Source organism: Coptis chinensis, chromosome 6 (genome assembly GCF_015680905.1).
Source record: "Coptis chinensis isolate HL-2020 chromosome 6, ASM1568090v1, whole genome shotgun sequence".
Lineage (NCBI taxonomy): Eukaryota > Viridiplantae > Streptophyta > Magnoliopsida > Ranunculales > Ranunculaceae > Coptis > Coptis chinensis.
Genome location: NC_141461.1, coordinates 75,249,042 through 75,321,130, shown reverse-complemented (window position 1 = coordinate 75,321,130; position 72,089 = coordinate 75,249,042). Strand labels below are relative to the sequence as shown.

The window sequence follows — 72,089 nt, the reverse complement described above, 5'->3', positions numbered from 1 at the left end:
ATGTTATGCGGTACGTTTGGAGAAATTATGATATTATGTGGTATGTGGAAATTGTTGTTATGATAAATGATATCATATGTTAGGATATCTATTAAATGCAATATCTTTGAGAAATTTATATAAACGCTCCATTATTATATATGTGAGATGCTACGATGAGGTAGTATAGTATTTGTAGATATTTTCCCACTGGATTGTGGCTTAGTGCAATAATATATTGGCACGTGAAAGAATGAAAGTTGTTATGAGAGGTATTGAGATAAATCCAAATATATTGTGGTTTAGTGCAATAATGTATTTGACATGCACGTGATATCGTGAAATGATTATGAGATATAAATGTGTGACACTTGAATAAATTACTTAACGAAAATCCTATAACCTAGCTACCACAACTCATGTGATTTGACCCTTGTGATGGGCGTATGTGATATGATTGGCCCTTCGGGCGTTTTAGTGAATCTGAATGGCCCTTCTGACGTAGCCGAATAGTGGCTTGATTATTCCGTTCGCAACATTAGAATGAGACGCGTGATATTTTATGCTGAATAGTGGCTATACTCACATAATGGCTTTCATGTGAGGGTTACCTGGTATGCGATATCCCGCTTAGGGTAGCTACACACGGAGTGGTTCATTATGTGAGGGGAGGCATGTGGATATACATGTTCAGTGTTGGGAAGCGATTGTGGTAGCTAGGGAAACTAGGTAAGACATAGAGACAACGTGATTCTAGAGACACTTGAAGAAACTTTAAATAATATTGTGATGACATAACAAAGTGTACGTTAAAGCTCTAATAAATGATTTATCGTAATTTAGGTTGCATTCACAATGGTTTTGCAGAAGGGTGGGTTGAATTGATTATTTATGCAGGTGTGACCCACTCTGTGATTTGGCTTATACCAGTGTAAGTATAGAGTAAGTTTTAGTTTGGTTATGCTATTATTAGATACAATTGAATTAGTAAAGTTTGAAGTTAAGGTGCCTCATTGGAGGAACTACCTGCCTTAATTATGATATTTAAGAATGTTGGATTATTCATTGGAAGTTAAGGCGCCTCGGTGGAGGAACTAACTGCCTTATGGATTGTGTATATATATGTATAAGTATATGTTGTATTCTAGGGCTACTCACACCAACATTGTTTATAATGCTAACCCGATTTGCATGTTTGCTTATCGGGTATGTTCATTAAATGAACATAGTTGATAAGTCTTGACAGGATTAGTGTTGAAGAAGGTTGTTTGCTGCTTGTGGTTTGCGTTAGCGTCGCATTCAGGATATGTTTTGTTTTTCCTTAAGGTGTAATAGATTTTAGTTGAGAAAATGTTGTTTTGTATTTTTCAGTTGTAATTATAATTAAAGAGTTGTTGAAATGAGATTTGTAAGTTAATCAAATTCGTTAATTTTTGAAATGAAGAAGACTGTTGTTTATTTAATTTATTTTTATTAGTTTCAAATTATTAGAATTATTAAATAGATGATGGGTTTTTTAGAAGTGGAGAGTGCATCACACCTCGAAAATCGAAGAGTCGGGAACAAATATTGTTTTTCCGATTTTGTCGAAATTTGGGGTGTGACATAGGCATATTTACTATTTATTGGAAAGTCACCAACAACCTAAGGACGCGTTACTTCCAAAGGACGCATGCATCACTTCAAACAATCTACTTATTTTGTGAAAGGTTATTATTTTGTACACATTACTTCAAAAAATTCAGTTATTTTGCAAATGGGATAAAGAAGAAGAAAGAAGAAACAAAAAGAAATTAGAGCAAAGTAAGAGTCATTTCGTCAAACACATACAATTCATAAAGGGATAAAAATAGAATAACATAATACAAGCCATGAATATGAAACAGATGAACAATCTCCCTCATGAATCAAATCGGACTCCCTCCAGAACTGTTCTCTGAATCTAACCAAACAGATTGGATGACTTCCAACTTACGCTTCTTGAGCTCACATCTTTTCACTTTCTTCCGCAACGACACAATTTTCTTCTTCAATTTTCTATCCCTCATTTTCATCATAATATCACTATCAGTAATAAAATTATACATCTTCCCAAAGAGAATATCAACCTCCTTCATTGCTGACAGATTCACTTCCTTCTTTATCTTATTGATCGTAGTTAGTATGTCTTCGAGTAAATTCACCAACCCAATTGGGGAACGAGACGACACTGACGAAGTTGACATCGAGAAAGAGAACAATTATAGTTAAGAATATGGGTATTGGGGAAGTAGGGCACTAACCATATCTTATAAGAAAGCCATTTCACAAGGCTATCTTAGGCCGTCCAACCTCAGGATCTTAATCTCAACCATTATTCAAGTAATAGAGCAATAGCCATTAAAACCTTCTTGAGACTACAATCAATTAAAAGACTCTCTCTGGGAAGGTTTCTAAATGATGGTAATCCTATACCCAACTGAACCCAACAATTATGTATGGGATTATTGCCTTATTTATGGTCTGCTTATTTATTCTATATGGAAAGTTAGAATGCAAAAGTTAGATTCTAGAAAATGGCAATAGTACTATCGAAATTGTTCATCAACACTATATAAGCGTTCAAGACACATTATAAGCTGCTCAAGGCACTATATATGCAGGAATTCTCTTAACGTTTAGAATGATCCATTTATGGATATGTTATATAGTGGCTTGACTTAGCTTACATAGTGTCTTGAATAGCCTATTTAGTGTCATGTCCACGACCATGTTAATAAGCGTTAATGAACATAGTTCAAGGCACTATATAAGTTGTTCAAGACAGTAAATAAGCTATTCAAGACTACATGTCCGTTAACGGATAATCCGTTTAAGAGAAGGCCTGATATATATGATGTCCATTTGCGTTATAAGCTGCGCAAACATGTCCGTTTAATACATAAATCAGTTCTAGCAAGAACAAGTTAGTGTAACCATTTACGGCCCCGAACCATTTACAAGTAGCAAAATCCAACTCTTGCAACTACCAAAATAAATGCTGACCCAAATAAATAAGAGATAAAAAGGGGGCACCCGTTATTCCCACAAATTCCATCTGTTACTTGCGCGAAATTCACATAAAAAATTGCGATAAATGATACTTTGAATTCAAGATCATCATTTATAGTAAGAAGACGATAATTTCTCCATTTTAGTCACCTCATTTACAATTTCAATAAGAAATGTCTCAACAATACTAACCACACAACAATTGAGCAAATGCACAACTTAGAATCATTAAAATTGCAATAGTATCACCCAAATCGTCTGCCAAGTTATTTTTTGCATGCACCTAATATAGGATACTCAGAAGAGCATTTAATATTGTCAATAGCTTATATAGTTATACACCTTATATAGTATCTTCAAGAGAAACTATAAACATATGAAGCAACATTAGATAATTGCAAAATTAAAGATAAAGCAGTTGAAACCATAACCGATTACATGTTCAAAAGTACCTACAAAATCCCATTCTTGCAACAACCAAAATATCAATAACAAACAATTAGAATTCTGAAAGGGAAGAAGGGCAAAAAATATCAACTTCTTTATCTTGTGTCCTAAATGGTGACAAAGTCAGAATTGTTACTATCATAGCCTGCGACCTTTGTCAACTGCTTCGGGGTTCGCAGGATGGTGCTCGACCCCCTTGTCATCGACAAAGTTTTTGCATGTACGTCCATTGTGCCCTTCCATGTTGCACAAAGTGCAACATCTTTTACGCTTTAGACCCTTATGCTCTCCTCTTATCTTCATTCTCTTCATAGAAATCCGACCAGGTTTGCGCTTCAAGGGAGGGGGCAGGACGCGCTCTTCCTCCTCATCAACGTCCCACTGCTCCTTACTCGGAATGCCAACTTACACCTCACGATAACACCATTGCCAGTTTGCAGTACTGTAGTACGAATTGACATATGTCATATGACAAGCTTTGGCAGCTCACACTTACGGCTTTGCATGCATGCACACACGGGATTCCTATATGTTGGAAATACCCACACGAGTGGACCCTATTTTCAAGATTGACACGAAATATTCAGCAATGGTCGGTCTTGATTAGATACTCCCCAGTCCCAGCCCTTGAGTGTCTGAATTCCAATGCCTTGGTGATGTTGGCTCACACCAAACCAGTAGCCCTGGGTGTGAACCTCCCACCGCGGGCAGCCCAGTCATCCGCCAATTTTCTGTACTTGAAGTAGTGCGCACTAAGATACTCCCTAATTGCTTCCACTAAACAAACAACTGGAAGGGCTCTGTCATCCTTAATCATGTTGTTCCAGCACTTAACATGGTTAGTGTAGGCAATGCCATATCTCTTTACTATGGAGGCGTGACATGCCCACTTATCCAACGGAATTTCCATAAGCTTATCGTAGACATTTGAGTTCATTTTCTTTATATCTCTCATCATAACACGAAAAAACCACTCTTGAGTTGTCTTAGCTGCTGTCCTAATCTTCCTCATAAGCACAAGTGACGGAGTCAAACCCGACATGTTCTTATAAATGTGGTTCATGCAAAAGACATGTTTCGCCTATGGAAACACCTCAGGGACTTTGACTACTAGATTGGGATGCCGGTCAGATATGATAACTAATAGAGTCTCTTACCAAACCACTTGGTCTCCTAGGCAACGCAAAAACCAATCGTAGTTCTCGTTGTCTTCACCGCTAACTAGACCAAAAGAAACAGGGAAAACATGATTATCACCGTCAACAACAATGGCTGAAATCAGACATCCTCTTGATCTCCCCCTTAAATGTGTGCCATCTATTTCTATGTGTGGCCTACATGTGTGACGGAAGCTCCTCACAGTAATCCCATAGCTCCAGAAGTAACATTTGAAGCAATCTGTGTTTCCCACTCTTTGCAGCTCTATAAAGTTGAAGCGATCAACCTTCCTCAATTCTTTACTGTAGTTGTTGAGTAGTTGATAGGACTGGCCGAAACTACCTTGAATCTGTAGACATTACAATTATAGTTAATACAACTTCTTCCTATGGGAATACAATAACATATCTTAATACAATGTTGAGTTGAATCATAGTCTATTAGGTTTATAAGCTGTACAACTAATATAATGTCTTTCCAAGCTTACATAGTGTCTTGCACAACCTGTATAGTGTCGTGAAAAACTTCATAAGTTGAATTTTTAAGTTGTCTTTCACATCAAATATAGTGTCTACCACAGCTTATATAGCGTCGCTAAGAACTTGTATCATGTCTAGAACATATAACTTTATAAGTTACATATCTAAGCTATCTTTCAATTCTTATATAGTGGCATCCACAACTTATACAGTGTCTTTCAATTCTTACAACATCTTCCTATGAAAATACAATAACATATCTTAATACAGTGTTCAACTGAATCACAGTCTATTAGGTATATTAGGTATACAACGTATATAGTGTTGTTCACAGCGTATACAGTGTCTCGAACAACTTGATCAGTTACATATCTAAGTTGCCTATATGACACTGTATAAGCTGTCCGTTTACCAGAGAGCCTAAAAAGGCATTTCAAATAGGAACATAAGTTGACCCTCTTGTAACGCACGTACCTCTTCGAGAGCTTTTTCCCTTCCCCGCCACGCAATTCTGTAGCTGATATCTACTAAAGTCCACTTTTTAACCATTGCTCTCATGTGCATTGCCTTATATGTTCTATCATTCTACAAAAGGTCTTTACATGACATGGCGACATAACTGCTTGACACCTCATAGTTAAACTCACCAGCCCTTTGGCAACCACATGTGTGAAAGTTATATAAGGTTCTCACACCCCATATATATGAACCTTTCGTGTTGCAGTACACGTGAAACGGGCATGTTGAACTCAAACTATTCATTTCATCCCCTTTACATCCAAATTGCACCCTTTTCCAATCTGTTTTCAATCTTAATAGTTCAAAGTTATGTTTAATTGCAAAAGTCTTCATGTGAAAAATAAACAAACTCCTTCCAGGGAACTCCATACCCACAGTCAGTAAATTTGGATATGGAGCTACCCACTTAGTTGGAGGTGCATCTTCTATGCGACCTTCGTCAACCACAACCTTCTTGTAGCGTTAGGATTTCTCTCTTCTTTCCTTCAAGCGGTCAACTCGTTCACTACTGCACCGATTCTTTTTTGTCAGCTGCACTCCTTCTCCATCACCTATACCCCTTCCAAATGCCGGTAAAACGACTAGTGGTTTGTCAAATATGTCATTATTAGTACCACAACTGATGTTTGGATTGTCGATGCCACCATTGTCTTGCGTACACACACCATTATCCATTAATTGGGGGTGGATATACTCAAAAGGAAGCATTATTAGACCAAATGGGCACACTCCAGGAGCGGTGTGCGGAGTTCTGAGGATGTGCTGGTATAATACTCCACCGTAACGCCTTACACATATCGCCTAACCACCACTGCTTTCTTCCCCCGCCGCAACACCAGCAACACCACTAACCTTTTCTGCATGACCACCACTATTTTCTACCCCTGCCGCGGACACCCCATCAACTCCATTAACTTCTTCAGCATGACAACAACTTTCCACACCATATACGACTCCAGCCATTCTGAAGCATGCAATAACACAAACTGGGCTATCACTGCCACTAAATTCATCTCCATAAACTATACCATCATCTTCAAGCATACAATCACTGTCCATAACATCATCCTTATCTGTATCTTTGCATTCTTAGAGTCCATACCTATAGGACCCAGTGGGTTCATATCTCTATCCATCCTGGACGTACCTGCCACATCCATAGACACATGACCTTCCCCTTCTGAGTCATTGTGTAATTCCAGCGGAGCCCGTTTGCTACCCAACCCAGTTACAATAACTCTGTCTGTTGGTATGTCCGGAATAATAAGCTTCAAAGTTCTTGGAAGTTTCTCAACATTGAACGTGGTTGCCTTCACATTGAGCAGTTCAGATTCGTTGGTTCCAATACAACTACTTTGGACAAGAACCGTTTTTGCCACTCCCGAAATATCCAGACTACCTGCGAACATGACTATCGACTAGTTAATGCACAACAATTTACTCATTGGTATATTGTGTCTCTTGAGGGACATGTCTTATATTATCTTGAGCAGCTTATATATTGGGGCACCTTCCTAAACATACTGCCCTTCACAACTTATATAGTCTCGGCCGTTCAACAATTTAATCAGCGTAACTTAATTAACAAGTTGTTACCTATAAGTCATTCAAGACACTATATAAGCTTCCCACAAACATATCAGGTTCTCTCTTGAGGGACATGTCATATAGTATCTTGAGCAGCTTATATACTGGGGCACCTTCCTAAACATACTGTCCTTCACAGCTTATATAGTCTCCGTCGCTCGACAATTTAATCAGTGTAACTTAATTAACAAGCTGTAACGGGCACTATATAAGCACTTCAAGACACTATATAAGCTTTCCACGAACATGCCAGTTTGAAGATTGATTCTGGTATCCGTGTTGCTGTCGAAAGCTTATATACTACCATGTCTTACATATTGTCTTACATAGTGTCTTTGGAAATTTACATTTTTCTTACATAATTTCTTCGCAAGCTTGTTTAGTATAGTCCTAATGCTCTTTGGAAGTGACATAAAACACTAAAATAGAATATTATAACACAGTTTAAAATTTTATATAGAGTACTACATATTGTCGTGTCGTGTCACGCTTATATATAGTATGCTACAGAGTCTACACTGTTTTGGGCTTTAGCTTACACTATGATGCTTTGGCTTACACAGTGTCATCAAAAGCTTATCTAGTGTTTCCGAACGTAATTATATTTCAAAGTGTCATCAACGACGCACTTACCACCGTATATTCCTTCTGTTTCAGGTCGAACGGATGTTTCACCAACGACTGCTTCAGGCATAGGGAATGTTATGGCAACATATACACAAACATTAAGACGAGAAAGAAGTTAGATTGAAACTTCTAATAAAATAAAAAATTAGTTCCTCTCACTGCTCAGAAGTGAGAACCACCAAAACACACTTACCATCAATTTTTACACTCTCACAGTCAACACCACCTGACTCATCAATAGGCTCATCACTATCATTTAATTCATCATCACTTGATTCATAATCACTTGGATCATCATCCCCGGCCAAAAGACCAATGTCTTCATGCCAACTAGAACTTTCCATAAGTTCATCCCAATTTGTCCCTTCCCAATTCGATCTACTTCGACCCACATCAGTATTCCTCCAATTCACCACTTGCTGAATAAGGGAAGTAAAGTTACCAAGTGTGAGGCTACTTTCTCCTAGGCTTACTGACACATGACATTTCCCTCAAGACTCACTCGGCTATTTTTAGGAGCACATTCGCTACCCAAACCATTTACAACATCTCTATCGGTTGGTATATCAGGAATAATAAGCGCAGAAGCGCTTCAAACTTGATTGGGTCTAGAAAGACAAGATTTCTGGCATTCCCGCACGTGCTGAGAAGACACAACATCTACTCCAGCTGGGAACAACAAAATGCTCTACTTTAGTACCATTTTAGTCACCTCTTTTAACGTAAAACAATGCAGGAGTCCACAATAACACACTTACCTCCACTAGTGCCAAGTACTAGGGATGCTTCAACAAACTAATTTTGAAGCGTCTTGCCTACAACAATGCTAACTGCAGAAGAATTTAGTCAATTGCACAAGTCATTTTGATATACATGTCAATATTATACAATAACACATCCTCCAAGTGATTTCGTAAATCCAATAAATGGTAAGCGACACCTTAGATAGTGTCCTCTTATTTACCTCTCATTCTATAACACCCCGTGTTTTATTTCTTTGTTTTCCTAATAATAATAATGATAAAGATAATAATGAAAATAGATAACAGATAAAACAGATATAGGATATCCAGCAGTTTCGGACGGATAAAAGCCCGTAGATAAATGGATAAGTGTTGTCCTTGTTTTTCGGGGAGTTTTCTCACGTAGAGTTTTTGGGGAAAAACACAGCGAGGGTTTTAAAAAAAAATGGGAGTTTGACTGAAGGAAGAAAAGGAAGGTTTTTCCTGGTAGCTGGTGGATAATCGGAGCGCGCTAAAGGTGAGTAGCTATTTTGCTATATCACCGGATTTATAGTTTACGATATGCGTCGTATATATCTTGTCTAATGTTTTATCTTGCTCATTGTCTTGTTTTTATTCTCGTCGCCGTCGCCGAAGTTGTTAAAACTCTAGAAACTTCGATTTGATATAGAACTGTCAAATCAGATATCTTGTGATCTTTGTCTTGTTGAACTATCCCAAGCTCGGAGGCCGTTAATGGCGGCGTGAGTTAACGAGGCGCCCTAACGCGCCAGATTTTTTTAAATACGTATTTTTCTATTTAATTAATTAATTTAATTATTTATTTTAAAAATTCGTCGGATTGGACTCGGGATACGTGGGCTTGGTTTTGGGCCCGAGTCGGTGTTGGGCTTGGGTTTCGGACCCAAGTATATAAACACATTGTTCTAGAGAATAGGGTTTTGAAGATAATAAAATATAAAAAATGGAGGCAGAGAAAGAAGCTGGTTTGCTGGAGAGGTGGAGCACGACGATTCGGGCTAGGAAAATTCGTCGAGCTGTTAGTTAAGGTGAGTAGCTATTTTTGCTATTTCACAGAATTATAGTTTTCCGTGTACCGGCGTATACTGTTATAAAGTTTCTGCTCATATTTTCGGTTCATTATTTGGTTATTAGCTTTCGTCCTGTTTTGAAACTCCTACTTGTTCGCTCTTGTTGAGGCGATATTTTGTCCCGCTCATCTTGTTGAAAATTGGTTAAATCGTATTTTGAAACTCTGTTGGGAGCTTGGGATAATCGTTAATGGCGGCCTTAAGAAAAAAATCAACAGTAAAAGTTAGGTGAACGGTGGTTGTTGTTTTTTTGTGTTGATTGAAGTTTGGGTAGTAAAGGGGTTGAGGCGTGGGTATGAGGTTTGTCGAATGGGTCTTTGGGAAGCTCGGTGGAAGCTCTTAAGACTTGTTAATGGCGTTCACGCCATTCCGCGGATAATGGAACTTGGGGTTGCGCGTTTTAAAAATCGTTTGAACTGTTTTGTTTGGATTTGATGTTTGTTTGATGTTGGAATGTGGATGGGGGCGGTTGAAAAGTTGGGGAAGCCATTAATGGCGGTCCGAGATTGTAGATCCAGTTGGGGAAGTGAGTGATGTGAGTAAATCGAAGTTTTGGTTTTATGAAAGTGCTTTGGTTTTTCATAAGGAGTCGAACCGACTTGATGGAGAGGTGAGATGGTGGCGGCGTGTGAGCTGGCTTTGGTGGTGGAGGAGGAAGAAGATGACACTGTTCATCTTAGTTGGGCCTTTGTTGGGCCTTTGTTAGTTTATATTGTTTTGGGCGGTTTAGATTGTTTTGTTTGGGCCCGGATTCTATTTTAAATTGTGGGCGAACCCATTTGTATTTTTGGATCAGTTTAATTAAGTTTAGTTTGGGCCCAGTTTAAGTTAAGTTTTGGGACAGTTTTCTTTGTTTGTTTTCGGGCCGAACTCAGTTGTGTTTTAGGCCCGTTTCTAATATTGCTTGGGGCAGTCCATAGGACTTAAAATGGATCTATTTGGGTCTTCCAACTTTTAGACTTTCGGGTTCTAAGTTTTGGGCTTGGCCAGTTGGGTCCGAACCATTACCTTAGTCATGAGCCCTTGAGCCATGCACATTGACCTTAGCTATGAACCATGGCTATGACCCTGAACCTGTTGAACTTGGAAACGACAGTTTGACTTTGACCAGGGTTGACTGTTGACTAGGGTTGACTTTGACCAGTTGACCCAATTTGACCTTTTAACTCGGATTATGATTTGGGTTATTCGGATAGGTCTAGGGCTATTAGCATGCTTGGCTTTAGGCTAAGACCTTTCTATATATACGTGTGTACGTGTATTAACTGCTATGTGATTGTGCAGTATTTTATGATATACAGCGTTATGACACTTAGACATCAATCTAATTAATAACGCGTAAACCAAAAATACATGAATCAAGATACTACTTCGTTCTCGGAAATAATACATGCAATCAAGTTCAATAATGCGTAAACAAAATTACCCCCTCTTTTAGAACTCTCCACGCCTAAAATTTCATAATTGAGTTTTATGACTGTTGATGTCATATGTTAGGTGGGCATTTATTGAATGTGTCATAAATGGCCTGTTAGCGTTATATAGGGGTATTCATTGAATGTGCCATGAATGACCAGGGTATTCATTGAATGTGCCATGAATGACCAGATTGTTTGGACTACCCTAGAGAGGAACTAAGGTATTCGCCTTGCGGGTTAGTTGTATTCCTTGAGTGTACAGGAATGTAAGGTTGGGTATTCCTTGAATGTGGCGGGAATGACCTAAGGTACATAGGTTGTGAAATATGTGTATAAGAAAAGTAATTGATTAATTAATAAGATAAATTAATTTGATTGTGCGAGTGTGCTTGGGTTTACTTTTGAATACCTATAGGAGATCGACAAATGTTAGAAGTTCTAACTTTCTTTTGCAGGAGGGTAGGACTTAATAACATTTTGTGCAGGGACGCGGTCCTACCCTTATACAGCAGTGGATATCGGTAAGTTTTAATTAAATGATTTAGTTATTAAAATGAGTGATTTGAATGAGTGAAAATAAATGAAAGTCTTGCTTGGGAAGAAGCTATGCGGTTGAAATAATGAGAACTACTGCCTTCCAAGCTGTGAATGCTTAAGTTATGGGAAAAATATAAAGTGATTGTTTGGAAAATTAAAGTATGATAATGTTTATATGTGGTTAGTCTACTCATACCAGCAAATTCCATTTCTTTGACCCCATGTTTGCTTTGTTTTGCAGCGTGGGTGTGTTCTTGGGAACATAGGTGGAAGGCGTGGTGGAACCATGGCGTGTGATTTGGATTCTCGCCTGGAGCAGTCTGGGAGTTTAGTTTATTAGGTATGATCTTTGGAATGATGTAATAACGTAGGTTACATTTTTATATGACATGAGAATACGATGTTGGAAATTTTTATTCTTAAAGTTTGTTTATGTTTGTATTGGGATGGAAGAAAGTTCTGAATAAAGTGATAGTTGAGGAATTTGGAGATTTTTGTTGTTAAGTTGATCCTGTTGTGATGTGGGTTTTAGGTTTTGACATGTGTTGTATCACCCCGTCATAGCCTGGGTTTTTAGACAATTGAACATAATGATGTTTGAGATATTTATATTTCAAATATTCATTATTTTTAATTGTTTAGAAAATCGGGCTGTGACACATTCAGTCACAATAATTTAGAAAACCATAATAACACACTTACCACCATAAGTGTTAGGTACACGAGATGCTTCGAAAAATGGAGTTTCAAGTGTCTCACCTCTTACAATGCTAATTGCACAAGAATTTAGTCAATTGTACAGGAACGTTTAATAAACATGTCAGTATTTTACCATCGCAACCGACAAACCACAGACACATTGTTTTTGAAAGACCTTATATAGTGATTCCGTAAATCAAATATACTGTCTGCGAATTCTTAGATAGTTTCCTCGATCTTCTTACCCGCCCTATAGTTATGATAATTTAGAAAACCACAATAACACACTTACCTCCATAAGTGTCAGGTACACGGGATGCTTCCAAAAACTGAGTTTCAAGCGTCTCACCTCCAACAATGCTAATTGCACAAGAATTTAGTCAATTGCATAGGTCTGTTTACTAAACATGTTAGTATTTTACCATCGCAACCGACAAACCACAGAAACATTGTTTTTGAAAGACCTTTTATAGTGATTCCGTAAATCAAATATACTGTCTGCGAATTCTTAGATAGTTTTCTCGATCTTCTTTTCCCGTCCTACAGTTACAATAATTTAGAAATCCACAATAACACACTTAACCTCCATAAGTGTCAGGTACACGGGATGCTTCCAAAAACTGAGTTTCAAGCGTCTGACTTCCAACAATGCTAACTGCACAAAAATTTAGTCAATTGCACAGGTCCGTTTTAGCGAACATGGTAAGGTACTATAACATCTACACAAACTTTTCGTCAACCATAAGTTAGATTCCAAAACACCCATATATGTTACTTAAAACTTACTCATACTGCCAGTAACAACCAAAAGACTTACCATCAACTTCTTTGGTAACAGGCAATTGGAATGATTCAGCATAATCGTTGTTCGCAACTTCAGATCGTCCAAGCCAATATGTACAAACATATATGTTTTCAAGTACTACTTTGTTAGGAAATTAAAAACAATATATCATGAGGCTTTCTCTAAAACAGACTGGTCGTTATAGACATGTTATACAGTGTCGTTAGAACCTTATATACTGTCGTGAACAACTTATATAGAGTTATATATAAGCTACCCACGAACAAGTTAATAAGCGTAAATTCAAAAGTTGTTTACGACACTTAATAAGCTCTTAAAGACACTATATTAGCTTTCCTACTAACTTGTCCGTTGAAGAGAAAGCATGACTATTTAACAGTTAATAGTTGACGGACGTATATATGTCTTGTTTTACTTGCTTTCAAACTAAAGTTCAGCACTTACTAACACCTCCAACTAACCCAGTATCGGGCATAACAGATGGTTTGCCAAATTCGGTTTCATGCAATTGAGATGGTTCATAAATATCTGCAAAATGATTTGGTCAATCGACATATTAGTTTTGAGTTAATCCATTCAATAATGAACAATGAGGATCTCAAACATACCTTCTCTTATCATATTCTCATAAATAGGTGATGAGCATGAATGTGGGACATCCTCCTCCATCATATCTTCGTTCTCTTGTCTGAATATCAACAAAGTACCTTCTCCAACAGTTTTTCTCCCGTGCACATCCATCATCTCGATGAAATCATTCTCATCTTCAATTGTGCAAGCCTATACGGAAAGTAGGTTGCTAAATCAAAGAGGTTTGATCTTCGTTACTTGTTCCAGAAAAACTATGAACTCTCCAAAACATGACTTCATACTGCAAGACCTAAGCTTCGTTGATCCACCTACGTATGCCACAACTCCACTATCAAGAGTTCTAACACTACCCCCAAACTTACAAATGAAATGGCCTTTCTCATCTGGCCTGTTATTGCCAATAAACATGATTATCTTATTCTCTACTTCATCAAATACTAACACTTCCATTCAAAAAATTCTCTATAAAACTTTGAAAAAAATATACTTGTAATGAAAGTTCTTAGAAGGACTAGTTTCGATCTACTAAAAAGGCCTTTATGATAAAATTGTCTACAACCCTAGACAAAAAGTTGAACCAATTACTTTTTTTATCCTGTGTTTTACTGTTCGAAAATAGTATTAAAGTTTGCAACTTTACTAGTTAAGACAATCATAAATAGATGTGTTTTTTGACAAATGCATTTACTGAACTGAGACATCAAAGTTACAGAACATAGAACACAAACAATAATGGTTTTTATAGACCTTTTTTACAATACAAATGCATTTCGTACATTTACTCAACAGAGACATCAATGAAGCTTATTAATGATTACTCCCCACACACAAAACACAAGAACGCAAATTAAATACATACCTTCCATTTCTATTCTTTAAATTTCTTTGTCAATAATAATTGACGCATTCATCACTCCAAAACAAAAACAATCTAAAAAACATCATTTGTAGCTTTAAGGATTTTGGAAGAGGTAGGAAGAGAATATGAGTTATTTGTTTGGCAGGTTGTGCGAACCAACAAAACAGGGTATGAAATTTGTCTGACGAGTGTCTTCTGTTCCGTCTATTCTATGCATAAAATGCATGGAAGGTGAGGTTTTTAGGGGTACCGATATTTTAGAGTTAATAAGATCAAGGACTAGATGGACATTTTACACTGGAAGCTAGAAAATGGCAAAGTGGGCTATAAATTTGGGTCCGAAAATCGAAATGACGTCCTGAACTTGTATAAAACATTAGAGATCCGATTCTGAACCAATTTAGGAATCGGGGTCCGATTTGGTAAGTTGGCCAAAGAAGAATTTCTCCCTTAGGAAGTCTCCACAGTTAAACTATTAATGTAGATGCATCCGTTCAATTGGAGACTTTGAGCTAGGTTAACAAATTGGAGACTTTGGGCATAATTTTTCGGTTTTTCCAACCCGTGGACTGTAAAGAAAGAGTTTTGGACAGACCAAACCCGAAACATTTGTTCCAATTAAAACTTCTCCATCTCATTGTCTCACTAGTTTATACGTGAATACATAAAAGTTTTAAATTAGTGTTTATATACGAACATGGTCTTTGTGACGAGGCTATCCAGTGTTTAGAAAACCGGATTGGACCGGTGGTTGAACTAGGGTCCGACTGGAATCGGTAAATTTTCGGTTCGGATCAGTTATAACTTGAGTTTTTGGTTGGACCCTCAGTTAAGCTTAAACCATGGTTGAACCAGAGAACCGGTTCAGCTCTAAACCGGATCACCCTTATTATATATTTTTTTTATTTTTTTTTGAAAAATGGTCTTTGTGACAAGGCTATCTAGTGTTTAGAAAACCGAACTGGACCAGTGGTTGAAGCGGGGTCTGTTTTTAGTTGGACCCTCAGTCTAAACTTAAACCATGCCTAAACCGGTTTGGCAAACCGGTTCAGCTCTAAACCGGATCACCCTTATTATATTTTTTTTTTTTTTTTTTTTTTTTGAAAAATGGTCTTTGTGACGAGGCTATCCAGTGTACGTGTAGCACCTAACAAGATAGTCCAAACTCCAAACCAACATGATACTATGTGTTTCTTGTATAAGAAATTCATTTTGATATATAATACCAATTAATATTGAATTAAAACATGTATTTATTCATTTTATTATTGTAATTATTAAAAAAAAATTGCTAAATAAACATCAATCAATCCGACCGAGTCAAACCATGGTTGAACTATTTTAACAAAAAATTGGTTCGATCACCAGTTCGGTTTTCAAAACATTGAGGCTATCACACCATTACAGTGCAATTATTTTGTCATGTATGCCCCATTTCATTTGTGTATATTAGCACAACACATGCTTCTCCAAAAGCATTATTGTAGTTATCTGTCCATTCTGATGAGAAAAAAATAAATGGAAACTCAACTCTCATCAAGTTGTCTCAATTTTTTTTTAAGAAATAGTGAGTGGGAATGAGTGTCATCGGAAACTAAACATATAGTGCTTTAAGGAAATTCATTTTGTTGCAAAGATAATTTTTAAAGTCTATTTCAACATGTATAATATTCGATAGAGGCAGGGGTCCAAAAACTAGTCTGTACTATAATTCTTTTTCACTAAACGTATCCCTTTATTGTCTTGCGAAAAGTAAAAGAAGGTGTCTGTGAATTTTATTTCCTGTGAAGCATTGCAATCCGCTGTTCATTACTACAGGATTGATCCTAATAAGAGTACAAACACTGAAATTATTGCTCATCCTCTATATGTAGTATTCCTAGCTCTGTAATCCCCAGATGTTTCGGTTCTGTAGCACTAGGGCCCAAGATTTATATGATGGGTGGTATGTACAGCGGAGGTGCAGCATCTGCTGATTTTGATGGTTTTAGAGATAGCTTCTCATTTGATACTGCTTCAATTAATAATGATCAAGATTATTTGCTTGAGCATCCCCCTTGGCGTAAAGAGGACACTCAATTGCTTGCCAAGAGGGATAGTCCTAGGCTTATTGCTACACATGGCAAAATCTATGTTTTTGGATGTTTATTTGACCCCAACAACCCTGGGGTGAAGTTTTCGACCCAGTATCAAGCACATGCATCCCTATTGCCGAGCCTCCTTTTGATCCATCTAGTGATTATTTTGAGATTGTGGCAACGGCAATAAGATTTTTTCTTGTGAGGTTAATGCCTTATACTATTTTGTTCTTGTGGACTGAAGTCTCCACAATGTCTTCTCTTCGCTATCCCAAACTTTTGTACAGTAGAGCTGCCATTGTTGATGATATCATGCTTACTTTTTTCAAAGGTGATGTGCTTGCTTATGATTTTGCTACTAAGAACTGGTTCGAAAGACCGGTGGAAGGTCTTAGTATACCACTTGCACACGAGGGGCACATGGTTCACATTGGTAACGGAACTTTGTCGCTTCTCTAGAGCTGGTATGAGGATGACAAGGATTGGCTCATCAACCCAACTTTTCAAGGTAAAAAAGTTTCAATTCGATGTTTGACTTTTCGAGTAAATAGGGTCACAAATGGTGAGAAGGGAAGCTTTTTGGTAGCTAATATTCTAGCTCAATCCGCTTATTGTATTACCAGTGGAGACTTTTTTTGATAATTGTTTTGCTATTTAATTTGTAATAGGTTTGGTTATTTCTTACAAGTTTGATATGCAATTTGAAATTTACTTATTTTTCAAGATAATTGAATTAAGAAAAAGTAGTCATTTATTTATAGTGAAATTGGGTTTTGAATTAGAGATTTTTGTTGGCAATGCTCTCACTGATATGTACTCGAAAATTGGAGATTTGGAGAGTGTGTCACGTGTGCTTGAGACTAACTATGAATGTAGGAATGTGGTGTCTTGTACTTCTTTAATTGATGGATATGTTGAGAATGATCAAATTGATATTTTTGTTGGAGTTATCCCTCACATGAGGAGAAAAGGAGTTCAGCCTGCGTGGAGAAGCTTGAGCGTGCACGCACTCAAATTAGCTTTGCTCAAGGCGCGACCTGCGCTCATGCCTTTGTCGACTTCCAGTGTTTTTAGCGTGCGCACTCGACCTTGGCCTTGCCCAAGGCGCACCAAGTCTAAATTCAGAAGAATTCTATTTTTGTAAAACCGCGAGTTTGCAATAAGGGTTGGGGTTTTTGGTAAAACCTAACACTCAGAAGAGACACAAAAATACACAAGAATACAGAGACAAACCCAATCTTGAAAGCAATCAAGATTGAGAGATAATCTTTATAGAGAGACAACCCTGTAAAGAGAGAGGAGTGATCTAGTAAGGTGAAAGATTGCAAGGAGTGATTGTAATCTTCATTCCCACTTTATAAAAGGACTAGCTCTTGAGAAAGTAGACATCATTAGCCGAACCACGGTATATCTTCGTGTTGTGGTATGCTTTTACTACTTTACATTATTATCTGTTGTTAATAGTTGTTTAGCAAGTTGGGTATGTTAGTTTGGTTGTAGGGAATATTGAGATTGTTGTCTGGAGTTGTTATTGATCCTAATACAAGTTATATGTATAGTGGAGAACGATTGGTATCGTGTTAAACCCCAATAAGTGGTATCAGAGCCTTGGTTAGATTAGCCTAGGGTGTTATCCAAATCTTGGTTGGAAGGTGTTTGATAAAATTCCTGAGAAAAGATTTGAGGTTAAATAACTTGTAGAGATGGACCATTCCATGAACACTCGCATGACGAGTCTAAATAGGAAGAACTACATCATTTGGAAAGCCAAGATGGAAGACTTGCTATACTGTAAGGACTTGGCACAACCCATTGAGAATGGGGGAGTAAAATCGGAAACGGTTGCTTTGGCTGAGTGGAACAAGCTTGACAGAAAAGCAATTAGGTACATTCGACAGTGGACTGACGACACAGTCTTTCATCATGTATCCCAAGAGACGACAATTTTTAGCTTGTGGAAGAAACTCGAAAACCTCTATGAGGAAGTCAGGCGGAAACAAAGTGCTGCTCATTAAGAAACTTGCTAACACGAAGTACTAAGAAGGTTATTCAATGTCTAAACATCTTAATGAAGTACAAAATACCATCAATCAGCTGCATTTGATAAAGATTAATATGGGAGACGAAGTTGAGGCTTTGTTTCTATTAAACTCTCTACCCGAAAATTGGGAGACGTTAGCAGTTTCTCTACACGGATCAGCCACGGATGGAATTATCTCCATGGAGATGGCTACCGCATCTTTGTTGAATGAGGAGACTAGAAGGAGTTCAAGAAGCAGCTCCTCTCACTCAAAGATCCTTGTCACAAAGAAGAGGGGGAGAGGAAGAAGTAGAAAACCATCTCATTCTAGAGGTGATGACAGAAGCAAATCTAAGGGTGAAGCTAGAACTCCTAAGGTAGAGAGGCAATGTTATTATTGTACCACCAAAGGCCACTTCAGGTATGAGTGCAGAACACTGAATAGGGATAAGAAGAATAATTGTGTACATGAAGACATGGTAAAAAGGAACGGGAACTCAGGCAGAGATACTACCGCACTAGTCAATGATGGTCTAGTGGGAATTATATCAGATTGTGGTGAGTGCTGCCTTAGTACCTCATGCCATGATATAGAGTGGGTGGTAGATATAAGAGCATCCTACCACGTCACACCGCACAGGGGATTCTTCACTACCTATAGTTGTGGTGAATATGGTGAAGTGAAGATGGGTAACAGTGGTGTCTTGAAGATTGCAGGCATTGGGGATATTCATATAGAAACAAATGTCGGATACACCTTGACACTCAAGGATGTAAGACATGTCCCTGACATTCGTCTAAGCCTAATTTCCACTGGGAAGTTAGATGATGATGGCTTTGTAAACTTGTTTGGTAATGGGGTATGGAAACTGAGCAGAGGTTCCATTGTAGCATCCAAAGGGAAGAAAACTTGCTCTCTTTACAAAACACAGGCTAGTTTGTGTAAAGTAGAAGTAAATGCGGCAAAAGAAGAAGCTTCCTCCGAATTGTGGCATAAGAGACTATGTCATATGGGTGAAAAAGGCTTGGAAGTTCTTATTAAGCAAAAGGCATTGCCAGACATCAAAGGTACTCATTTAAATAGATGTACTCACTGTTTGGTAGGAAAGCAACACAGGGTGTCTTTCCAAAGATTCCCATCTCACAGAAAGGACATTGTCCTGAAACTAGTGCACACAGATTTATGTGGTCCTATAAAAGTAAAGTCCCATGGGGGAGCTTTATACTTTGTGACATTCATTGATGATGCGTCAAGAAAGGTATGGGCATACAGTCTGAAGACCAAAGGATGAAGTACTTAGCATGTTTGAGAAATTCCATAGCATGGTGGAAAGAGAGACAGGGAAGCTTTTGAAGTGTATTCGCTCAGATAATGGGGGTGAGTACATAGGGCCGTTTGATGAGTTTTGCCAGAGTCATGGGATTCGTCATGAGCAGACCGTTCCCAAGACTCCACAGCAAAATGGTATAGCTGAGAGGATGAATCATACCATTGTAGAGAGGATGAGATGCATGTTATCTCACTCTAAGCTACCTAGAAGCTACTGAGTTGAAGCAATGTGCACAGCCGTACATGTGATCAACCTATCGCCGTCAAAGCCTCTGAATAGTGATTATCTAGAGAGAGTATGGTCAGGCAGATATGTTGATTATAAATACTTGAGGGTATTTAGGTGCAGGGCATTTATGCATATTCCGAAGGATGAGAGATCCAAGCTTGACGACAAAGCCAAGCAGTGCATTTTTCTGGGTTATGGGGATGAGAAGTTTGGCTACAAACTCTATGATCCAATTAACAAGAAGGTAATTCGAAGTCGAGATGTTGTATTCTTGGAAGACCAAACCATAGCAGATTTCGAGGAAGGTGAGAAGCTACAAGTATTCACTAATGATCTTGTTGATGCAGAGCCCGAAGTTCCTACTGTGGAACGTGCAGAAGGCATTGAGAATGCAGAGAACTATGGGCCTGAAGCTCATGATGAGAATCTTATTGCTCATGATGGGATAGAACCTATTGATATAGAAGATGTAGATGAAATACATGAACCACCACCAGAGCAAGCAGAAGTGCATCCTTCTGAGGCACCAGCAGATGGGGCAAGGAGGTCAGACAAAGAAGACTAACTTCAACCAGGTATCCACCACATACGTATGTTCTACTATCGGATGGTGGAGAACCTATGTACTATCAAGAGGCACTTGAAGGTACAGACAAAGAGAAGTGGTTGAAGGCCATGCATGATGAGATGGATTCTTTGCACAAGAATCACACTTATGAGTTAGTTGAGAAACCGGAAGGAAAAAAATTCTCAAGAATAAGTGGATCTACAAAGTCAAGCATGAGGAGAACAATCCATACCCAAGGCACAAAGCTCGCCTTGTTGTGAAGGGATTCGGTCAAAGGAAAGGGATTGACTTTGATGAAATTTTCTCTCTGTAGTAAAGATGACTTCTATCCGGGTGGTTTTAGGTATGACCGCAAATATGAACCTAGAGGTTGAGCAACTAGATGTCAAGACAACTTTTCTTCATGGAGACCTTGAAGAAGATGTCTACATGGACCAGCCAGAGGGGTTTAAGGTCAAAGACAAGGAGCACCTAGTATGCAAGATGATAAAGAGTTTGTATGGGTTGAAGCAAGCACCGAGGCAGTGGTACATAAAGTTTGATTCCTTTATGGAGAATCATGGATACACGAAGTCTGCTTCCGATCATTGTGTGTTTGTTCAGAAATTTTCAGATGGGGATTTCATAGTGCTCTTGTTGTATGTGGATGATATGTTGATAGTTGGCCCAAACATTAACAAGATATCCAAGATGAAGAAAAACTTGAGTAAGTCCTTTGAGATGAAGGATTTGGGTCAAGCAAAGCAGATACTTGGGATGCGGATCACTCATGACAGAAAGAGTGGGAAGTTGTGGCTTTCTCAAGAAAGCTACATTGAGAAGGTGTTGAAGATATTCAACATAGATCAAGCCGCCGGGTCGGTTAATCGACTTGGTGGCGGCCCCCGCATGACCAAAGAGAAATGTCCAAAGGGTGAGCATGAGCAGAGTCAGATGGAAAAGATTCCTTTTGCATCCGCAGTGGGTAGCTTGATGTATGCAATGGTGTGTATAAGACCGGATATTGCTTTCGCCGTGGGAGTTGTAAGCCGTTTTCTGTCAAATCTGGGTAAAGAGCATTGGGAAGGTGTTAGGTGGATATTGAGATATCTCAAAGGCACTTCCAAAGCGTGTTTGTGTTTTGGTGGAAGTAAGCCCTTACTTGAAGGCTACATTGATGCAGACATGACAGGTGTTGTTGACTCGATGAAGTCCACCTCCGGTTATCTGGTTAGTTTTACAGAGGGGAACAGTTTCTTGGCAATCTAAGTTGCAAAAGTGTGTTGCCCTCTCCACTATAGAAGTCGAGTATATTGCAGCCACTAAGTGTTGCAAAGAAATGTTATGGATGAAGAGGTTCTTTGATGAACTAGGGCTAAAGCAGAAATAGTTTGTAGTCCTATGTGACAGTCAGAGAGCCATCCATTTAAGCAAGAATCTGAGTTTTCATTCTAGATCCAAGCACATACACACGCGTTATCATTGGATTAGAGAAGTACTTGAAGACAAATATTTGTGCATTGAGAAGATCCATATCGACAATAACGGGTGATATGATGACCAAGGTCTTACCGAAAGGTAAGTTTGATGTTTGTTGTGCTACCACCGGAATGGTAGCACTGGAATGGTAGCAGACTCCTTCTGTTGATTTGGAAATTGCATGGAGGAAGCCCCCGTCACTGTTCGGGAGGGGGAGATTGTTGGAGTTATCCCTCACATGAGGAGAAAAGGAGTTCAGCTTGCGTGGAGAAGCTTGAGCGTGCACGCACTCAGATTAGCCTTGCTCAAGGCGCGACCCGTGCTCATGCCTTGGTCAATTTTCAGTGTTTTTAGCGCGCGCGCTCAACCTTAACCTTGCCCAAGGCTCGCCCGCGCCCAAGTCTAAATTCAGAAGAATTCTATTTTTGTGGAACCGCGAGTTTGCAATAAGGGTTGGAGTTTTTGGCAAAACCTAACACTTAGAAAAGACACGAAAATACACAAGAACACAGAGAGAAACCCAATCTTGAAAGCAATCAAGATTGAGACATAACCTTTACAGAGAGACAATCTTGTAAAGAGAGAAGAGTGATCTAGTAAGGTGAGAAACTGCAAGAAGTGATTGTAATCTTTCTTCCCACTTTATAAAAGGACTAGCTCTTGTGGAAGTAGGCACCATTGGCCGAACCACGGTATATCTTCGTGTTGTGGTATGCTTTTACTGCTTTACATTATTATATGTTGTTAATAGTTGTTTAGCGAGTTGGACATGTTAATTTGGTTGTATGGAATATTGAGATTGGTCTCTAGAGTTGTTATTGATCCTAGTACAAGTTATCTGTGTAGTGTGGAACGATTGGTATCGTGTTAAACCACAACAATCTTGAGTTGAAGAGGCAGGGAATCGAACCTAATGAGTTTACTTTCTCTACTTTGATCAAGGCGTGTGCTAACCAAGCTGCACTTGAACAATGGGCTCAACTTCATGCCCAAGTGATAAAAAGTCATCTTAAGAGGATCCTTTTGTTTCTACTGTCTTGGTCGACATGTATGGAAAGTGTGGACTGATAGATTCTTGGGTCCAAATATTTGACAAGGTTAAGGATCCTACTGGGATTGCTTGGAATTCTTTGGTTGGCGTGTTTGCACAACATGGTCTGGGCAGAGACGCTGTAATGATTTTTGAACAGATGACTTGTAAAGGAGTGAAACCTAATGAAATCACATTTGTCAATATTCTGAGAGGTTGTAGGATAGCCACAATGGATTGGTAGAGGAAGGTTTAGAGTACTTCAATTCTATGGGAAAGGTTTATGGTGTAGCACCTAGACCGGAACATTACTCTTGTGTTATAGATTTGCTTGGTCGAGCTGGAAGATTAGATCAAGCTGAAGAGTTTATAAATAAAATGCCATATGAGCCAGATGCTTTTGGATGGTGCTCTTATCTTGGTGCTTGCAGAACGTATGGTGATAAAGAGAGAGGTGAGCTTGCTGCAGAGAAACTGATGGTGCTAGAACCTGAGAATAGTGGGACACATGCCTTGCTTTCAAACATCTATGCCTCAGCAGGGCAATGGGAAGGTGTAAGAAGTATGAGAAATATGATGAGGGATGGCAAAGTCAGGAAATTGCCTGGTTATAGTTGGGTTGATGTTGGTAACAAGACCCATGTTTTTGGAGATGAGGACTATTCTCATCCTCAAATAAGAGAACTCTATGAGAAGCTGGAGAATCTCTTAGATCAGATTAGGAAGGCTGGTTATGTTCCGCAAACAGAATCCATTCCATTTGACATGGAGGAGGCTTAGAAAGAGAACTCTCCATCATCACAGTAAGAGAATAGCTATTGCATTTGCATTGATAAGTATGCCAGCTGGGAAGCCTATTCTTGTGAAGAAAAATTTGAGAGTGTGTGTGGATTGTCATTCTGCCATTAACCTTATTTCTAAGGTTGTTGGGAGAAAGATAATCGTCAGGGACAACAGTAGATTCCATCATTTTGGAGATGGACTGTGTTCCTGTGGAGATTTCTGGTAGGATGTTGAGAGCTTGAAGTGGGCAACAATCGAAGCGGAGTTTATTTTGACTAGCTTGGGCATCCTCATAACCGACAAATTGGCATTGGTAATTCACAGGACTTATATTTCGGTAACCATGTTGTTGGTCTGAGGGAGTCCAGGAGTGAGGTGATGTTATCAGCACCGTGAGGAGTGTACTTCTCCAGAATTTGAATAGCTTAACTTTCATTGAGATCATATATCTGACGAAGTTAACTGGTTCAGCATCATCCTCACATGGTAAGTAATTGGCATTCAGTATATGAGGACTTGCCTTCGTTCCTTGGTGGGATAAGAAGGGGGTCTCTGTATGGAAGAGTGTCAACTGTTCCAACACAGGTGTGGGATGGAGGAGCGAGCTTCTCAAGCACCTTCAGAGCTTAACTTCGATTGTGTAATGAATCCAATATATCACAATTGGAGAGCATGTCGAGAGATGGATTGTCATTCTGCCATTAAGTTTATTTCGAAGGTTGTTGGGAGAAAGATAATTGTCAGGGAACAGATTTCATCATTTTGGAAATGGACTGTGTTCCTGTGGAGATTTCTGGTAGGATGTTGAGAACTTGAAGTGGGCAAAAGCTGGCGCAAAGTCTATTTTGACGAGCTTGAGCATCCGCCTCACAACCAGCTACTTTGGTATAGGTATTTCACAGGGCTTATATTTCAGTAACCACGTGGTTGGTGGGAGGGATTTGAGGAGTGAGGTGATGTTATCAGCACCATGAGGAGGGAGCTTCCCCGGCATTTCAAAAGCTTAAATTATCATGGGCGTCAAGCTCTGATGAGGTTAACTGGCTGAGCATCATCCTCACAAGGTAAATTATTGGCATTTAGTATGTCAGAGGACTTGTTTTCAGTCCTTAGTGGGATAAGAATGTGGGGAGGACTATCAAGTATCAACTGTTCCCACATGGGGGTGTGATAATGTTATCGGCCTGATGAGGAGTTTGCTTCTCGAGCGCACCATGGCCTATTAAGAAAGGTATCATTTTTATGTAGACAAAAAACTTATATTACAGCTGACTTGCATGGTCCAAAGTGCAATTCAGTTGATTTTTGTTGGCTAGTAATTTTGTATATATATAATTGATGTACTAATATATATCAATTTAGTTATTTCATATAATGGTTTCAAATTATACATTTATATGTGGCATTCCAACTGTGGACTTAATCTCCACTTTGTAAATGGAAAGTGTCTTGCTGGAAAATCTTTGATTTCTGAGGCTGCTGGCCTGGTTTTAAGTTTTAACAAGACGCAAGACTTTAAAGGAGCAAATCATATTCACTCCAAGACCAATTCCAGAGTTTGTCCATTTATCCGTTTCTATTTTCGATTCGAAAGAAACTCTCGTCGATAACAAAGAATGCCTCCGAAGTCTTGACCAGCGGGCCTGGCCAGCTAGATGAAGTTCTGCTTGAAAATTAGCACATCCACTGAACACTATACCCAAATGGTAAGATGTAAGATGCAACATTCCATCCGATAATGTAGGATAGATGCAACGGTTTCCATTGTAACTCAACAATGTTATTTCTTTGTTTGAGTGGTAAGAAACACAGATAAAAGATCTCTCCCCATTCACCCTCCCTTCCCTTCGCTCAAATCTACCTGGACTTCAAATTTTGTTAATGAAAGTAAGGCAAGTTAAGTCAAGAACAATGTTCGCGTTATAGTCTCACTTCATTCGCCCATATACAGCAGTGTACACTTTGGTTTTGCTTTGAAATCTTAAAAATCTTTCTGCTGATTCACTTTGCATCTACTATCTATGTGCTGATTCCATTTGCTTACTGTCAAAGTTAATACAATGATTTTGTGGGAACTAACCAACTATTCCATAAATTGGAATTGGTTGTTCGTTACACAAGTACTGCGGTGATGCCTGACTGGGTTGTGTTGTGTTGGAGAAGAAACCTAACACAAACTCTTCAACTGCGTGTCTGGTGGGTCAAATAAGCTGGACCAAATTGAAAACTAGAAATACACACACGAAACAACAAAAACAAGCTCTAGCAAAACTGATGGAAAAGGCACAAAAACCAAAGTTATACTAGGATACTGCATTGCAGTGGGGCGTGAGCATAGTATATCATTTATTTGGCTTTCTTTATATATATATTATATTTATTTATTTATTTCCACGACTTGATTAATTTTTTGATAATTAGACAGATAGATTAAGAAAAATAGACTATATCATTGTCCAGTTTATTCAAGTGCAACAATATTGATTGAATCTTTTTGCTACGGTTATTTTAATGCTTATTTGAACCAACAGTCGTGTATTAACATGTGTAACGCTAACAAGAAGCTAATAGAACAAGATATATAGGGACTCCCAAGCTAATGAGCAAGTAGTATGTGTAGAATGCAACCAACCGGCTAGGTAGAGATTTAGACTGAGTGATGGGTTGCTTATGCTGGGCCAAAGGTCTGAAGAAGTTGCCATCTTGCGGCAGCAACCAAAGGAGCAGGGGGGGAGACACATATAAGTAAATCAGAAGAAGTGAACAGAGCCTAACAGAACACACATACATCATGCAATGAACACTTTTTATCTATGGTCTAGATTAACTAAGAAAGTGTAGCTATTATCTAGATGATGACGGATTTTTTATATCGAAATGCTTGAGACCAGGGCACCTGGAAAGTGCATAACACAATGGTACAAGAATAAAACTCAGCAAGTTTCATAAGTTAGTTATTTCCAAGTTCCATATATACATTTGTTTTTGGGTAGAAGTACTAAATACGATTGGCATTCTGTTTATTCGTAATCCGTGAGCGTAGCGAACTCTTGAGGTCACTTTTCTAAAGTCACCCAAAACACCACTTGCTTCGTGTCACCCTCTTCTTTGTCTGACCGTACCCCCAAATAACTCTTCTTTTGTGTGGGCCGACACCCCCCCCCCCCACTATTTTCTCATTTTCCCCTATCTTCACCTCCAATCTCCCAATCTCTCCTCCATCAAACTTGTTCTCACAATCTATCTTGAAAAAACGCCCATAAATCTTTTAAACGACACATACTATATTTTCTTTAGATATTTCTCGCTCTCGGATTATTATATTTCTCTCTCTTGGATTCGCTCACAGATTATTAAGAAACTTCACGAATCAGGACTCAGGCATCAATCAATTGAGGCTCAAAATTCTTTATTCATAAGTCATCAATCTTGATTGGTCGACTTTGCTGTGGGTAAGTAATTACTTTCTCTTCTTGGATGTAATTAGTGGAACTTTCCTTTTATTCTTTAGTGTCATATTTATTAAGCATTTTGTACTTGGTGTTGAACGTGGAGTTAGACTTGGTTTTTGTCCTTTGGAACTTTATGAAAACAAGTCCTTTTTTTTCATGAACTTCTCTGCTGATATATAAGACTTGTAACCAGTAGTATATTGGGTTAAAAGGTTGAACAGGGGTTTCTGTTCTCAGATGGTTTAAGGTAGAGTAGTGAATTAACTAGAACTGGGTTGTCTCATCTCTGATACTTTTTTTTTATCAACAAAACAATATTTTATATTAATAATAATAAAGATGTAGTGTGAGAGATTCACACTACTAGAAGTACATATAAATGTTACCTCTCAATCACAGACTCCCATCTAAAAATGAGGTCTTCCAATTTCAAACCTCTAACACTAGGTAAGAAAGACACCCATGCCCACATAAGAGTTTTACATTTGACAATAAGTTGTTGGGCATCCCTAGACTCATCATCGAAAGTTCGACGATTGCACTCCAACCATATGGACCATGTAACTGCGTGAGCTATATATAACCTTTGCCAATATCCGATTGATAGTGGAGATTCTACCATCTAGCTTGCAGTTGAGCTGCCCCATCAGACCTTATGATGCGTCACCACGACACTTAAGAGAATGCATGAAATAATCCCATATTATTTGTGTAATTTCACAATCCATGAACAAGTACTAAATGGTTTCCTCCTCTTTAGTACATATGACACACCTGTTAACTAGGATTTTGCCTCTCTTTCGAAGATTATCGCACGTCAAGGTCCTCCCCCAGCATAAAGCCCAAACAAAGAATGAGACTTTGGTTGGCACTCTATTATTCCAAACTTTGCTATATGGAAAATTAAGGCCTCCCAATTGCAAAGCTTGTATCCTCTTTTCCTCGATCAGCTCATACATTAACTTCGAAGTAAACGGTTGCACCTTCCCTAACCACTTCCATTTGTCATGATCTTCATTGACCCTTTGAGTAGCAAGCAAATCCAGAAACTCACAGATCTGTAGTAGCTCTCTATCAAACAAATTCCTTCTAAATTTCAGATCCCACGACTGTACACCATTATCCCATATAACATGCCGCTGAACAGTCCCAGACTTGTTACTAGAAATGACATACAAATCTTTGAAACGTTCTTTTAGAGGCATTTGCGAGCACCACTTATCGTCCCAGAACATAATTCTTTCTCCGTTTCCAAGCTTGAAACTTAACTCTCTCTCCACCATGTCTTTATGGTTCATGATTCCTTTCCAAAGACTGCATCCACGTGAGTGGCCGACTTTTTTAGTGACCCATCCTGTTCTGACAACTCCATATTTATCCCTGATCACATCTTTCCACAAACCCTCTTCTTCACTACCGAAACGCCAAATCCACTTAGAAAGCAAAGAGGCATTCACATCTCGAATACGTCTAAAACCAAGTCCACCATACTGTTTTGGAAGGCATACTCTTTCCCAAGATATCAAATTATAACGTTGCACTTCATTTGTCGTACCCCAAAGAAAGTCTCTCATCATTTTTTCAAGTAATTCAGCCACCGATACTGGAATAATGAGTAAAGAAAGAAAGTAGATGGGCATACTAGCAAGTGTGGACTTGATAAGGATAATCCTACCTCCTTTTGACAAATATTTGCGCTTCCAAATAGCTAATCTTTTTGTGCATCTTTCAATGACTGGGTTCCACATACTTTTGGCCTTATACCCAACAGCTAACGGTAACCCAAGATATGATGATGGTAATGAACCAGTTCTACAACCCAAAACCATGGCCAATGCATCTAAATTGGGGATGTCATTCACTCCATATAGGTTAGTCTTACTCAGATTAACATGCAACCCACCCTGAGACCGGGTCAAACCACATAAGGATAGCCTTTAAATTGAGCACTTAGTCTTCTCTAGCATCAAAAAAGAAGATAGTAACGTCTGCGTATTGGAGTATGGGAATACCTGGACTTGTAGCTGAAGCTCTGAACCCACTAATCATACCATTGTCTTGAGCTTTGAATACCATCCTTGTTAGTGACTCCGCAACAAGCACGAACAACAATGGGGATAGAGGATCTCCCTGTCGCAGGCCCTTTGTGCTAGTGAAGAATCCTTCTGGGCTGCCATTGACCAGGACTGAAAAATGTGTTGTAGATAAACATGCTTTGATCCACCGTCTCCATTTAATTCCAAAACCATATCTACCCAGCAAATAGTCAATGAAGGACCAGCTTACACTATCGAATGCTTTCGTAAAATCAATCTTACAAATCAGTCCAGGATCACCATTCCTTCGACGGGCATCAATAAGTTCATTTGCTATCAAAACCTCATCTTGAATTTGTCATCCCTTTAAAGTGTTAATACTTTAGCTATGATCTTATACACTCCACCCAATAAGCTGATAGGTCTGTATTCCGCCACTGTAGCTGCCCCATCCACTTTCGGAACCAATGTGATAAAAGTAGAATTGAATCTCCCGTTAATAAATGAGTTTTCCTGCAGTTCACGTACCACCTCCATGATAGAATCTTTCATAAAGTGCCTGCAATTTTGGTACACTATCATTGCAAATCCATCTGGTCCAGGAGATTTTTCACCTGCTAAAGAGTCGAGAGCCCTTTTGACTTCATCTTCCTCAAAGTTCCTCTCCATCCATACTGCTAGTTCCTCCTCTATACACGGTAACTCTAGCCCATCAAAAGTAGGTCTGTCCAAACATTCCTCTTTGTATAGGCTGGAATAATAATCAACAATGTGTTTTTTCATTACCACCTGATCTTTAACCCACTGGCCATCAATTTTTAATTTTGTAATCGAATTGCTATGAAAATGAGCATTAGCAATCCGATGGAAATAGCCTGTGCACCTCTCCCCTTCCTTGTTCCATTTAGTTTTTGCCCTTGAAAACCAATAAGTTTCTTCTCTGTTCAGCTGTTGTTCCAACATCTTGTTTGTTTCATCTTTAAGAACTAGTTTCATCTGATACTAGAACTCTGGAAGTGACTTTTAGTATATTTTATAATTATTTTTGTTAATTTGTTTAACCATTGAACAAAAGGAAAAAACTATATAAGTTGTGGAATTTGTTTGCCATAATTTGGACTCATTCTGTCAAATTAAAAAAGGCATTGACTTCTTGTTATCTCGTAATCTCGTATATAAAGACGTCTATGTGCTTGGTATCTGGTTGTATTTCTGCAATTTTAATTCAAATATATTCTGTTCTAGGTCAATTTGTAAAGCACAGACTAAGTGGGGCATTGTGTTGGGGTTGTTGAGTTATGTTGAGCTTTCAATTTTCATTGGTTTCATCGTTGGATTTGTGTTTGTTGAAATATGTTTGGTTGGGTGTTTATTTGTGTACTTTTTCGTGTAGAAACCGACTGTGTTTTACTACGCTCACGCCCCACTGCAATGCAGTATATACTAGTAAATACAATTGGCATCAGCCCTCAAGAAGGAAAGAGTGTTGTTTTGTGACCTACAGAGCTAGCATGTATGCAATAAAACTTTCTCTATTAGACAATTAGACAATTAGCAGTAGTTGATAGTTTGATATTGTATCTAGCTAGTTTTGGACATTTCATTCTTGTTTACTAGAGCGTGCGTTAGTGTAATAGTGATTTAGTTAGAGACTTGGAGAGTGCATCTTAGTAAAGCATAACTACGAATGACTTCTTTTAAATATTCAAACAATATCCAATAGTTTGTGATTGTAACATAGGGATCGGGATCATGGAGTGTCACATATTTCAACTCGTACCTCTCCAAATTAAAAATAAATAAATAAAAGTGAAAAGTATCTTTCTGCAACTACAAGGAGATCATCACCAGAAGCATCAAGGGGAAACGTAATGGAAGTAATGGAGCCTTGACTCCGAGTCACAACTAACTGAATAAATTGACTTGGGCTAACAGTTTTTTTCTTCAATGAAATCAAAACAGGAAAGATCGACGTCTCTCCAAAGAAGATTCGATGGGCGGGAATAGAGATATTGGAACCCAATATTTTTCGTGGGCAGGAGATGAGAAATTAGAGAGGATAAGTGAGATAAGGTGAGAGAGAAAATGTGGAGGGAGGATTCTGGAGGGTTTAGTCCATGGGTTTTGTTTTTTTTTTTGGTTTGGGGTGGGGGTGGGGGTGGGGTACAGACAGACACCAATGAAATGGATTTTAGGGGGCTTTCGAAACCGACCTCAAGAGTTCGCTACGTTCATGGATTACAAATAAATTTATGTCAAGCTCTAGCAAAGCGTGATCTCCCTTCTTCTTAAGGAACTCTAGGATCTCCACAGATACACCCTCGGTAAAAGAATAAGACGGGCATCTGTTGATTCCTAGGTGATCTCCATGTGCCAACTGGCTTGCCTGCATTGCAAGCAAAAACTCAGATACTTGCGAACAGGGAATTAAGATATAATAAAGATGGGAAATGGAGGGAAAAGAAAACCTAGAGTGGCCTCCCATCAGTTTCATCTTGGCGTTTGAATCCAGTAGCAATTAGAGTTATGCTGACCTGAATTGAAGACAATGGAGGATAAGCTCTACCTGGCTTAGAACTCTTAAAAGCTTATTAAAAAGGCACAACTGATTGCGTCAATACTACTGATAGAAAGAATTATCGGGAACACAAAATTCTCTTTAGAGAGCACTAGATTTTGAACCGGGCGTAGACCCAGGCATACACCCAGGATCTATTAAATGTTTTGTGTGCTGAAAAGGCTTTACAAAATGTCTCACACAAATTTTCGAATCAGAATATATTTTTATTAAAAATAAACCGTAATACGTTAATGAGCAACGATTATGGTGCATAAGTACTTGGAAACTAAGGGATCAAATTGAGATAACCTCTTCACTTTGTGGTTTAGGATATTGATCTGTAATTTTCAAATAGAATTATTTTAAACTCGATCTAACTTGTATAATAGTTTTCTTAGATTTATGGTGATTTAGTGGCAAATTTTCAAATAAGAATATATTTTTATTGATAATAAACTGAAATACGTTAATGAGCAGAGATTATGATACATAAGTACTTAGAAACTAAGGGATAAAATTAAGATATACTCTTCACTTTGTGGTTTAGGATATTAATATGTAATTTTCAAATGGAATTATCTTAAACTCGATCTAGCTTGTATAATAGTTTTCTTAGATTTAGGGTGATTTAGTAGCAAATTTTCGAATCAGAATATATTTTTATTGAAAATAAACCGAAATACATTACATTAATGAGCAGCGATTATGGTGCATAAGTACTTGGAAACTAAGGGATCAAATTGAGATAGCCTCTTCACTTCGTGGTTTAGGATATTAATCCGTAATTTTCAAATACAATTATCTTAAACTCGATTTAGCTTGTATAATAGTTTTCTTAGATTTATGTTGATTTAGCGGTAAATTATCACTGCTCGGCTTACGTACTAATGTATACAAATCACTAAAATATTTATCAAATCACTAAAACAGATTGATTGTTTTCATATCCTCAAAGAATACACTACTCCCACTTGAAAAGATTTATCACATGAACGTGTTCTACGATGAATTGATGAATACAAAAAAAAATCTCTTTCAAGAAAATGTGTTCACCTACTTAGAATACTCCCCTAAGTATTTTCTCTTTTTCTAGGTGATTGTTTGTATACATGCATAATATACTTATTCAATTCCAACATGAATAACATAGAAGATTATGTCGTTCTATGTCTTTCGTCAATGTGAACATGTCAAAGTGTTAACGTAAGATTGGGTGGGTAAAATGAGTAATGGCCATTAATTTTCAAATTTGAACAACCTAATAATCAAATGGATGGAAGAAGAGTGTGCCTTTCGAATAACATTCCCTTTCCAAACTTAAAGCTTATATCACACATCTTGAACTTACAATAAAATGGTCAAATATTCCATCTTATTCCACCTTTTTCCTTATTTCTTATAATAGATTTATCTATTCTCAATGTTTCTGCAAGCACATTGCAAAACAAAGTTCAGATGAAGAAATAGTACAACAAAGTTCTTCCAATATTGCATTAACGTTGAAAGGGTTAAGTTTGATGGTATCAATAAAGTGCCACAAAAATAAGTATAACAATAATTCACACAAACACTCTTCACTCTTTTGGACCAAAGAATTATCATCCATTAATTATCAGTGGAACACTCGTAAGAATTTTTAAGCTTCGATATATTTTACTCCAAAATTATTAAAATTCCTACAACCAAAAAATGTTTAGGTGGCTCTCTTTGCAACCAAATTTTGTTGCGTATCGAATAAAAGTTGTTGAGCTATTGCAAGTTCAACTGTAGTTCCATAGCTTTGAAATGCTCATCACAATGCAAATTCAATAACAGTTTTCTTATGCAATACCAAAGTAGCTCATATAGGACATCATATTATTATATAACTTGGCAAGATCCTACTCCATGATGATATGGACATTTTATAAGCATCCACACCCATTTATGAAGTTAGAGAGGTGAAACATACTTGGCATGATCCTACTCCATGATATGAACATTCTATAAACATCCTGACTCATATCTTTTAGCACTATCACATCTTCCTACACTCGGAATGAGCACAAATTTTGAAAATTTATTTTTAGAACTATCCCATCTTCCTGTATTTGGGGGAAAAAAGAACAAAACTTAGGAAACCAAATATAGCCGCCTCAATCAGTTAATTTAATCATCACTCCTGAATGAAGTGATTTCACTCACCGTATCTTGTATTTGTTATAAGAGTCAGCTCTAATTTCTGTTCCAGGAGCTGAAATGAAATGTAAGAGGGTTGTATATATTCAGTTCAATGTTTATAGTAGATTTATCTATTCTCAATGTTTCTGCAAGCACATTGCAAAACAAAGTTCAGATGAAGAAATAGTACCACAAAGTTTTGCTCTATATACATTGAATAGAACTAGCTTTCGAACCCATCCTACGAACGGGTACCGTTATATTAAATTATTCTAAAAAATATTAGTAACTATTCATAGCTATAAAATATGGAAATTATATTAATCACTTGTTCAAAATTTCTTGCACCACTTTCCATCAAAAGAAAGTACCAAACTTTGGTAAAACTCATCGATTTATTTTTGTTGTTCTGTTTAATAATAGAAGTTTGATTGAAATTTTGTGAGAATGCCCAATGTGGCGAAAATGATATTGAAACTACTTAAATAGCAAGGCATTCCCAATCATAATAAAATAATTATAATAAACACTACTTAAAATGCAAAACTATACTTGTTGAGATATTATATTCTCCCTATATATAATACAACTATGTTTCGAGGTTAGTTTAATGTATTTGCATCAAGTTTCCGATTTTACGATAATTATTTTTTGAGGCTAGTTCAATGTAGTTGGATCTAGTTTCCGATTTCCTATTAATTATTCTTTGAGGTTAATTCAATGTAGTTGTATCAAGTTTCTGATTTTCCGTTAATTATTATTTGAGGTTAGTTCAGTGCAGTTGCACCAAGTTTATGATTTTCCGTTAGTTATTCATTAAGGTTAATTCAGTGTAGTTCCATCTAGTTTTAAATGTTTCGTTAATTACTCTTTGAGATTAGTTAATTGCATTTGTATTAAGGTTCCAATATCCCGTTAATTATTCTTTGAGGTTAGTTTAATATATCTGCATCCAATTTCTGATTTTCCGTTAATTATTTTTCGAAGTTAGTTCGCATCTAGCTTCAAATTTCCGGTTATTTATGCTTTGAGGGTAGTTCGATGTAGTTACATCTGGTTTCCGATTTCTAGTTAGCTATTCTTTGAGATTATTTCAATGCATTTGCATCCAGTTTCTGATTTTCCGTTAAATATTCATCAATGATATTGCATCCAATTTCTGATTTCCCGGCTTGTTAGTTAATATATGATTTTAGTTTAATACAGTTGCATCCAGTTTCCGATTTTCCATTAATTATTTTTTGAGATTAGTTCAATGCAGTTGCATCCAATTTTTGATTTCCCGTTAATTGTTATTTGAGGTTAGTTGTTTAATGCATTTGCAACAAGTTTTCGATTTTCCATTAATTTTTTTTTAGGTTTGTTCAATACAGTTGCATCAAATTTATGATATCCCGTTAATTATTCATTGAGGTTAGTTTAGTGCATTTGCATCCATTTTTTATGTTTCTATATTCGTTAATTAGTTTTTAGATTAGTTCATTGCATTTGCATCCAGCTTCCGATTTCTCATTAATAACTCTTTGAGGTTAGTTCAAGACATCTGCATCTAGTTTATGACTTCTGATTATTTATGCTTTGAGGTTAGTTCGATGCAATTTCATCCGGTTTCTGATTTCCCATTAACTATTTTTTGAGATTATTTCAATGCATTTGCATATAGTTTCTGATTTCCCGTCAATTATTCTATGAAGTTAGTTCAATGCAGTTGCATTTGGTTTTTTATTTCCTATTAATTATATTTTGAGGTTAGTTCAATGCATTTGCATCCAGTTTCTGATTCACCGTTAATTATTATTTGAGGTTTGTTTGATGCATTTTTGCATACCATTTCCGATTTCCCGTTAAATATTTTTCAAGAATTTGCATCCAATTTCTAATTTCCCATTAGTTATTCTCTGACGTTAGTTTAATGCAGTTGCATCTAATTTCCAATTTCTAGTTAATTACTTTTTGAGTTTAGTTTATTGCATTTGCATAAAGTTTCTGATTTCCTATTAATTACTCTTTGAGCTCAGTTCAATGTATTTGAATCTAGTTTTCGATTTCCTTTTAATTATCCAATGTGGTGTGTAATACCAACTTTATACCTATCTATCTGTAGTGTCCTTGCAAACATGACATAAAAATAAATCATGTTTGATATACTATATGGGATCATCAAAGATTATTCAGTTCTCAATTTCCCGTTAATTATTCTTTAAATTATATACCTGACTCACTATGTGGGATCTTCAAAGATTATCTACGAACGGGTCCTGTCATATTAATTATTCTGAAAAATATATGCATAACAATTATATACAAATATTATATTGATCACTCATCCAAATTTCTTATAACATGAAAACCCCACGTACTCTCTATTAAAAAAAACTCGCCATTGATAAAACCCTTCAACTTCATTTGTTGTTTAATAATAGAAGTTTGATTGAAGTTTTGTGAGATTGTCTAATAAGACGAAGTTCATATTGAAGCTACTTGAATAGCAAGGTGTCCCCAATTATACGAAAAAAGATAAGATAAACACCGTTTTAAATGCAAAACTATATTTATCGGGACATTCCCACAATATATAACACAACTATATTTTGAGGTTAGTTCAATGCATTTGCATCCAATTTCTGATTTTATGTTATTTATTTTTTAAGGTTAATTAAATGCAGTTGCATCCAGTTTCCGATTTCTTGTTAATTATTATTTGCAATCAGTTTAATGCATTTGCATCTAATTTCCAATTTCCTACTAATTATTCTTCGAGCTCAGTTCAATGCATTTGCATCCAGTTTCCAATTTTCCGTTAATCATTTTATGAGATTAGTTTAATACATTTGCATCCAGTTTCTGATTTCTCGTTTATTATTCGATGAGGTTGCATTTGCATCTAGTTTCTGATTTCCCGTTAATTATTGTTTGAGGTTAGTTTAATGAATTTGCATCCAGTTTTCGATTTTTCATTAATTATTTTTTGAGGTTAGTTTAGTGCATTTGCATCTAATTTATTTTTTGAAATTAGTTCAGTGTAGTTGCATCCAGTTTTCGATTTCCGTTAATTATTTTTAAAGATTAGTTTCAGGCATTTGCATCATGTTTCCAATTTATAGTTATTTTTTTTAGGTTAGTTCAATACAGTTGCATCAAGTTTCCGATTTCCCGTTAATTTAATCTTTGAGGGTTAGTTCAATGCATTTGCATCCAATTTTTGATTTACTGACAATTATTTTTTGGTGTTAGTTTGATGTATTTGCATCCAAGTTTTGATTTCCCGTTAATTATTCTTTGAGGTTAGTTTAATGTTTGCATGTGCATCCAATTTCCGATTTCCCATTAAATATTATTTGAAGTTAGTTTGATGCATTTGCATCTAGTTTTCTGCTTCTCGTCAATTGATCTTTGACATTAGTTTCAGTATTATATATATTTTAAAATATTTGTCATTATTGGGGGTTTTTTTTTTCATTTGTTATTATATATTTTGTGATGTTATTTTTTGTATAATTTAATTTTCCACATGTAATTTGTTTTGGTTTGATTTGGTTTGGTATATAATTTATTTAAGCCCAACGTCCACTTTAACTAAATCAATAGTTATATGATTTATTTAAGTCAACGTCCGTTTTAACTGAATCCGGTTATTCCGCTAAAATTGGAAATTATAAAATTCATAAATTTAATTAGAATATGTCGTAATTATTGTGGCCTATGGTTTTTGAAATCCTTAACTATGACTAAATGTCTAAATCTCACAGTGAATGACACCTCAAATTGATCCAACTTTATTTGTTAGGGCCATATATATAGTGCATACAATACAATTTTATTGTTTTGGGTATACACTATTACTTATTTTGTGATTAGTTTACTTTTTTTTTCTTTTTTCCCAGTCACATGTGTGGTTAACAAATGCATAAAGTAAATGTTCAAGCAACTCAATTCATTTTTTCTTTTGTTCTTTCATAGTTTCATTATCATTTTCTAGAAAGAAACTTTGTTATGTTAAACTTCACCTGAGATTAGTGTGGAAACTATTCTTTTTGATGTAAGGATTTTAGGAAAATCATTTTTGGTTGAAAATAATGTCTTTCGCAATTTAGTATTTTTTTTTTCGTAATTAGCTATATTGTTTAGGAAAAGTTGGAGACTCTGTGAAACTCTAGATGTGATTATTTCTTTATTTATATCCTACTTTTTCATAATTAGTAATAGAGTTTAGAAAAAACTGGATTCTCTGTGAGTGCTCCAAAAAATAGATTGATTGGTGAAGGTATAACTATAATATATATCTAAGGATTTTGAATTCTTTTTTTTTCGTAATTAGTATTAGAATTTACAAAAAATTGGAGACTCTGTTAAGCCTTGAAAAATAGAGCCAAGAAGGTATAGCTATAATATATATCTAAGGAAAATAACATCACATGAATAACCATGCATTACATCTACCTATCTTCCAAATATGACTATCGGTGATCGTCCGATCCTTTCATAGTGTTCTTAAACCGATAGAAGCACGGTTCTCTACATTAATGAGAAAGAACTTGTGAGAGTACGTTTGCACCTTGGCATTTGATCTCGTGTTAATTAACTTTGGCATTTTCTTAATCGAGTGTTCAAGTGTATGTATGTGAGAGGTTTTGTTTGGATGATTATTAGATATATCATTAGATTTTCTAAAAAAACAATGCCATACAAAGAAGCATAAATCAAATGTGCAAATAAAAGCACCCCTTCATAATAAGCCGGTGTTCTTTTTACAGGTCTAGACTTTCAATATGTATTATCATATTGTACCTTGCATGTGTTTGAAAATCAGAATGAGATCTAAAAAAGAAAAACGAAAAGGAAGAAAAATGTATATGTTAAAAATGTGAGAGTGCATGATGGGTATTCGGGTATTTACTCGGGAAGTATATTGGTCTACTTCTTAAGAAGTTAATAACCAACAACAAATGCAAATTCTAGGTATATGAAAGGGTTATACGAATAACATTTTGAGCATTCTAATTCAGTATTCTCATATAATCCTTAGAGAATGTGGGAAACCGTCGGAAGCTGATTTTACACCCTATAATAAATTATTAACTGAAGAATATGTAGTGTTTTTGAGGCCACGTTAACGATATATTCGAAATAAGTTTGTGTTTTATTATAGACACTAAAAATGTATGATTTGTAATAGAGAGTTAACTTCTACAAATCACCTATTTTTTAGTAGTTTTTTTATATTTGATCAAATATATAAGAATTGGAACACTAAAAATGTTTGATTCGTAATAGGAAATTACCTTATACTAATCACCTATTTTTTAGCAATTTTTTTTATTTGATAAAATATATAAGAATTGGAAATATACTCAAACTCTCCAAATATAAGAATTAGAAATACACTCAAACTCTCCAAAGAGGTTCCATGTATGTGAGATTGTAGGTTATTAGAAAAGACTATCTTTCATAGTAGAGTGCCATATAGGAGAGAGAAAATGTTATATCTCATATTATAGTGCCACATAGAAGAGAGAAAATTTTCTTTTAGAGGTCTCTGCTTTAGTATATAAATAGTAGTTTAGCAGCTTCCACCATGCAATATATGGTGCAACACAACCTTTAAAGGCAGACATACAATTCATGCGACCTATAGTGGCCAAGTCATAGAGGAAATACATGTTGCACCGTGATAAATTAGAGAGAGAGATTGATTTTGAGAAAATATTTACTTGATTAATTTATAATGAGATTACAATTGTTTATATAGAGATTACAAGTTTCTAAAATAGGAACAAAAGCAAATGGTGCGGTGGATTTTTAAACAAGACGCGAGGCGCGGGCTTGCTCTAATTGTGCCTTGAATAGAGCGCGTGCGCGCTCTGCACTCTGACGTGAAGAACAACTTTTAATACTCCCCCTCAAGTTGGAAAGTGAATGTCAAGAACTCCCAACTTGCGAATTAATCTCATAAAGGTGTCCTTGCCGAGAGGTTTAGTGAAGGCGTCAGCCACCTGATCTGAGGATGGAACGAACGTAGGAGATAGTAATTTGGCCTGTATCTTGTTGCGTAAGAAATGACAGTCCAATTCGATATGCTTCGTTTGTTCATGAAAAATTGGATTTTGAGAGAGATGGAGGGCAGCTTGATTGTTACAGAACATGTTCATCGGAGAAGGATGAGAGATGCCTAAGTCAGATAGAAGATATTTCAACCATTGAAGTTCACATGTCAGGGTAGCCACGGAATGATATTCGGCTTCAGCAGAAGAACGGGATACAATGCTCTGTTTCTTTGTTTTCCAAGATATAGGGCTAGAACCAAGAAAAGTGCAATAACCACTAGTAGAACGACAAGTGACAGGGCAGCCAGCCTAATCAGAGTCACAGAAACCAGAGATGTGTAAAGAACTATTAGCGGATAAGAAAATCTCTTTGTTAATCGAACCTTTAAGGTAGTGGAGTATACGATGAGCAACATCTAGATATGGAGTCCGTGGGGACTGTATGAAACGGCTGAGATAATTAACAGAATAAGTGATATCCGGACGTGTAACTGTGAGATATAAGAGATGCCCAATCAAGTGACGATAGACAGTAGGATCCTGAAGTAATGTGTCATCATCGGTATGGAGGTTAATGTTTTGTTCCATAGGGAACTCAGAAATACTACCACCAGTGGTACCACAATCAGATAGAATGTCCAAAAGACATTTGCGCTGTGTAAGAAATAATCCTTCTTTAGAACGAGCCACCTCAATACCCAAGAAATATTTAAGACGTCCCAAGTCCTTGATATAAAATTTTGCCTCTAAAAATTTCTTCAAGTTCTAAATGAGAGATGGATTGTTGCCTGTGATTAGAATGTCGTCCACATAAACAAGAACAAATGTAGAATCATAACCACAAATATGAGTGAACAGAGAATAATCAAACTTAGACTGAGTGAAGCCAGCCATGACAAGAGTGGTAGATAGTTTGGCAAACCATTGCCAAGAAGCCTGCTTTAGTCCATATAAGGACTTATTGAGGCGATAGATCCTGTGCTCCCCCTATTTGGAGAAGCCAGGAGGTAAGGTCATGCAGACAGTTTCATCCAAATCACCTTGGAGAAAGGCATTGTGGACATCCAGCTGATGAAGGGACCAATGCTGATAGCAGCAATGGAGAGAAGTAATCAAACAGTGACTAATTTAGCAACAGGTGCAAAAGTGTCATGATAGTTTTGTCCTTCAATCTAATTGTAACCCTTGGCAACAAGACAAGCTTTGTAACGCTCAATAGAGCCATTTGCATGATATTTAATCTTGAAAACCCATTTACAACCAATAGGTTTAAGATGAGGGGATAACGGAACAAGAGTCCATGTGTTATTCTATTCCAAAGCTGCAATTTCAGCAGCCATAGCAGCTCTCCATTCTGGGATTTTTATAGCTTGAGAAAAAGATGTAGGAACAACTGAAGAAGACACTTTAGACAAAAAAAAACTTTATGACAAGTAAAAAAATTAGTGTCAGAAACATAGAAAGCTATAGGATATGGAGTGGAAGACCGTGTTACCTTAGAGTCCGATTGGAGGAGGTTGGCCGAACGGGGGACTGGAGGTGCCTTGATGAGAATAGGGCAATGATAATCTTTGATGAGAAGTGGTGGGGGGTTTCGCACTCTAGTAGATCAAGGTGAGGTAGGAAGGATGGGATGTGGTGGCTGAGGGAGTTCCAAAATTGCATGCGATGGAGCTGACTGAGTTGGAAGATTGTCAAAAGGGAGAGCGCGTGCGCGCTCTGTTTGCTGGTGTTACATGAAGGAGGGCGCGGGCACGCTCCATCTACAGGAGTGACAGTAGAGGATTGAATGTTGAAAGTTTCATTGTCTGGGATGGGTAAGGGGAAAACTGGCAGATATGAGGGTGGGGAAGATACATTCTCATGGAAAATCACGTCACGGGAAGTATAAATTTTATTGGAAGATAGATCATAAATGCGATAGCTTTTCTGAGCATTAGGATAACCAATGAAGATGCCAGGTTTCCCACGGTGATCAAACTTATTTTTAATGGATCGGAAGTGTTGTGAACAAAATATTAACAACCAAAAACACGAAGATGGGCAAGAGTGGGAGGTGTTGAAAACAAAAGCTCATGGGGTGATTTGCTATTTAACAATGTACTAGGAATTTTGTTAATGAGATAGCCTACGGTGAGAATGCATTCACCCCAGAAGGATAACGGGAGATGAGCTTGAAAACGTAATGCACGTGCAATATTGAGTAAGTGGCGATGTTTTTTTTCAACAACAACGTTTTGTTGGGGAGTAGCAACGCAACTACGTTGGTGGATAACCCCATGTTTGGAAAAAAAATTGTTGCATGTGATGGGATATAAATTCGGATCCAATGTCGGATCGAAGGACTTGGATTTCATGAAAATGGTCAACAATGTTGCTATGGCTAGATATGAGTGAATGTATTGTAGAATGAATTGAGTATGAACCATGGCGAAAAAAGATTGTTAATGCATGGCAGTTTCATATTTGACAGTCATAAGATAAATTCATGTAGCACGACTAAAATCATCGACAATAGTTAAGAAAAAATGAGCATTGGAATATGATGGTAAATGAAAAGGACCACAAATGTCACAATGAATCATTTGAAAAGGTCAAATAGTTTTAATAGAACTATGAGAAAAAGATAAACGTGTTTGCTTAGCTTACGAACATATAGTGCAAGTAGCATTATTGGAACTAGAAATAAAAGAAAATTGCTTAGCTAAAATCTGCAAAGGGGTGGAAGAAAGATGTCCTAAGCGATAATGCCATAAATTATTGGTGGTGGAGTTATGGGATGAGCAAACGGAAGCTAGTTGGAGATGGTAGAGTCCCCCATTAAGCCGTCCCAATCCAATCGTCTTCTTTGATAACTGGTCCTAAAAAAGGCAAAAATCATTAGTGAACATGACAGAGATAGGGTGAGACTTGACTAGTTCACTAATGGAAAGCAAGTTAAAATGAAAAGTGGGAACAAACAGGACATTGTCAAGACGTAATAGAGGAGAGAGAATAACACTACCAACATGAGCAATTAAATGGTATGTTCCATTTGGAAGTTTAAGAGTAGAATGTGTTAAACAAGGATGATAATGAGAAAACAAATGTAATGATGAGCAGTCATGATTGGTAGCACCAAAGTCGATGATCCATAAGGATTTAGAAAAACACGAGAGAGAAATACTTGTCAGGTTTGCATATGAATTGGTGCTACCTAAATCGAGCAAACTGAGAAGTTAGTTGTATTGTTATGTGGAGAAAACAGGAGAATGGGAGTCCGTATCAACTGAATTGGCTTGAACAGGCTTGGGGGGATAACTGTGCAGCTTATAACATGTACCAATATGATGGCCAACTCGGCTACAGTGATTACAGAATGGACGGGTGCGGGCACACTCTGATTGACCTATATCAAAGTGCGGGAGCGCTCTAGGCTGTTGCGAACCAGTGTTATGCTGTGGAGGTTTAGACAGGCCTGATTTCGAAGAAGAAGCCCAATTGGTCAGGGCAGTAGCGTCTGGAGCAGAAGGGAGAGAGAGTGCATGAATCTCTTGTTGCTTCTCTTCCTGTCGGATTAAAGAATAAATCTTGGACATACGAGGAAAAGGATCCATTAAGAGAATTTGACTTCGAATGGATTGAAAACGAGCATCAAGGCCTTGCAAGAATTTCATAGAACGACCATTTTCAATTTCTTTGGCAAAGATAGATGCATGACCACAAGTACAAGCAGACATAGTAGACAAAGAACTTAATTCATCCTATAAAGATTTAATCAAAGTGAAATAAACAGATACCGGATGATTGTCTTGTTTGAGAAGAGTGACGGAATCCTTCAGTTGAAAAACCTTGGGTGCATTAGTTTGTGAAAAACGGTCACCCAGATCTTTCCAGATTTCGGATGCAGAGTCGGCATAGAGGATGCTTCCATGGATATCTGGAGTAACAGAATTGAGAATCCATGAAGCAACGAGGTCATCACATCGCGACCACTTGGATTGTTCTTTGGAAGTAGTGGGAGGTGTGATAGAACCATCGACAAAACGTAATTTATTCTTTGTCCGAAGCACTCGAGAGATAGATCGCAGCCATGTGGAATAATTGTCACCGGATAATAGAGGAGAGACGAGAACAACCATAGGGATATCGGAATGGTGCATAAAGAAAGGGTCCTAGATAAGAGTCATTGTTGATGGTGTGAAATTCGGTCATCAAGAATGGAGAGAGAGATGAAGCTTTGATCGGCTAGGGTTAGGATCGAAGTTAGGTTGATACCATGATAAATTAGAGAGAGAGATTGATTTTGAGAGAATATTTACTTGATTAATTTCTAATGAGATTACAATTATTTATATAGAGATTACAAGTTTCTAAAATAGGAACAAAAACAAACGGTGTGGTGGATTTCTAAACAGGACGCGAGGCGCGGGCACGCTCTAATTATGCTTTGAATAGAGCGTGTGTGCGCTCTACACTCTGACATGAAGAACAACTTCTAATACACCGGCTAAAATAAGGTTGTCCAGCTCATTGTAGATAAAGAGAACCTTTAACTTACATAACCTTATTCAGAACACCAACACAAAAAATTCAACCCTAAAACCTAGGAACAACTCCCCAAACAGTTTAGGAGCATGCTTCTACATGAAATGTGGTTTTTCCTTTTTATCAGGTAGGATCGGTCTAGAGAAACTCATCTGACACGTGTTCTAGGTACTTCAGTTCTACATACAGATGGTCAACAAACCAAGCTACTCAGGCTCAACAACGCCCAACTCCTTTTTGGCTCGTTTAACTCGTGCCATAGGGCGCCCCAAACTCACGAGCAAACCCCTATTGTCGCAGTCAAGATGACTCATTATTAGTGTGATACTAGATTTTGGACCCGGGCATACGCCCAACATCTTTAAGATATTTCGCTTGAAGTAAAAAGTTTTTTTTTTGGTGCACAAATTTTTGAACATTTTGGAAATCAATTGGTAAATATTAAACCAATCAATTATGATAAAATTAATCGTGAGAACATTGCAGACTTAATCTTGATTACTCGCCATCCATTGCAAAATAACTCCTCTGAGCAGCTCTAAGTACACCACTATTGCCTGACCTATCGTTCAACAATCAGTTTTTCATTTTCATTTGCTTCATTCCCCCTTCATCGTTTCTTCATCCTTCATGTAAGCCTCAATACTAAAGCAGCTTATATTGCACCGCCCCTTTTGCATAATTCCTCTTAATCTTGGCCTCATTGTGTTCATACCTAATCAAGTTCATGTCGTCCCATATCTCTGTCATTAGAAACATGATAATGTAACCTCTAAATTTGATTCTGTAGAGGATGGGGATGCATTATAAGCTTTTCATTATATTGTAACTGTGATAGAACTACTTAATATTTTTACTAATGGTGCAGTGCTTACTCAACGTATAGAACAATATCTTCACGGATCCTCCTTATTAGATTCTTTGATATGATTATGATTGTTCTATATGTAGAAATCTAGAGTTGACAGTAACATTTCTATAATTGTTGTATATATATAGAAAGACAAAGTCAATTGAAAGAAGTTTTCTAGTAGTTTAGATATCTCTTAATTAGAGTTAGAACATGTAACTTTTCGATATTAGGTATTCTGGATACCATTGCTCACAAGTCACATTGTGCTAAAAAATTTAGATCCTTACAGAAATGATGAAAAAAGTAAAGAAGTTCACTGAAGATCAAAGCCTAAGCATAGAATAGAAAACAAACTAAGTACAACTGCTGCTAGAATTAAATGGAATGGCAACCAACATTTTGTGATTTCTAAGCTTTGACTTGCCTATAAAACTTGGACTTCTCCACCATGGTCAAACTTTAAAGTGTATAAATTTGAGCTTGATTTTCTCCATGGCAGGTCTTGAAGTATGCTTCAACAGTGATTGTCTTAGAGTAACAACATGCTTCTTCGGTCCCTCACAACTGCCCTTTATTATCAAGTTTGGGGAAAATTAAACCTCCCATCGAAGTAATGATGTCATTCTTAGTCCTATCGTACTCACTGTCAACAGTATGCATGTGACCCATGATAAACCTTTCCAAGCTTGTATATCTTTTTGTTCATCTACGTATAATAGTGATACCCATTCTTCTCTACCCTAGCTATAGAGAATGAAACTCTAGCTGGATGTGCAAGCACCAATACATGCTACCTTCAGCAAATCCATATGAGTCTTGCCAAGAAGGCGACTAACACCCCATTGAGTCACCACACACTCATAGCCTATGAAACACGGACAAACCTCTTGGTAGGCTGTAAATATGCAGGAGAGGTGAAGAAAGGGGAGCGAACTGAACGAACCCAGCTTCAAAACTTATCGATATTTACAAAGACAAAGAAACTCGAAAGTGACTATTACGATCGATATTCTTATACTCTAGTAGTTTTCTCCGTAATTCTTAGTTGATGGTGCAATGGTAACTGTTAAGGGTGCAAGATCGGTCAGCTTGCGTTACTGACTCGACCATTTCCCTTAAATGGCTCCATAAATGGTCAAGCTTATGGGCTTTTAACTCTTGTTGAACATCTCCGTCTAGTTTCTCATAGCGTACCAAGGTGTTTGAAAGAGTACCAAGCTAAAGCTAGGGCTGGTGCTTGTTTAATACCATTCAATAGGTTAATAATTCTAGGAGAGTCAGCCATATTATTACTCTTGTTTTTTGGTATCCAACGCCAACTGTTATAGCTTAGCATCGTCTAATTATTCTCAGCCAAAAAAAAATAATCAATCAACAGTGGACGAAAATCCCAAGACAATGTGGTTTAGTTTAATGATATGAAGTCACCACTCAAGTCATCATTTAATAAGAACTTGAAAGAATTATTTAGACGTGAGAAGATATAGATCTTTTATATATTTTTTGGTGAATACCTTATTAAAATAGACTCATCTATAATGTTTTCATCTTCAATTAAGTCTCAAAATAAGAGTTGCATAGTGCCCATACCATGTACACTCTTGAGGTAATTATAGATAGTTTCCTAATATCAAAGAAATTATGTTGTGAATTCTCAAAAGTTCCTAATCAAGGTCGAAGTGGCAAGAAGGAGTCTAGCAATTTTTGGGTCTGATCGTGTAAACATGTACAGAAAATGATCTACCATAAACATGTACAGGTAGTTAATCAAATGAAACTATAGTGTAATTAGGTAAATTGAGCTTATGTCCCTTCATAGGAGTGAGTATACAAATGCCATAAGAAATAATATAATTTGTTTATACTTTGATCAACTAATTAAGGTAGTTCTGCTGGCCATGCCATGCCATGCCTTCAATATAACCAAGTGAAGAGAAAAAGATCATCACTACACATTATTGTGGCATAGGGTTTTCTCAATGCTTTGTATTATGACAAAACAATGTAAATCGATTGGGTAATGGTTATTACATGACCAATTAGTATGATCGCAAATTACATTCAATGCAAATACTTTAGATTCTTTAATTTTTATATTTATTTTCTTGCAGCTAACGAAAAATGTACATGCTTATGTTTATCTTTAATTCCAACATACTACGAAATAAATATCAAATTCCGAAATGCTAAATATTGTTACAAAATAATGGAAAAATAATTTGGGTCTTACAGATAGCCTCTTCACTTTGTTGTTTAAGATATTAATCTGTAATTTTCAAATGGAATTATTTTAAACTCGATCTAGCTTGTATAATAGTTTTATTAGATTTGTAATGATTTAGTGGTAAATCATCACCGCTCAGCTTACGTACTAATGTGTACAAATCACTAAAACAGATTGATTGCTTCCATATCCTCAAAGAATAAACTACTCTCACGTAGGGGAGGGTAATTATAAGATTAAGTTATTTCCTATTTTTGAGGAATTAGGAATTTGAATGCTTTAAGCAATTCGCAATTCGCAATTTTATAATATTATGTTTCCTATTTTTTTAGAAAATAATTGATATAAATTCCAAATTGAAAAAGATTTCTATTTTTTAAATTCTTTCCTATTTTTGAGGAATTAGGAATTGGAATCAATTGATGGACTCTTATGAGAGAGTGCCAAGTAGATATCTATGTCACCACAACTCCATTAGGAGAGGCCACCTAGGAAAGAGAAAAGTCTATCTCTCATATTAGAGTGCCACCTAGAAAAGAGAAAAATCTCTCTTAGAGGTCTCTACTTTAGTATATAGATAGTAGATGAGCCTGAACAATTTTATTATTATGTATCAAAAATCTTATTTCCAAACTATATTGAAACTCAGAGAGTAAATTAATTGATCAAAGTTTCTAGTGCCAATAATTGCTTAGACTAAAAAGCTTTTGTTTTGTATCAATATCAATGGGCCTTATATACTGTATTAACTATTAAGATGTTCAAATTTTGGGCTGTTAGTTTAAGACCTTTTTAAGTTGGGTCTTTTCATTTTGCGCTTGTTTTTTTTGCAATAGTATTTTTAAATTTTCAGGCCATTGTTTCTGTAGATCAATAACAGGGAATTAACATTGGCATAATACAATTAGCATATAGAAAGGGAATTAACAAATCAGCACACATTTCTGGAAGTGAAGATGGTGGATTTTGGTAAAGAAACATATTCTCCAAGCTTAATTCATACGTTTACCACAAAAAGAAAATCTAGCTCATAATATGATCGTCAATTTACATGGCATGGTTACACTTTCTAAAAACAGGAAGAAATTCTACTTTTACAAACCTAGTATTCAAAGTTTCAATCTTAACTAATAGATTAGCATAATATATTGGCACCTACTGTTACAAGCCCATAAATCCTCGTCTTCACCAAATCTACAAACCCCACCAACAGATAGACCATCAGCTCCGACAGGTAGTAAATCTATGGGCAAATCAAATGTGAAAAACGATAATTTTTACCAACCAATCATCTCTAAATAACATCAATAACAAACCCGTGTCTAAATAAGTCGGTGCTGGCGAAGGCCCTTGCCAAAGTGAGGTTGCATCAGCCGAACATATAAACCATTCATCGCCAGCAGGGAATCATGTGTACATGCCTCATCATTGCAGCCCTATGTGCAATAAGAATTGTTGTTTTGTCTCCCATTATCAGTGTAGACTAAAACACTAAAAAGGGCAATATATTATTTGAAATTGACCAATTGAAACAATGTACTATTTTTAGACCAATTTATGCAATGTACAATTGCTCAAATTGAGATAATACATTATGTACTATCTCAATTGTATACATTACATAAATTGGTCCAATTTGAGATAATTCATAATGAGATAATACATAAATTTGAGCAATTGATATGACAACTCTAATTCAAGGCTAAATTAGATTATCGGAGTGATGACATGTCAGGTAAAAAAAAAATCCTAAATTGAAATTGACAAGAAATTCAAATCTTATTTTACCTCTCTTTACAATTTTGTATTTTAATTTAGAATTTTTTTAATTTAAGATTTTTTCTTCACCTGACACATCATCACTCCAACAATCTAATTTGGTCTGATTTAGAGTCGTGTCAATTGCTCAAATTGAGACAGTATATTGCATAAATTGGTCAAAAAAATAGTACAATTGGTCAACTTTGAATAGTACATTGCCCTTTTTAGTGTTTTAGTCATCAGTGTATCAAGAGCTTCCTGTACAACCCGACTTGATTCAGTCTCAATTGAGGAGCTCGCTTCATCCAGTAATAAAATAGGTGCATTCTTTAGTACCACTCGTGCAATAGCAATTCTTTGCTTCTGTCCAGGTGTTAAATCTACACCCCTCATTCCGATGTGTGTCATAACCATGCGGGAAGCTGCTGATGAAATGGTGCGCATTTGCAATTCTTGCTGCCTCTTTCATCTCGGCCTCAGTTGCATTATGCCTAGCATAGATAATGTTCTCCCTTATGGTTGTTGAGAAAATGATGGGTTCCTGCTGAATAAGACCAAGGTGGTTCCTCAACCATCTAAGATTAAACAGCTTCAAGTCCCGGCCATCCAAAAGAACTTGGCCAGCAATTGGATCACAAAACCCTTCTATCAATGAGATTATAGTGCTCTTTCCAGGCCCCGAAACTCCCACTACTGCTACTGTTTGTCCTCCACTAACTTTGAGACTAAAGTTGCTCAATATCATCATCTCTGGACGAGTTGGATAACAGAAATCAACATTTTTCAACTCAATACTTCCAAATACGTTAGGAGGTTTCAGTCCAGAGTTGTCGTCTGGATCAATCTTGGGAACACGGTCTATGATCTCGAACACTGAAGTGAGAGACTTCTGCCATTTAAGTATATATGGAGCCAGGCCAAAAGGTTCCACCAGAGCAAAAGTTGCAAAAGAGAATACTGTGTATTCCTTCAAGGCTGTTGAGAGATCGATATTGCCATTTTTAACAGAGAATGCAGTGAACCAGAGAAGGAGAGCATTACATGCAAAAAGCAAGAACTGTGAAAACCCAAGGCTAAACCAATACCCATCCCATGCAGGAAACTCTGCTTGAAATTTTTTACAAGCTGGAATCTGTAGAGCTCCATGACCTTATTACCAGCACAAAACGCCACCACAGTGTAAATGTTTCTCACAGCATCCTCAAGGACAAGTGATGCTTTACGGTGCATCTCCTGAATTCCTCTCGAGAAACCTGCAAGCCACATCTTCTGCAATATGCAAATTCACACAGTTACGGAAGGAAGAGTGACAAACTTATGTTCTCCATTAATGAGGCACTGAATGTTACCGATCAAAAAAAAATGTTACGAGTGAAAGGCGCAGATGGAAAAAAAAGTCAAATACAAGTATATATCGAAATAGTTTAATAACAAAATGCATAAAAAATCAACCAATCCAACGATACTTGAACATATCAGCATTATTGGCTCGCTTGGCATGTACAATCCAGACAATGATTCATTAAGTATCCTCAAATACAAAACTATTTGAGGAGAAGTATCCATTATGCGGCTTAATAACAATCAATTCTTTTCCAACTACAGCAGAGTTAAATGCAGACTTGGACAATTAACTAAGATTTTGTTTGATCGCTTTATTTGATCAATTCTGCTTTGAGAAAGCCTATGGTATGATAAATTTCGAAGCAGAGATGATTGTAGTTCCTGAGACACATATAAACATTTTGAAGATCTTGTCACCGATTAGAGCAATGTAACAAATGTCATTGTTTGCCAACCAAAAAACAATTATGAATTTCCAAATCTCTCTCTCTCCCTCCGATATGGAAGGAGGACTTCACACCAGTGTTCACGATTTCGAACGGAATCTCGGAATTCTGCTGGATATTTTGGTTTTTTTTTAAAAAATGAAACGGAATTGAAATATCAATATAGGGTCGAAAAGTGTTAATTTCAAAATCTGGTCAGAATATATCAGGATTCTGGGCGGAAGTCCGGTTTTCCAACAATTCAAAATTCCGAGAATTTTGAAATCTCAAACTATGCTTCACACTACATAAATCCTTCACACCAGATGGTGTGATAGAAGTCCTTTCTGTTGCTTCATGATTCTCACCAGAACGGAGTATAAAAATATATCACACATGAATGAAGCTTATTAGGTAGATGTGATTTAAAAAATAGATTAATTTAGCAAAACAGAAAGGTAGTGTAGCACATAAAAGGTATTGTAATTTAGTAAAGCAGAAAGTTTTGACAGCAAACCTGTGCAATAGCAGAAATAGTAAGTACAGGTAAGGTAGCCAAACCCACAAGTGCCAATCGCCATTCCAGTAACATTCCAATAAGAACTGCCACAACAATAGCAGCAGTATCCTGGATAAATATTGAAAGTCGGTTGCTGAAAGCAGCACGGACAAATGTAGCATCATTTGCCAATCGCATGGATAAAGTATCAGCACTGTTCTCTTCATCAAACCATCCTACTTCATTGCGCAACATTGTTGAAGAGCAATAACATAGTGTAAGTTCAGAACAAGAAGCAGTAGATACATGTGAAATTGATAAATATAGAGATTTACGTAAAGTAAAGGAGTCATGTACCTGAGAACATCATTCTTCTAACGCGTTCGGTCATTTTCTCTCCCATTATACCAAAATAGAAGTGCTGTAAAAAATTGGATACCACTGTTACAATGCCCATGCATGCAATGGTTAGGCACCATTTATCCACTTCCTGATGAAGGTGATGCCCCTCGTATCTATAGTATGCCACCACTACCAATGCAATAACATAAGCAAGAAGAGGATTAAAAGAACCAAAGATAGCAGCACCAATGCTCCCTAAAAGAGCATAAAGCCACTCAGCAAAACTGAGTTCTGCAAGTCTCCAAAAAGATGGAGATTTTTTATGTTGTGTATTTCTCGACTCTCTTTGCTTCACAGGCATATCATCATATGGACTGGGGTCGACTAAAAGTCTTTGAGTGGGAGCACTCATTTTTAGGATCAGATGTCAAAAGGGGAGATATAGGTGATTCTGGATCTGAAGCATTTGATGATTGTCGATTTGCAGAATGAACATCGATTTTCGGTAACTCGGGCAGTCTCATTTCGAAACTGCCTTGCCTCTTTATTGAAGGTTCCTTATCAGCTGCATCCGAAGGCAATCCATTATCCATAATAAGCTCGGAAGGTGGTTTCTGAGCTTTTGGAGATTCCTGCAAGTTGTTGAAGGTGCCTTCTGGGGGTTGAAATGCATGGGTGAAATGCATTCTCTGAAGAGAGGGTGATTTGGCCATCTTAGGAGATGACGGTTCTTGAAAGCTGTGACCAGCTGAAAAATCTTTATCAATTTGGAAACTTGCTGTCTCCTTGTGGTTCCTTATTGGTGTCCTGGATGAGGTAGATTACGATTAGCTGCCAACTATTTATTATCCAACAGAAGCGGAAAACTTGAGTAAAGGAAATAGAAGGCAGATATATAGGTGAAACAGTGAACCACACAAGATATTATACCAAAGGATAGTGATGGAAGCAACAATCACGTCATGGAAGTAACGAAGTCATAATGGGAGAATTCATGACTCATGAATTTGAGGAAAAAAGAAAGAAACATATAACTCATCAAAAGGCAGTCATAGTAAATTGTTGATATAAGAAAATAAAAGTGTAAAAAATCCTCGGTAAATAGATAAAACTTTGAGTTATCAATTAATCAAAAGGTTTGTATGCATGTAATATTTTCTAACAAGCGAACACACCTAACATGTAGAGTTTGGTAAAATAAAATAAAAAATATAAATATAAATGAAAAATGGAAGGGCAAAAGGGACTGCAAATGATGCAACTTTCATCTGAAAGGTAATAACTAGACTAGTGCATAGGGAAGCTCATGGACAGGAAATGAGAATCTCTCGTAGCATTGCCGAATCAGATAACAATTTAACAATTCTTTTCAGACTTCCCAAAACATATCAATTGTCTTCCATGACAATAACTTAGACAGTAAAATGCTGAATGGAAAACAGACATTGGTTATACCTTTTGGGAAGCTTTGCGGCTTCTTCACATCTAAGTAACTCTGCATACAAGCCATCGATGGCTAACAGTTCCTCATGGGTACCCATTTCAACAAGCTGTCCTTCCTCCATCACAACTATATAGCCAGCATTTCTTATTAGGCTAAGATGTCGAGCTATGATAATAGTTGATCGCCCCAGCATGAGAATATCTAGAGCCTCCTGAACAGCCCTTTCTGCTTCAAAGGCAAGGCCACCAGTCACCTCATCAAGAAGAAGAATAGATGGATTTGAAAGCACTGCTCTGGCAACAGAAAGTTTAATCTTTTGTTCTTCCATTAATGCCAACCCAGCTCTGCCCACCTAAAATGCATAAAAATAGAGGAATATCAACAAAAGAATAATGCTTCCATTAATAACTTACTACCAAGCATAAAGATACATGACTTTGCTATGATAATAGTCATTGTTTAAGAGCTCCCCACTCAGAGATTCTGGGGGTGTTCTTTGAGTTTTTTGGATTGCGCTCTTAACGAGACGAGAATATCTATAATTCTAGGACTTCACGAGTTAATACTTTGTATATTGTCAAGATGGAAAATGAGTCGTGGGTTGCATCTTTACTTTTCAAATATAGTTATACAAGAATTCAATGAACGCCTTTACTTGTATAATTTTCTTCAAGGTTTCTTCAAGGTTGAAAAAAAATTGAACAGAAAAAAAGAAAATGGAGACAAAATATCACATATATTCTACCTGTGTTTCATAGCCCTTCTCAAGGGAGCTGATAAATGTATGTGCATGTGCTGTTTTAGCAGCTTCCTCGATCTGATCGGGCGTGGCAGATCGTCCGTACGCAATGTTATCTCTAATGCTCAAACTAAGTAAAGCAGGCTCCTGTGTGACCAGTCCTATTTGGCTTCTTAACCATTCTAGTTTAAGACTCTTAATATTCTCACCATCCAACAGGACTTCTCCTGAAAGCAGGCCAAAATGCATTCAATATCAAGTCTGACAGATGATATAGATGAGACAACTACAAAATAATAATAATAATAATTAAATAAATAAAATATTAAATCATTAAAAAAACATGCTGACAGTGCATGAGAAAATGTTCATCCAAATATACCTAATGTAGGATCATAAAACCTCTCCATGAGAGGAATTATACTGCTTTTTCCTGAACCATTGCGACCAACAAGTGCCACAGTTTTTTTAGCAGGCACAGCCAAGTAAACCCCACTTAAGATGGGAATTTCAGGTCGAGAGAGGTAGCTGAAATACACATTTCTGAACTCAATGTTCCCTTGCACAGACACTAATGTATTTCCTTCCTGATTGATAGAAGACGTTGAACGGCTTATCATCTCGTACAATCTGTAAGCAGCTATCCGCCCTTACTCGAATGAGTAACAATTTGTTGCTGCTTGATTCAGCCAGCTACAAGAAAGAAATTATGAGACATGAAAGACAGGACAGAAAAGAAAATATCATAAATACGAGAATAGGAAGGAGGTGAAACCTATGTTACATGGACTTGCCATATTTTAAAAATAATCTGTGTCGGATATATATCCACGTGTCCGTGTTGGAGACACCAAGGACGCAAATTCTATGTGATATACCTCAATTTGTTATATTTTTCCGTGTCAGATATGGACGCATGTATCCGTGTCAATGTGACTTAGGGGAAAACACACACACTTACACACAGACATAAATACATAAGAGAGGAGGAGAGGGGAAAGAGAGAGACACTTACAGGCCACTTAAAATGACAGCAAAGAGTGCAGTTAATATTTCTCCACCATGGGCTTCTCCCTTAGAAACGAGGAACCTTCCAACCCAAAGTTGCAAAGCACAAGAACATATCGCAAGTCCATATGTAAATCCAAGTTCAAGACCTTGCACCAGACTTATTAGTATGCCACATATCTTAAGGTTGCTTGGAGTGAAGTGGCATAAGAATACTTGGCCAAAGTTTCATTTGTGAATGCATATAAGGTCCTAATATAAGATACTGCCTGTGTAAGTAAGAGATTGAGTTTAGTTACCAAATAAATGACTAACCAACTAATTCATAGATTTAATTCTATTGATCTATTAACCTTAAGACTTAGAAACATTTCATAATGCCATAACTTTTGGTCCACAAGAAGATCACCATGCCTCATATAAATGACCATATACAACCAAAGTGAATCTCACATGAAAGCTGTCATAGGAATTCTCCATGGATTGGCAAGAGTAGCTTTGACCACACACAATCGATCCACTTTGAGTAATTTTTTAGAACACTTACCTTACCACTCTTTGGTTATAGATATGCATGATGTGCCATATGCAAAAGCGATTCAAAGAACAGATAAGTTTCTACACCATCTGAGTGAGGGAACTTATCAAGCAAGGATCCTATGTTGTATGGATTCGCACACAGTATTAATTTTTATCCTGTAATATAGAAGGAAACTACTAAAAGCATGCTAACATTGCAAAAGTCTACTATATGTAATGAAGCGGATTCTTTGTGCTAGGGAAAAATGAATCAAGCAACATCCGACACTGCCATGGAAACCTTTCCTTCTTTTTAGCTACGTTACATGGACACGTCATATTTTGAAAATAATCCGTATCGGATACGTATCCGCGTGTCTGTGTCAGACACATATTACATGTGATATACCTCAATTTTTGAAAATTCGCCGTGTCCGACTCTTCATATCCGTGTCGGATACGGACACACCTATCCGTGTCAATGTAACTTAGCTTTTAGTAGAATTTTATTGATAAAATTACTTTTTTATTACAGGAAAATAACATTTTATAGAATAGGGTTGCCCCCTTAGCATAAGCAAATCGCTCCCAGATCATAATGGACAAATGTCCCCACCTAGCTGGAAGTTCTAACATAATTACATTAGCGGGGAAGAAAAATATATTTCTTTTGGATAAGTAAAAACTAAAAAGACAGAAAAGAAAATCCAATCAAATATGAAGGCAAAGCCGAGTCATTCTACAATATACATACTCCAAATAACTCTTAAATAAGAATATACACATTATAAAGGAAAATAACCTGCTCAGCAATGCTTGCTGCTTCAGCATATGCATCTTGAATGTTTTCAGCAAGTCTGAAGAAATATGTTAGATATTCCACCTGCTGCAACAATGAAAGGCCCAGTGGCTAAGGTTATGAGTGCAATCTGCCAGCAGTTGATCAAACCAATGATAAGACCTCCAAAGAATGTTGCCATGTTATGAATATAGTTTCCAACCTGTCACATCAAATTTTAATGTTAGAAGTAATATTCAACATGTGAAACTTTATTGAACAAACCAAGATTCAAGCATACTTTTTCACTTAAAGCCGACTGAATAAGAAGCACATCGCTCAATACTTGGCTCACAATGTCCCCGTTGTTCCCATAGGTATCAAAGAAGCTCATATCCTGGTTAAGCAATACTTGTACATACTTTGATCTGATGACTGCAGTCTGCCTCTCTCCAGTAAGAATCCAGCATGATACCTCTATGATACAAAATGTTGTTGAAAATTACAAATAAACCTTCACATAGTGTAAATTGCACAAAAGAATTGATAACTAGGGAAGCTTGATCTTACCAATCCAACCAGCAGCAAAAACACCAATGGCAATATAAACAACAAACAGAGCATGCTGCACGCCAAACAAGAATATAGTTAGCGTTATGTGTTTCAAATTCTAACGAACAAAAACGACATGTAATATATGTCAGCTGCAAGGGTCCCAGGGGCCAGGGCTATCACACATTACTATGTACTTTCATGTTTCGGAAATGTCATAAAAATCTTGCAATATATTCCTTCTGAACAAGTAGATAAATATATTACTTTTGTACTGAATTACACATCCTTAACAAAGAATAGTGAGGAATATCCTAAGTCCTGCAGAAACAAGATATTTAGATCCACTCGATTTCACCCATGCTTTGAGTGTAAGTCCATTCTAAGACTTATTTCTATCCCTATTAAGAGCTGCAACTCGGTGAAAATAACGGAAGTAACTACAACCGTTGCACAAAGATTTTGCCCACATTACTTAACATAATCCCCAACTTCCGTTCTGCTATTCCCGAACTTCTGTTTAACAAACATCACACTCAATATCAAACTATTTTGGAGTAAACGAGTGGTACATTTAAGAATGCATCCCCTAATATTCTGGGGAAAGTTTAACTCTGTTACAGCTAGTGAACCTAGTAATCACCCAACAAAAAAACACATATAGGGCTGTAACTACCAATGGATCAGCACTCAACATTTGCAGTGTGCAAAGAACAAAAAATTACTAAGACCAGTTACAAACCACATCACTGGCGAAATCCACACACTTCAAGTTACATTAACATCTGCTTGAGCAGTTATGTGCCAGAGAAAGAAAGAGCACTAATTCATGAATTTCATACGAGAATGACTTTACAATAATAAAATCAAAACCAGGTTATTTATTTTGGTTCTCTCTGATACCATTTCTTCTTCTGCCTTTTCTCAGAAAAAAACTAGAAACTAAATAAAAGAAGAAATCGGGTTATTTTTTTGGTTCTCTCTGATACCACTTCTTCTCCTGCCTTTTCTCAGAAACACAACCACTGCAATCTATGATATTTTCATACTATAATTTTATGCACTTCTAATAAGTATTTCAAAGCTTCTGTGAATTGCAAATAAATTAAAACATGATTCCATCTCTAATCTATAAATTAAGGTGTTTCACATTGTTTTATGTTCCATGCTCAGCCCTAACTTGGCTGAGAGCTGAAAAGGGAAATAAAAGGAGAAAACATGGTCAGATGCTTAAAATTATTAATTGAGCAGTGGATCTTGCATGATCAATCCCTCTCAAGAAATGATTTACTTCTACACCAATAGACTAAAGGCCAATGAAGCTTCATCTCTTGATTGATCTTTAACTACATCGTCACATTCAAACACGTCCTAGCCTCACGCCTAAGGGCACCTATTGTCGCCAAGCCGTTAGGCTCTAGCGCCTAGACAGGTGCCGTGCCTTTAAATGCAAACTAACCAAACCACCATGAAAACTCCTCTTATCCTCTACTTTCCACAAATCAACAGACCCAAAATTTAAAATAAACTCTGTTAAGGATACACATAATTAGTCATAATATGTGTATCCCACCTTCTTATGTTCCTCGTAAATTAGTCCTAATTTCTTAACAGTCGTAAGTAACACAAACGCATATTCCATGTAAGATATACAAACTCATTGAGTTCAAGTCTATACTTCAATCAAGTAAAACACTACACCTAAAAAAACCTACAAACAATAAAAATTACTAAAACAAAACATATCTCAAAAAAAAAAATTGAAACTAACCTTACTAAACTCATCAAAAAGCTCGTTGCGAGTCTGCGTTGTCCCCGAAGTAGCATGTAAACTAAGTAACTGAATAACTTTTACAAAAAAATGTAAGTAAACAATAAGAGCAGTCCCATGAGCAGCAGCAGCAACTGAACCAATACTCATTAAAAACCAATCAAAACCATCAGCACATGCAAATAATCTAGAAAAAGGTACAGCAGCTGCTGGTGGTTCAAGTTCTTCATTATCTTCCATTCCATTATCATCTTCCCTCCACCAACTAACTCATTTGGTTCAATACTTGAATCCAAATATGGGGAAGGTGATTCTGGTGATTCTGATACTTCTGAAACTGGTGTTAATGGTTGTATATGTGGTGGTGACCAACCAAACAATCCTCTAGAGATCATCATTTTTTATAAAGTTTAAGTTTTTATAACACCCTTTACTCTATTTCATTGAAACCCCAAGTCAATTTTGAGGTTGGAGCTGAAATTGATGGAGATTAACTAGGGTTTGAGTGAGTCAAAATTGGTTTGACTCAGTCAAAGTTTTGAGTAGAAGTGGAAATATAGAGAGAAAGGAGGACAGAGCTAGTTTTAGTTGTTTGTTGTTTCAGATTTTTTTAGTCGTGTTTTTGTTGTTTGACTAACTGAGTTGACTCAGCGATAAAAGCCGGAATTTATGGGCAACTTACCGAATCGGATCCTGATTCAGGTTTCATACCCACTAAAACATTCCAAAATAGGACGTGGAACCCACTTTTGGGCCCATGCAAATTGTCATATTTGCCCTTATAGCTAAAAATTGAAATTTCAATTGTACCCCTCCTAAATGACACCTCATTGTATGCATTAAATGCATGGGAGAGAAAAAAATATCTTGTGGGAATGTCTTGTTCGTACTGAACACTGGTTGCTTTTATTCTTCTTCTTCATCATTTATTCCGAAATTGATTGCACGTATCCTAAGTGCACAATCTTTTTCCACCAATAGATTCTTAGAAGGTCCAAGTGTGTTTTGAAGCTTCTGGGTACACTTTAAATTCTAGCATTAATAATGTCTGCTTTAAATTATTTAGTTTGTGGCTCCCAATTCTTCTTTAATGTTTGTGATAAATAGGGTCATTAATGATGTATTTGGTCATAAATGTATTTCATTTAGGGTCGTTTCATTTATGTGCAACATTAATATCCCAAGTTAAAAGTTAGTTTTTGGAGTAAAGTTTGAAACTTTAACTAAAGTTTCCACAGTAGAGTATTTTGATTTATAATTGTTTTAACTTGTAAAGTAGCAAACTTGTAAAGTAATTGGTTCATCTTTTAATCACTGAAAAAGTAATTAAAGTAGAGTACCATCGAATACATTCTGAGAAATCTAGTTTAGTAGCCTGGAACGTTAGTACAGTGCCATCGACTTCACGCAAAAGTTGTATACATACTCGAGACTATTCACAATTTAAGGCTTTCTTTTGAACGAAAAGTAATTGGTTCATCTTTTTGTCTTTCGTTGTCATTTTTTGAAGTTAGAGAGATTTCTAAATTGAAGTTTAATATTTGATGAATGGAAGTAGAAAATAAGACAATCATACTAATTGGCAATAACATGCACTACAATGGGCTCACGTTAAAAGTGGGTGCAAAACTGACAGTCTGATAGCGGTACCAGGAAAGGACATTTTATTTGTAAGTGGGGGGGGTAATGTTAGAACTCTTGGCAGTGGAGTTGTGACATATGTAGGTGGATCAACCAAACTTAGGTCTTGCAGTATGAACATATGTTTTGGTGACTTCGAAGTTTTTTTGGAACAAGTAACGAAGATCAAACCTCTTCAATTTAGTTACCTAGTATCCGTACACGTTTGCACAATTGAAGATGAGAACGATTTTATCGAGATGATGGACGTGCACAGGAAGAAAAGCGTTGGAGAAGGTAGTTTGTTGATATTCAGACAAGAGAACAAAGATATGATGGAGGAGGATGTCCCACAATCATGCTCATCACCTGATTATGATAATAGGATAAGAGAAGGTATGTTTGTGATCCTCATTGTTATTTATTTAATGGATTCACTTGAAACTAATATTCCGATTGACGAAATCATTTTGTAGATATTTATGAACCATCTCAATTGCATGAAACTGAATTGGGCGAACCATCTGTTGTGCTCGATACTGGGTACCATGTCGCTGAAACGGTCGTTGCTGAAGCATCATTTTTGCTTGAAATAAAATTTGGAGAAGTTAGTGGTAAGTGTTTTATAGAACTGTGAAATAGGTAAGCACAGGAAGACCTCGAACTAAATTTTTGCCTTAGAATAACTAAATTGTTTTGCAATTAGTATTATTGGAGGTGATTCATCTCGAACTCAGATAGGCGAAGCATCCCGTGTACCTGACACTTATGGTGGTAAGTGTGTTATTGCGGTTTTCTAAGTTATCATAATTGTAGGGCGGGTAAAAAAGATCGAGGACATTATATAGGGACTCGCAGATAGTATAGTGATTTAAGGAATCACTATATAAGGTCTTGGCAGTAGAGTTGTGACATATGTAGGTGGATCAACCAAACTTAGGTCTTGCAGTATGAACATATGTTTTGGTGACTTCGAAGTTTTTTTGGAACAAGTAACGAAGATCAAACCTCTTCAATTTAGTTACCTAGTATCTGTACACGTTTGCACAATTGAAGATGAGAACGATTTTATCGAGATGATGGACGTGCACAAGAAGAAAAGCATTGGAGAAGGTAGTTTGTTGATATTCAGACAAGAGAACAAAGATATGATGGAGGAGGATGTCCCACAATCATGCTCATCACCTGATTATGAGAATAGGATAAGAGAAGGTATGTTTGTGATCCTCATTGTTCTTTATTTAATGGATTCACTCGAAACTAATATTCCGATTGACGAAATCATTTTGCAGATATTTATGAACCATCTCAATTGCATGAAACTGAATTGGGTGAACCATCTGTTGTGCTTTCGATCATCGGGTACCATGTCATTTGAAAGCGGTCGTTCTTTGAAGCATCATTTTTGCCTGAAACAAAATTTGGAGAAGTTAGTGGTAAGTGTTTTACAGAACTGTGAAATAGGTAAGCACAGGAAGACCTCGAACTAAATTTTTGCCTTGGAATAACTAAATTGTTTTGCAGTTAGTATTATTGGAGGTGATTCACCTCGAACTCAGATAGGCGAAGCATCCCGTGTACCTGACACTTATGGTGGTAAGTGTGTTATTGCGGTTTTCTAAGTTATCATAATTGTAGGGCGGGTAAAAAAGATCGAGGACATTATATAGGGACTCGCAGATAGTATATTTGATTTAAGGAATCAGTATATAAGGTCTTTCAAAAACAATGTTTTTGTGGTTTGTCGGTTGCAATGGTAAAATACTGACATGTTTAGTAAATAGACCTATGCAATTGCCTAAATTCTTGTGCAGTTAGCATTGTTGGGGGTGAGACGCTGGAAACTCAGTTTTTGGAAGCATCCTGTGTACCTGACACTTATGAAGGTAAGTGTGTTATTGTGGTTTTCTAAATTATCGTAATGATAAGAGCCCAAAACTGTAGTTTTAACCCCTTAACCATCATACTTTTAGACCAATTATGTGAGTAATAATTAAGAGTTAGTACTGATTACGTGTTTTTATGCATTTCAGGCTTCAAAGTCCATTATGTGCAGAAATGTGCCAATTTAGCGAGATAAAGGAGCAAAGGTCGGTTGCTAAGGAGTTCTGTGATTAAAGGCTAAGATTCAAGAAGACAAAGCCTTTCTAAAGCCTGGTCAAAAGTTGAAAAGTTGACGCGGGCAGAAATAGCTCACAAAGTCAGCAGAATTTCCAAAGGCCGTATCTTTGGACTCAGACCTCGGAATTGGGTCTACCTTATGTCAAAACGACCGGCTCGGAAAGAGATTTCTAATGGTCTAAGCCTTGACCCAATCAGAGGAGCAGAAGTGGACGAAAAGTTTGTTGAAGTCAACTGCAGCTGAAGAGGCCTTTTTAGACTGAAATAATTGGGTTTTGGGCCTGATTCTCTGGCCCAAAACATGGCTCCAAGCCCATGCATGATTTTTGGATCTGAAAGTATAAAAATAAGAGCTTGACTCTTTGTTAATGGTAGCTAGTTAGACCTAAAACTATATAGAATTCTAGATCTAGTTTTCAGTAGAGTAATTAAGTTTAAGTTCCATTTTCAATTCTTGTTTTAGATTAAGTCTTTGAATCATTGTTCTTAATTGATTAGATAAATAAAATAGTTATTTTGTCAATTTCGATTCTTGTCATTTACAATTGTTAGATCCAATTTCATTTATTACTTGTTATTCAATTCTTAGTTATTAATTAGAATTTAAGTATTGTTTAATTTAGATTAGTAAAATTCAATTATTTATATTATGTTTAGTTTTAATTTAATCGAAAATGATTGCGTAATGATTCTTGGCTAAACCTCCATTAGAGGGGGATGAGAAGCCTTGATGAAGGCTTGATTCCGATTATCGTAGAGTCGTCGTAATTTCCTTTCCATTCTAGAAACGATTAGTTCACCATGAGAATGGGTGTAATTGTTCACATGTTAGTTATGAATTGGTAGAAATGCCATGTGTAATTAGGGATTAGGAGTAACCAGATTGTTCTGCGAAGCAGTTCAATTCGAATAACGACGATTCGTCGTTAGTAGGATTAAGTCAAGTTAAGGTGGAATCAATCCCCCTCTAACTCATTATCATAGAATCAACGTAGCATTCCCATAGTGTTTAAATAATCGACTAGTTGCATCTTGTGGGTAGTTGCATCGTAGTCTAGTTGCCATTTCGTAAATCTCTCATTAGACTTTAGAGTAAAGTTTACTTATACGTAGGGAACACAGCATGCGGAAGGACTAGGAGTGGAACGAATTTCCTACTCCACTATATCTTATAGGATTGAGAGTAGAAACTTTGATAAATATAGGCACGTAAGATAGTTTTAGTTTACTTACGTTTTGAGTTCATCGTTCATTTCGTAGGTAAACTATCAATTTTATGATTTATCAAATGGCGCCGCTGCCATCTTAGTTTCACTTTCGCATTGTTTTCGTAGTGTAAGTACTTTTCTTAAAGTCCCATTTCACCCACCCACCCTTGTTTGATTCATATTGTGGTTTTCCGATTCAGCGTTGAAAAGTTCCGCGAAAAAAATACACTGAGCGCACCCTCGCCCAAACAGAAGCACTCATACCAAAAGATCAGAATAATCGAAAGCCGACCCGCCCTAAATCACTGTAACTTGAAGTTACACGGAGCGCGACCGCGCCCTAAGCTAGATTTTTCCAGATTTCTACAGTTTTGATTCGAACTTTGATTTTTCAAGTTTTTCAGTGTTCTAACTTGTTATATACACTGAACACGCGTAAACAAGACGCTATTCATAAGCGAAGCAAGGACGCAATCAGGTATTCCTTTCTTTCACACCTCGCATATCCTGTTAGAGGTTTATACTAGTATATCAGAATTGTTTGGAGTGTTGACGTGTTTAACTAAGTTTGGTCTTAGCCTTGTATGAGATTAAGGTCTGGCCGAACAAAAACACCGAACGTAATTACACAACAACGTCAACAAACAAGTCTATCTAGTATACCACCCACTACACCTATAGCTACTATTTCACACACACAACCGATATAATGCGAAGGCGAAGAGACTCCTCTCGACTTCTACAAAGCCTTGGCGATAGCCCCAAATCTTGCATCGTTCTAGCGGACCTAATGGGGATTTCGAATCCCCAAATATTTTAATTTGTTACCCATTTTTCATGGATTAGACCATGAAAAACCTTATCATTACGCGTAGGATTGAACAAGTCCTAACAACATTCCACCATCCTACGGTTGGTGCGGAACAAATTAAACTAAGGGTATTCCCTTTCACCTTAGCCGATAAAGGCGGCGTCTTGGTTAACTTGGCCTAATTTCGTGGACTTCGTGGGCTAAACTTGTTCATTTGTTTATGGAATATTTTACCCACCCCTAAAAGACGGATGAGATGCTTTCCAAGATTCATTTCTTTCGACAAAATCCCCATGAATCATTTTCAGAGGCATGGAATCGTTTCACCGATCTTTTTTTTTTGCTTGGTAAGTTTGAATTCATTAAAACTGTAACAGAAGTACAAAAGGGGATGGTGTATAGGGTGCTTAAACACATTGCCCCTATTTCATTCTCTACAAGTCATGTCTATATCATAACCTATTACAAACTCATACAAATCGGAAAAATATTTGGAATGGAGCTTCCCACTTGTGTAGCCAGATTGCCCTACCAATAGTGATACACTCCTCATTCTCCGTCAAAGATACTCCCTGTTTGGCCAAGAAATCCGCGTGAAGTTTCCTTCCCTCCAAATGGTTGTAATCCTCCACCTTTGAAGTCCCTCGTGCATGTTATCCATCTAGGGTTGTAGCATCCGGGGAACATCCCGATTCTGCTTTCGGCCGCCGCCTCGAGTCGGTTTCGATCCACGGGTTCTTCCATCCTTGTTTAAGGGCGTCTCGACATCCACAATGATAGCCATGCACTCTGCTCTATAGTTGTCCCCGGCCCAATGTTCATGCTTAGTGTAAGCAGGAATTGACCCATGTTCCCTCGGCGATACCAATCCCGGATGGCCCGGGATTCCCTATTGATGCCCCATCGGTGTTAAGTTTCACAAAATGGTTCGGTGGAATCCACGCATATTGTTTAACTTGTAGTGCTTTTCTCATCTGAATACCCACATTCGAAGATGAAGGATCGCGAACTTCGGGAAGGGTGTTGTAACGATGGCCCTTTGGCGGCTTACTGTGATTCTCGGTAATTTAATCGAACAAACGACTTGCGGTTTCCAAGCTTTGGCTTCTTCCCATCAAATTGCACCTTGTTTTGTTCTTTCCATATACTTACCGGAGATGCAACCACACAAGACTTCCACGGATCATGCAAAGAAAGGACTCCATTCTGATTAATCTTTAGTGTATCGGAAAGCTATTAATAGCGGTGGTTACCGAAAAACTTGTTTGACCCAATCCCATAGCTCTTTTGCAAGAAACCGGCATTGCCAAAAAGAGATCTTTGTGTAGTTTCCCAAAGACTTCCACATTGGCGCAAGAAGAAGAAGAGAGATGCCTGTTTTCTGAATTCTTTCATCGATTTGCAATTCCCCTTTTAATAATTTTTCCATGCCAAACCGAGGTTCGAGGGTGTATACAACTATTCGGACGCTCTTTACTCCATGTAATAGTCGGCCTCCTCTTTCTTATTTCATCATATGCTGATTTTTCGATTAGAAGTTTCCTCGCAGATCGGGGCACCAAATTACATAATCCTCAAAGGTAGGACTGCATTTTAACATCGGTTGAACTTTTGTGAATTCTATTCATTATCTCTGTAACACATCGGGGATGCACCGGTTATCACCTTCAAGCAAATCACAAACCTTAGCTCGACAGCCCCTTTAATTCCGGTGAATTGATATTGAGCATGCTTTTCGATTGATTGCTTACCCAACCAATTGTCCCTCCATATATCCACCTTGTCACCACTTGCTATCACCCATTGAGTTCTACTCTTCACTTCCACAAGAGCTTTTCTTATCCCCGCCAAACGAGGTTGGTTTGTAAGATTGAATAAACTCTCCATCTTGATTGAAGTACTTTGCTTTCATGAATAAAGCAAAATCAGTTTCACCCTTTAATACTTCCCAAGCCAACTTCATTAACACAAGTATTAATTTGCTTGAGCCTTCCGAATCCCTAGTCCTCCTTCCGGGGTAGGCTTGCATACTGGTCCAAATGATTTGTGACACCCTTTCTTATGCTTGGATCACCCGACCATATGAAATTCCTCATGATATCCTCGCTTCTTTGACCATAGCCATTGGCCATTCATAGATGGACATGGTGTAAACAGGATGCTACATAGCACCGACTTGATCAAAGTAACCCTCCCCTTGAAAGGATGACCTCCTTCCCTTCCAACTTGTAAGCCTTTTCCGAATCTTATCTAAGATCTGTGCCACACAGGCCCTAGTAACTCTACCTTGTTGTAGACGTACTCCCAAATATTTCTCTGGTAAGAAACCTTCCTTCATATTCAACTCCAACAACACAACTGTTTTCGACCGAGTAAAGTTCTTGAAAAAACTTTACTTTTGTCTTGATCGATAAGTTGTCCAAATTGCGTTCGGTACCTCCCGGGGATATGATTGAGCTTTTTGATCCCTCTTATCTCTCCATTTGCAAAGATAATGATGTCGTCTGCAAAGATAAGATGACTCGGAGCTGCCACTTTCTTAATGACAGTTAGTGGCTTTAGATGGTTTTTGTCCCTGAGATAATGGATAGCTCTACTCAGAGTGTCTTCAGCAATAGCAAACAATAATGGTGACAGAGGATCACCTTGTTTAAGCCCTCGGTGCATAGGAAAGAAACCAACAGGTCCACCATTAAATAACACAGAGATTTGTGCCGAACTCACAATGGTTCTTATCCAGTTGATCCAGATATCTGAAAAACCCATACTTTTCAAAACTTGGAAGAGAAACTTCCAACTCATTGTATCATAAGCTTGTGTTATGTCTAACTTCACATTCTGAGATCCACCAAATCTATCCTTCTTCAACTCATTCATCATTTCGAGGTCATGGAAATGCTTTGTCGAGAGCATCTTGAAGGTACAAAACCGGTTTGCTCCTTAGTGATGATATCATCACCAACACATTGAGAGCCAACCGTAGAAGCTTAGTAATAATCTTGAAGAGAAAGTTTCCCATACAGATCGGTCTATACTGGCTGAGTTTCTTGGCATTATTACCCTTTGGGATTAAAGCAATAAAGTTCGAATTTAATCCTTTGGGTAAACAACCTTGAATAAAGAAGGATTGTATTGCCAAGCACACATCTTGCTTTATGATTCCCCAACATTTGCAGTAGAAATGTCCTTGGAATCCATCAGGTCCAGGTGAGCTATCCATTTTCATGCTAAAAACAGTCTTTTGAATTTCTTCATAATTTGGCACTCTTGTTAGACTGTAGTTCTCTTCCTCATCAATCAGTTTGGGTATAACACTCAATAATTCTATGTCTTCTTGAACATGGACCTCCCTATACTTCTCTTCATAGTAGCTTATTACATCTTTGCTTAATTTGTTCACGGTCATCAAGCACGCATTACCATCCTCTGTCACCAACTCGGTGATCATAGAAGCCCCCTGTTTGACCGCATATATTGTGGAAGTATGCGGTGTTTTGTCCCCTCATCCTCAAAACAAGTTCTACTCTTTTGTCTCAAAAGGGAAGACCTATTAGCTCTGGTCAGTATCCAATTCAAACTCTTTCAGATAACCTGCGCTATAAGAAGTTCATCATCCATTTGTTTGATCAACCAGTTGTTGCATTCGAAGGAGTTCAGCCTCTGCTTTTCTAATGGAGACATCTGTGTGCCCAAAAACCTCCAAATTCCATTTCTTTAAGTCCGTTTTCAGTCTATGTAGCTTGCGCATAACCTTGAGGAGAGGAGGAAGTGGTCTTCCCTCAAACGTTTGTGTCCAACTGGTCTTCACTAACTCAAAAAAGGTGGGGTGAGAGAGCCACATTTTATTGAATCTGAAAGGAGTATTCTTAGGTTTCAGAATATTAGGGTGCATGCCCAGCAAAGGAGAGTGATCAGATGCCTGTCGAGCTCCTGCCGTACATTTCTATCCTCCAAATCGAAAGTTCCAAGCTTCATTATAAAAGGCTCTATCCAGTTTGCAAAGAACCCTTTTAACACCTCTTTGATTGTTACACCAAGTATATTTAGTGCCCTCCCAATTACTCTCCAACAGCTCTGCGGTGTTCACAAAGGCATTAAACTCCTGCATAGCCACTCTATTGGGTTGTCTACCTCCTTTTTTCTCATCAGTTCTTAGGACACTATTGAAGTCACCAATCACCAACCACGGCATCGTGGGGTTAAAACTGCTCAAATCACCCCACAACTCTCTTCTATTGCCCAACCAATAGTTTGCATGCACAAAAGATATAAAACACCCATCCACCAAAATAGTAATATGTTGGTGGATGCCATAACCAGCGATCTGAGATGCCTCTCTTCCAAAAAACCCAAAGGTTACCAATCCTATTCGAGGAATCGTTATGAACCAAGGTATTCTCAAAACAATTCAAACCAAAAGAATCAAGCAGATGTACTTGTGGCCTAACTAGAGGTTCAGCCAAACAAACAATATCCGGATTATGAGACTTCATGAGTTCTCGCAGTCTATCACTAGCTTTATTTTTAACCACTCCCCTAATATTCCAAAAAAAGGTCCTCATTTCGAAAAAGGCACCTTTGCTTGAAATCTAGTCCCATGCCCATGGGTTGTAGAAGCTTCCACGTGATCCTTGGTATTCCTCTTTTCAGCCTTCTTCTTTCCAGTTTGCCCATTTGCCTTCGTCATTGCATTCCCTTGTACTACAATTGACACAGGTTCCTGTTCTTCTACCCTTAGTAAAGTAAAATTATTACTAGTCATGATTGGAGTAGTTGGTCCTCTGGTTGGGCTATCTTGGGTAACCCTAGTAACAACTTGATCCTGCTCCAAGAGTTGAGTCCTGAGCTCTCTCAACCCTTGTTCAACACCACGACCATCTGTAGTCTCAGAGTGTGCAGGCGTTATGGCAAGTATAGGCAGTACACAAGTAATACTAACTGCTGATTGGCTTTCTATATGTGCCTGGTCTTCTCCCCTTTTCTCTCCCTCTTGTTGCCTCATATCATGAACTTGACCTTGTGAGTCAGCGCTTACGCCACTTCCTACCGTGCCTCCATATCATTTTCTGCCTCGGAATCATCCTTTCTGTAAGCTCTCGGTCTCCTTATTACTCTTATTTCCATCCCGTGATCGGTTTACGCTTCTTTGTTGCTCTCCGGTAGAACCATTCACTGCATCGGTGTTTGTTTCAGTGGTTGGAGGCACTTGCTCCCTGTTCCTTACTACTCGCCCCACTTCCATCTCGAGATTGGTATGCTCGGTGACACCGATTACCTTCTCAATTTCCTTATTTCTCTTTCTATTTCGCTTCCTCCGGTTTTGACATGCCATCCATGCTTAGTTCAAGTAATGCTATTGCTTTCCTTTTCCTTATTCTTGCTCAGTCGACCTTTAGTATCCTACATTCGGTGACCAAATGACCAACCCTCTTGCAATGATTGCAAAATTTGGGCAAGCGACCGGTGTTCTACACTGCCAAAATTTGATATCCTTTCCTTCCACCTCCACCCGGATCTTGTCGGGGAATTTTCTCATTCAGGTCCAAGTCCACTAACACACTAGCATAGTAACCCGAGGTTCTCTTTGCGGTGTTCTCATCGGTGTGGATTGGTCTTCCAATGGCCCTTGCAAGAGAGAACAAGGTTTTGATTTCCCGATTATTCAAGACTCGATCCCGGAAATCGAATCCGGACTAATGCATTGGAGTGGTTCTCTTTGCTTGTGGAAAAGTTTGGAGTCCACTTGCTCGGCCGCAAAATTTGATCATCAAAACCCAGGTTCCCCGACCCCAAATTCGGTGATAGTCCAACTCATTGGTAAATCGAAACATGATGTACCCTCGACCCAAAGCGTTGCTTGCCATTCATGGCTTGGTTTCCACAATTTTTTCACTTTCTCATTCACAAGAGTCATAGTGAGCTTAGACATGTCTAATCTACCCACTAGTGCAAGCTTACAAAATGCTAACCCTTTGTCAACCTCTTCACTGAATAGTGATAGTAGGGTACTTTCACCTTGCCGACTGGGCACCGGGCAGAGCTCTTTGTATCAACTTCCCTCCCATAAGTAGACTTTGTGGCCCTAGCATATGATTTTCTCTCGAGTTTCTTGACCCTTGTTAGTCACATTTCCATTTGATGGCAGTTTCTCCACAACCTCGATTCTTGGACCCATGATTCTCGTATTCCTTCCTCATTCAAAACCCAAGGACAAAAAGATCTGGAGCTTTACTCATTTCAGCCCCAAGAACTGTTGTTGAAGTCTCATCCATGTTTGTGAAACCTCTCAACCGATCAGAGGGATGGGGTTAACCGCCGGTCAGGCCGGTCAACCCATTCGAAAGGGAAGTTTTCCCTCCAAAGAGAAATCTTATCAACAATTTTTTCTACAAGTAGAAAAAAGATTTCTAAAAAAGGAATTAAAACATGTAAAGACCAAAATGCCCTCACAGCTCTCAATGCCCTCACAGCTCGCTCTCCTGGCAACCCAAGTGAGAACACTAGACTCCAACCTAATCTTAAAAAAGTTTATCCCAAGTTTATCAACAACATTGCAGAAGTCCCTCTTGAGATAATAGAGGAAGGGGTAAATTTTTGGTCGGTTTCTTTTCAACACCAATTTATTCTCTTGCAATTCCTAAGATCGGAAGCTAAACTTGAATCAAAGCTTTATAAATTTTTCAAAGGACATCATAACTTAGCGAAAGACACGTTAGTTCGTGCCTTTTTCAAAGGACTTCTACACCACCATAAAGAAGTCCTAGACATAATGAATGGGGGTAGTTTCTTAAGCAAAGGAGCCTCGAGGAGGCTTATAAATTTTAGAGGATCAAACTAAGCGAAATAACAATTGGGGGTAGTGATGATATCCACCGCTCCGCTAGTTCATCAAATACAGTTAAGGGCGCCGGTATGTTTGAAATTAAACACGATCCCGAGCTTAAAACTCTAATCTAATCACTCACTAAAAGGTAGAGGCCATTTCGTTCAACAAAAGCCTATCCCCATCATGAATGTAAATTCAAATCCATGTAGTTTTCATTTGGAGCCACGAGCATCCCGACTTCCACTGGCCCTATAGCCTATGAACGGGCTTGTTCCATTAATAGTGAACCTAACGCCCTTGGAGACAAAATCCCAACTTCGGTTGGAGAAATAACCAACCGTCACACCTCCGTGGTACAATAATCAATATGTTAGGCCAACACACAGTTTTAACCAAGCTC

The 72,089-nt window shown here is 37.4% G+C and overlaps 1 protein-coding gene and 2 pseudogenes across 2 annotated transcripts; 1 reads left to right on the top strand and 2 right to left on the bottom strand.

Annotated features, from left to right (window-relative positions):
- Window positions 1–16,507: 16,507 nt before the first annotated feature.
- Window positions 16,508–25,433, top strand: LOC147494467 (pentatricopeptide repeat-containing protein At4g02750 pseudogene; annotated as a pseudogene).
- Window positions 25,434–43,547: 18,114 nt separating this feature from the next.
- On the bottom strand, window positions 43,548–44,438 carry LOC147494466 (uncharacterized). Its single transcript, XM_086568149.1, has 2 exons — window positions 44,148–44,438; window positions 43,548–44,060 (listed from the first exon to the last, which is right to left on the bottom strand). The coding sequence occupies exons 1-2, from the start codon at window positions 44,436–44,438 to the stop codon at window positions 43,548–43,550; spliced, it is 804 nt and encodes a 267-aa protein (XP_086424275.1).
- Window positions 44,439–48,925: 4,487 nt separating this feature from the next.
- On the bottom strand, window positions 48,926–59,702 carry LOC147494465 (ABC transporter B family member 20-like; annotated as a pseudogene). The gene is made up of 12 exons (XR_015199849.1): window positions 59,104–59,702; window positions 57,351–57,405; window positions 57,082–57,257; window positions 56,805–57,003; window positions 55,491–55,752; window positions 54,858–55,168; window positions 54,482–54,702; window positions 53,748–54,088; window positions 52,308–53,099; window positions 51,969–52,189; window positions 49,930–50,951; window positions 48,926–49,402 (listed from the first exon to the last, which is right to left on the bottom strand). The product of XR_015199849.1 is annotated as an ABC transporter B family member 20-like (transcript).
- Window positions 59,703–72,089: the final 12,387 nt, after the last annotated feature.

Excerpts from the sequence above, each read along its gene's own strand:
- LOC147494466 (XM_086568149.1), bottom strand. The coding sequence starts at position 44,438 with ATGGTTGTTCTCGTCTCTCCTCTATTATCCGGTGACAATTATTCCACA. Across the intron at positions 44,061-44,147 it reads CACAAACTAATGCACCCAAG|GATGAATTAAGTTCTTTGTC; the intron begins GTTTTTCAACTG and ends AAATCTTTATAG.